We start from the raw sequence: 72,089 nt of genomic DNA, 5'->3' as shown, positions 1-72,089 counted from the left end.
TTTAATTTACTGAAATCCAAAGCTGTGGGTTAATAGGATATATATATATATATATACACACATACACCATATTATTTCCATCTTAACGCCGAACACGAGACTTCCTGAAACAGCCCTGGGCAGGGCATAACATTCAGTCTAGTGTTATGTTACCATGGCAATAGCCCCGGTGCCAAGATATAAACGCCGATTGCTTCATATTCAGCATGACCCGCATCACCTTCATACACCTCCTCTTATGTAGCAGATCAAACATGAAGCCACCCCACAGCAAACTGGGCCTTCACCTGTTTCAAAGGCAGGTTTGTTCCCAATTAGCGAGTCTGACAGGGAAGCCGCATTTATTTCTTCGTTTCGCGGGGATAGCCGGAAGCGTGATTTTACCGCGCATTCCACTTCCAAGTACGTCAGCTCTATGTATTCCTGGAGTTAGGCTTCTGCAGCCGCCCTCGGCCTTTGCACCGGCTGGCTGAGCATCATGAGAGTTTGAATCAACGCGTATTCCACCCTCTGGCGTTTGCCCCAATGGAACATGTACCGCTAGTATATCGGCACTTTTATTATACCCCTCACCTCATTTTTAGATTGTAAACTCGCTTGGTTCTCCCCTCCTATTGATATGCGACGCACTACTTATTTATGTGCCGTCTACCCGTTGTACAGCGCTGCGGAATATGCCGGCGCTATAGAAATCAGTAGCGAATAATACCCCTCACTGTGTTGCCGAGAGTGTGCTCTTCTTTCCTGTAGCAGAAAACCAACGCGGTGTGCGCCGATGAGCTCGGCCCAGGAAAGGGTTAAGGCGGCTGCACTCGCTGGAAGACAGCGGAGCGGGTTTAATATGTGGCTGCCGCCGGCCGGCCATTTGCCGTATAATGAGATGCGCTTTCCTCTCCCTGCTTCTCCCCGGGGGCATCTCCGTCCTGGTGATCTGAGGAGGGGAAGTAAGGGGGGGGGGATAAAAGGGCTTTGGGGGGAGGGACACCTAATCAATCAGACGCTCTTGAGGCTGCTTCTTGCTAAACGAGGGAAACACAGCTTCTGTCAGGCGAGATCAAACGATCGGCGATGAATGCCTGTCTTGTGTTACCCCCTCGGTCGGGCTCATCTCCTGCGCAGCCATTAGTTACCCCTCCAGCCCTGTCTGAGAAAGCGGGTGTACAGCATGTTTAACCCTTAGAACGCCACACCGAACATCTTCCACACATGGTCCAAAGGTGCGTCTATTCCCGGCCCATCTGGCAGTGAAATAGTTAACCCAGCTTAATCTCCATAGGATTTTAATAAAACATAACATTTCGAACATAACGTTTTTTTAATCTCTCTGACGTAAATGATGACAAAGCCACCCTGACACTGTCAAGGGAAGGGTTAAAGAAGCAGCTCTCAGGCAGCATTGCCAGCTGCCAACAAAATGCCAAGTGTTCACTCATCACGCGCAGCCAGCAGTGACCAATCAGGAGCCGGCTCATCACACCCCTGGATCCTGTAGGAAGCCTCCATTTTAACCCTTTCTGTGCATTGCCCGGTGTACGGGTCACATCGTGTAAATGACTATTTCTCATGTGAAATTGCGGCAGTCTGCAGAATCTCTTAATTAGGGACCAGCGGGGGAGATTTTGAAAGATGCCAAACAGCCCAGGTAGAAAATGTGCGCTTTCACACAAACGAGTAAAATGCGGAGAGGCGATGCAAGTGTGTGATAGGAGTGATGCCGAAAACCAAATGTGCAAATATTAACCCCTTAATTTACCGATTGTAAGCACCCTCACCTGTTGTTTCAGTCATATTGTTATGTTATATACTACTTGTAATGTCCTGTATTGTACAGCGCTACAGAATATGATGGCGCTATATAAATCAATAATTATCTGGGCGTTTTTGCTGTCCCAACAAATGATTATACACTGAATGCACGGTTAAACGGCAAGATTGTGCTCCTAATTACTAGTCCAAATTCCCCCCCAAGATTGGTCCAAATTTACGTGGGATTTTCCACGTTTTTTCTGATTTGTTTATTTGATGTGAAAATACTTTTCGCTATTTGATTTATCACATTGCGGCGACATTTTGTAGCAAAATCACATGATCAAAACAGCAATTTTACAAAAATCTTGTGAAACAAAATTGTTACAAAAAAATCTACGTGTCTAAATACTAAATGCTCTGAAATTGCTGGAATTTAATTGCAGTGATAACGTTAATGCAACATACCTAATATTTCGGTAATTGATCGCGGCCGTTCTCCGCTCCCCCTCCCCCACGCTGGCCCTGCAGCCTTTAATATACATTATCGGGAAACTTGGAGACTTCGTTCAAATTGTTGCCGGATGAATCCTTTATAAGTCGGTGCCGTTTACAGAATGCAGACGCTGGGCCGTGATTTATGGTAAAACCATTTTTAAAACAACCGTCTAGGAATAGAAATCTCTCCTCCACAAGGTCTGAAGGTTCAGGTTACCCGTCCTTTGAGTGTCACAGAGGTGACCAAGGTTGAGAAGCCCAAAGCGGGTTAGGACAATTCGCCAGATACTAACAAATTGTATTTTAACAAGATTCTGCAATTTTGTAAATACATATTTCGTTTTTTTTTTGTTTTTTTGTTTTTTTTAATGAAATAATTCCACCGCCCTTCCTTCTAGCCTGCTTCGAGGAGGAAGAACAGCATAGGCCCTTCTAAGGGGACCTTGGGTCAATGACCAGGCATGACATTGCAAGCAAGCTACGGTTCAAGTGAAGTTCAAAGGCCATGAGCAATTTTGTTTGGAATATTCCGGAGGGGAGGTTGCCACAGCGGCGAACAAAACAACTCTTTAGTAAGCGGCTGTCTTTGGGATGCTCGCATTCTGGCCCTTTATGGTCTGAACCATAAAGCAATCTAAACAACTCTGTGACTTTTAAGACATCAGGTTGAGTAAATAAACCAGCCGCCGGTTTTTAGATCTTTTTTTAAAAAAAAATCGGTGAAACTTTGCCTTATTTTTCTCGACGCTAATGAATTTATTTAAAAAAAAAAAAATGCGTTACTTTTCCAGCTCATGTGCTAAATTAGTTACTTTACTAAGTACCCAAAAAGGTCAAATACCGTTAACGATCCATTGTACCTTAAACAATAGCGTGTTGGGGGGAAAAAAAGCTTATTTTTTCCATGTAATTTTTTTTGGAATAGAAAAAAAATGTAAAAATAAAAATAACGTTTATATATATATTTTTTTTATATTTATCGTTTGAACTTGCTTGGCCTGCAAGCAGGAAGGTGGAGGCAGGTAAAGTAACTAATTTAGTTTCACCGAAAGATCTAAAAACCGAAAGATATATCTTACTTTGTGGCTCTACTTAAGATGTTTTTTTCTTCACAGAGGTCAATGAGTTGGCTGCGGGACTAACAGAAGCCAAGATGAATCTCGTGCTAGAATATCTGGGCATTATCAGGAATTATTATTATTATTATCTTTTATTTATATAGCGCCAACAATCTACGCAGTGCTTAATACAATACATAAATTCAAGGGATATGACAAGACGAGAATTGACAGACTAAGACAAACCGATACATTAGGTGGAGAGAGCCCGGTTTACAATCTTGAGGAATATCTATAGCATTGAATATCTTTTCATATTGGAGAGAAAGAAATACAGGACTAGTAATTTCATCTAAAAAAATGGCTGATAATTAAATTTAATTAGGATAGGATCAACTGTCCCTTTAAAAAGAGTGTGTGCTTCCAGGGCAAGCTAGTGTCAGCCCCTGTGCCACGAGTCCTTGTTGTGGTTCCCCGTATTGAGGCATTTTAAGCCTCACGCTGTGTAATCTGGCTGCGGGGGACGTGGGTTTTATGTTTTATTAATGAAGTTTTAGAGCAGAGCTGCGTTCTGTGGGAAGGGGGTTAAATTATATGACGGGAATGAGCAAAGGAACCCGAGCGAAACCATTTGACCCCCTACCCACGGAAACGTACAGTCAGGTTCTCCTTTATGAAATATTAAGGAGTCCGCTGTCATCACAGCCATTTTGCATCACAAGGACGGATGCATTGACATTTACTGGGTCTATGGTTTGCTCGTGACTTCGGAAGGTGACTTCGCTGATACTGCTGAAATTTAACTGGGCTGTGCCAGCATGTGTTACACGGAATAAGGCCAGATAATGAGACGGGCTTTCGGTTCAGTCTAGAGGGGGAGCGGGGCTCCGCGCTGCTGTGGAGTGTTCATGCGAGCCAAATGCTAATAGATACGCGGCAAAGCAGCAGAGCGCTCTCTTACTGTTTAAAATAAGCAGCGTATCCAGCAGAACGTGGCTGGCATTGCCGACTAGCACTCAGGAAAACCAGTGGCATTTCTGGGAACGGAATGGGACTAGAAGAGCGGCCGGTTACAGAATTAGAGTAGGACAGCGCTAGTGGAGAGCCTGGTTATAAAATTATACTATAAAGCACTGTGTCACAGTTAGAGTGCTACGGAGGGAGTGCTACGGAAAGAGTTCTACCGAGAGAGTGCTACGGAGGGAGTGCTACGGAGAGAATGCTAGGGAGAGTGCTACGGAGAGAGTGAGAGAATGCTACGGAGAGAGTGCTATAGAGAGAGTGCTAGGGAGAAAATGCTACGGAGAGAGTGGCACGGAGAGTGCGCAGCAGAGAGAGTGCTACGGAGAGAGTGCTACAGAACTAACGCAGCAGGGTCTGAGTCCAAATGGAAAGCACAAATATTTAAGCCTAGAGCATCACGATGAGAGCGGTGAGCGGCTGCCCAGAGGTTCTACGTAGTGGAGTGAACCACATCGGCCATGTTTTCCAGGAAACGTACCATTTTTAGAACGACCAGCACCTGAAAAGCTAAATTGATGTGTCCTGGAAGAAAAAAATGGCTAATGGTCAGAGATGTCTGTTTCTTTGGCCAATGGCATATAAGTACATTGGGTAAAATCCTTTACGTTGGGCAACCACAAGCTATAGTAGGGTGTGATGCGACTATACATTCAGAAATTTCAGGGTCTGGACCCCTTATATCCTGCGACTTTCATGTGGGCTTTTCTTACTTATATCACAGCTAAGAATCCCTGCTTGAATGTTAAAAGGTACTCCACAGACTATTAATAGGTTCATTTCTGTAGACAGTCTGGGTCTTTTAGAAAGTTCCCAAGGTCTGTCTGCGTATGACGAAGCAGTAAAAGTGAAAGCCCGGGCGCGAATAATATCAAGTGAACGAAGCCCGAGAGAATTAGTAGAGTGTCTAGCTACGGTGTAATATTAATTGATCACCCAGTCGGGGAATAATGTTGCTTGAAAGCAAGGTAACCATTATTATTAGTAAAGCTTACTGCTCCGGAGAAGTACTAGAACTGTAGACTTATTAGCAGAGTCCCCAGTTCTAGACAAGTATCAGCAGAGTGCCCGGTTCTAGAGAAGTAACAGTAGAGTGCCCGGTTCTAGAGAATGATTAACCGGCTATGGAGAAGTATTTGCAAAGGGTTCAGTTACAGAATAACAGGATTATGGCACCGGGTTGCTGAGTTCTAGCAGCGTACTTCTCCAAGGGAGAATAAGCCTAGCATTGTGTTACAGGATCGCATCGGTTCCGGGTTTCAGGTTAAGGCAGGCGGGGGTAGAGTTACAAGGTGAGGCCGGGGAAGCGAAGGGTTACGAGGTGACACCGGGAGACTGCTGGCTTTCAGGTGGGGTCTGCGCTGTTCTCTGTTTCTTAACACATACAAAAGGAAATAGCCCCGCTGGCCGCAACCTTTTGCCCTCTTCTGATATCGCCAATGAGGGGACCCAGACCCGAGCCGAGGAAATGTCATCTGATAGGAGCCAAAGCCTTAGGCATATCTAGAATGCAATAACTTGCGCCTCTTGCGTTATAACGGCTCCTTCGCTATTCATTAATGAGGTTTAAGAAAGCCTCCAGCGGCGTATTAAAGGCAGGACTAGTTTTTTAGGCTGCGTCTCCGTCGTAGAAAACGTAGAATACTGCGACTGAGCTTCGTGTCGATGAACAGGTGTAGGGTCGGTCTGTGTCTATTCGCCATTAAAAGTAACAGCCATTCACTAGGTACTATTTGTTTCAATCGACTTTTGAATATTATTATTATTATATAATAATATATATTATCACCCAAAGATTTCATACAATGTAAAAAAAAGCATGGTTAAAGGTATGTATTTATGTGCAATTTTATTTATTCAGCGCTAACAGATGAACGCTTTACGGCTTCCAATATAATAAAAGAGATGAATACATTTAGAAAAGGGGGGCCCTGTTCTACAGAGCTCACAATCTAACGTAGAAAAGGAAATAGTCTTTAAGCCTTGATTGTTTATCCTACAGAATGTTTAGATTGCAAGTTCCGGGGGCTACCATCGATGTACGCTTATTTTTGGGATACGGGCGGTCATACACAAATAACGATGACTGCTGAGAAACAGAGGCGCAGTTCACATTTCCGAAGCAAAACCTCAACGAGCGAACGCACGGCCGTAAATAGACGGCGCCCCTCCAAGCCGGGCTGGAGGGACCAGAAACCACAGGGGTAACGTTACCCCCGGCTGAACAATTTGCGTGCGCGACGCGGCAGAAAAGGGTAGAAAAACTTCCCCATTAAAGCGCGCCTCTTTTCTTTTTTTTTTCTGTTGCTCTTTAATTCTGTGCGTGTGTGGGTTTTCCTTTTAACTTCAAGTTTCCTGTCGGCTGAAATGAGAAGGGAGAGGGAGGACGGCGGGTGGGGGAGGGAGTGGGGTGGAAAAAAAAAATAAAAAAAAAAGCTTGAATTCAAGGCTGACGCTTAGCGAGCAGACAAGTGCCGGGAAAGCGCCGCTTCTCTGTCTCGCTGGAGTACAATAACCGCTCTCTCGTTCGCACCCTTTATTTGAAGCGCACGTCAGCCTTATTAGTATACACAAACGCCGTCTGCTCCTCACAGCTCTTACATACATTAGTCACACGCATTTATCCTCCTCCTTTCTCGCTCGCTTGAGAACACATGTATTCCACGGTCTTCTTCCACCAAAAAAAATATATATACCCTGGCCCGTTTCCCTGTTTTACTTTGCATTACCGGGCTTTCTTAAAAAAAAAAAATCCCCGTTTTAACGCACGCAAAATACATTTAAAAAAAAAATAAAAAACATAATGTCAACAATCCGAATGCGGCTAAATGCCGAGGATCAGCAGCTTGTTTTTGTGCTGCGTTTTTTAATTTTGTTTTGCCCAAACTGTTCAAAATTATGCCGCCGAGGGAAATAACACATTTTTTTTTTATTAAAAAAAATGGGATTATTGACACATTTTTATACAGATTGGATTGCGTATGTTTCCAGCTCCTAATTTAATATCTACACATCAATTGCTACCATGGCCCGATTCACCAATTGACCTTTTAAATGTTATAAATGTAAAATCTCTTTTTTCTTAATTTTTACGGTAACATTATGTGGTCAGCCCCTGCAGCTTCGGAGGGGCAAGAATTTGACGCGCGTCACATGATTGTCTCCGTGCCCTTAATCTTTAAATCGTCTAAAATTGGGAATTTATTTTCAGAAATTTTAATAAATTACGCCAGTTTTTTTTTTTGTCCGGTGGCTACAGAATAGAATTTGACTATATTTACTAAATCGCCTATGGCTGTTGAGCTGGTGAATGTAGAAGATTCTAATACTCGGGACAATCTAGGTTAGGAGTAATGGAACAGACCATCCAATTTTAAACCTCTCTCTCTGCTTGCACGCTAGGGTCAGTCAAGATTACAGCCGCCAAATCAGGCATGTCTTCTGCATATAGAGATATCTTTACAGGCTGGCTAATAGTCCTGTTTCTGAGGTAGTGCACCTGGGGTGGAATAACAGCCATCCAAATGAAAAGGATTTTCACCGAAACCTGATTTAATTAGTACGTATCAGCTTTCCATGGAAATTCCACATATATATATATATATATTTATATATATATATCTTTGCAATCCAATCCCATATGTAGTAATAAAAGCCCAAAAGCTGTGTTTAGGCGGTCAGGTTAACTGGGCTTCTGCCAGAATAGACTAAGGTGCAAAAGTCCGTGACACATTTGCGACGGCCTGTTCTTTATTTTTATAAAAATATATATATTTTGAATTTTTTTGTCAGGCAGGGTGACCCATTTTCTCTGAACTTTACCCCATGGAGGACTCCCCCCCCCCCAACAGGAATCTGTTCAAAGAAACAGGAAGTGGGCAAACAAAAACGAATTCCTCAAATGTTACCTTTCTTACATCGTTTCCGAGGGCTGTGACGTGCTATAAGATTTTCAACAAAAAATCAGCACTTTTCAGATATCTGACTAATTTACGGCAATAGTTTGTAATAATACGTACCCAAATGTTTCTACTTATATAGACATAATTTTTCATTATCTTCCTTTAAATATTTAAATATGAGAAATATAACCGATTCGGCCCTTCTGCAGCCAGCTTGAAGTGCGTTCCCTGGCTCTGCATTGATGATTTTTTTTTGTCCAACTGCGACCGTAACATTTAATTTCTTACTCAGTCCAAACCTGGCAATAATGATTTTCACGCATTGCTGGTCGGTCTAGGACACGGGAAATGTAGAGCCTTTTTCGGGGCTGGATTGAATTAAGTCTGGGGAGTTAATAGTTGCTACCTTAAGACCATTGAGCTCTTGGCTTAAAACATAGGTGACTACAGGACTTCTTCCAAGTACTAGCCCTGTCCGAGGAGCAGGGCATTGGGCAGAATAGGGTGGCATTGCCGTTACCCCCTCTGTGGACGCCCATGGTCGACGACCTACCCATCCGCGTTATTATACCCGGACTTTCTCTTGTGCAAAAATTTTCACAGAGCAAAAATTTTGTGCGCACAATATCCGCGCCGCATAAAGTTTAAAATTTTTTTTTTTTCTTTTTTGGGGAAAAACTTGTGCCCACAATTTTTGGACGTGTGCGCTCTCTTAAAAAGCGCACAGCTTAGAGGGAACACCGCTCTACCCCGGTGCTTTGAGGGCATTGTGTGCCATCTACGCATTGCCCGGGACAGCTCCTCCGATTCCATTTCCATCTCCTTTTAAATGTGCCTGAATCTTCCTTGCCTCTTCCATTTAAACTCGCCTCCGCCGTCCTCTTGGCACGGAGCTATTTTAATATAATCACACCTGCCCAGCTGCTTCCCTCTAGAGAAAAATAAGTGGCGGTCGGTGCTAACAGGGTCCAGCACAGGAGGAGTTAACCCTAGTTAATGCAACTCTTTAGAGACTTTGCTCCAGGCTTGAATTGCTTGCATAATTACCTGAAATACACATTACTGCCAGACCTGCCCCCACTGCATATAATTCTTTCTCCGAGCTGTCTCCAGCAGCTGAAATCCCCCTACCCCTCCTTCCTCTCTCTCACACGCTCTCTCTTTAAAATGGCGCAGACGGCTGGGGACGGGGGAAATTTACAGGCATTAATCCGTCAATAAAAGGAGTGCGGGGAGCCCAGTGGAAGCCAGAAAGGGAATAAGGTGGCGGGGAAAAAAGAAAAAAAAAAAAAGTTTGAATGTAAATTTGGCTCGTGATGCATTTGTAATGACTGTCATTGTCCCACTGGAAGAAACGAGGCGGCTCGGCGCGGAATATACGCTATCTATATTACATCTGCAATACATAGTTTGCTGGGCTCCGGGGCGACCGTGCTGCTGGGGCGCTGCAATGGATTAACCCCTTAAAGACAACGGGTTCTCCTTAAACCCATGAATGGCAATGCAATGTCAGTCCGTGCATGTATGGGCTTTGTCGTGAAGGGGTTAAGGAAAGCGGTCCAATAAAGCTCAGAACTGGACATTATTGTCCAATAAAATACACATCTGTAGCCCTCAGTAAAGCGTTTGCATCCGTGTGCTAAGAAAGGGGCAGACTGAAAATAGTTTCGGAAAATATCTTTAATAAAAAATAATTTTTATTTTATTTTATTAAATGATCTTTAATAATAATTAATTTTTTTATTTCACGTGCACTTTATCATGTAAGTAATGCATGGAAAAATGGACAAGCAAGTTTCATGGCCCCCGAATGAGACCCACTCGGTGCTCCATGACGACACATAGTACACTTCTTCACAAGCAGAAACACGGGGACAGTTTAGCAGAATACAAGCAAGCACACCAAAAGAAAACGACGAGCCAATGGAGCACATTTTGCAACAACGCGTTAATACCGCATCCCAAACAAATATATGTATAAATGTTGGCAGGTCCAGTTTATACAAATTATTGTCACGTAAGCAGAAAATTTGGACTTGCGGGCTTGCGGCGTTTTTAGAAACTACTCCCCGTTGAGACTCATATATATAAAGAGTGATTGTAGTAAAGGTGGAGAAATCATAAGAATCATTGCTAATTTTTCCACTTTTGCAATAGAATTGCCTTTTACGCAAAACCCCCGTTGGGAAGATGCATATGAGCAATAGGTAGCTGTGCTATCAGATGCTGTAGACTCAAATATATATATGTGTGTATGTATATATATATATATATATATATGTAATGGTTTGTCTGTCATTTATTTGGCTGTATGTACTGTAATAATTGCTGCGTAAATTGTTGGTACAATATAATCTATTAATTTTATGATTTTTATTTACATAAACTGACTGAAAAAGACAAGCCAAAATATAAGTGAAAGAGGACCCCGCTCGCAAGCTTACAATCTAGAGGGGATGGGGTATAGAAAGACGTAAGGTCCGGAGCATCTATATGCACCCAACTGCATACGCAGGAGATGAATTGCCCCCACTTACCCTACCCACGACCCGAATGTAAGATCGCTAAGATGAAAGATGGAGAGGGGGCTTAGAAGTAGCATGACTCGTCTCGAACCCACATTTGGTCTTGATTTCCTGTGTTTTTGTGACATGAGACGTTAAATTAAAAAAATTGCGGGATATATATATATATATATATATATATTCAGCTAAGTATATAAACTAGCAGTCCTCGCTGCTGTGAACACCCACTCCCATCAGTCACAACCTATCTGAGCACGATGGGAATGGTGTTCTGCCCTCCACCCGATGATCCCGTCCCGGGGGCTCATGTAACATGGAAGGGGTTAACGATCGCGTTGAATAGCTGTATCGGAGGCTGACATTCTCCACGCTCAGAGCTTGTACTGCACTCGCACCAAGATGTCCTAACCATAGCGATCTGCCTCTTATTTTCCACGCTCCCCCATCCTGTGCTTTGTGCTGTTATTGTTATTATTATTTATCGTTTTATATAGTGCCATCATATTCCGCAGCTCTGTACAATGGGAGGCATCACGACACAGGGCTACCGGGAAAAGGGTAGATCTAACAAACCAACAGGCAGAGGATATCACACCATGGGGGACATGACCAAAACAAGCTATTTATAGACCAAAAGCGAGCAGCAAGAATCCAGCTTTACTCTAAAATGCCATTTAACCCATTAAACCCTAGCAACATAGGAATCTTTCCAATGAAGCTTGTGCTCTTCTATAATTACTAGTCAATGAGCGAAAGTTTTTTGGTTTTTTTGGCCAGTTATAGGTAGCCTTAAAAGAAACAAAACCCACAATTTTACAAACACCCGCAGGAACTGGGGTATATCTATTTAAGGCGTAACCTTTTTACGAAAGCAGAAGAATTTATTGAGCGCGGTTTGTGCCCAACTAGCTGTTCTGAACTGTGCGGGGTTAAAAATCCCCAGAGGTCTCTGTAGGGTCGCTATACAGATCACCAATTTGTATCATTACCAAGTGTGATCTCATCCGATCCTGTGTTGCCAATAATGAAAATATGTTGCTAGCCCAGCCAGCAGGAAGACAGACGATAACTGTCCCCCCCCCCGCACCATCTATTCACGAGCGGCGTCTCTTTATTTACAACGCGCTTCACGCTGGCGTCTATTTGCATGGCGCCAGCATATGCCGTGGAGCTGTAAACGCACTAATGTGCACACGCGGATTCCCAATTAGTCGCAGGCCCCGCCGGCCGGATCTTGCCCTCCCCTGGGTCCCGCTGCCCGCTCATTTCGCACACGCAGCCGCGGCACTCGTGATGGGAGCGCAGTTCTTTCCCGCACGCATCTCGGAAGCGGTCCAGGCTTTTAACAATGTGCATTCCCCCGGCTGGGAACAGCTTTGCAACAACAAGCTAAGAAAACGCCTCTTTCAGGACAGATGGCAGACTATTTCCGTTCAATCAGAGCCTGTTACGCTGCATCTACTCTGCTCGCATGCTGAATATTCCTTACGATTGTTCATCTGTCTTACGGCCCCATTGCTGCCATGGAGGCCTGCCATGCATTATAGGGAAATGACACCAGCATTGCCAGAAAATAATACATTTTCCTGAAACGTATCAGCAAACGGATAATATATACAACATCCGTGCCTCCAAAAAGATATCAAAGTAGAAAAAAAAACAAGCGCTATGCACTCAACGTGACCAACGTCTCTCTCCGCAATCATACAATGTACGACTCTGCGTTATATCTTCGCTCGTTAACGTCGGCTTGTAATTCAGTACCCAAAAGAGGTATAAGCTAACGTAAAATACAAAAGTCCCCAAGAAACCCTTTTTTGACGGTATTCTTTTGTTTTAGCTGTTACACGGCCAAATTGAATGGCTGGGATCAAAATAATGAATCCAGAAGAGCAGTTTGCGGTGATTTGCGTCTACTAAATCAGTTTTGCCTCCAGCATGATAGATAATAATCGCAGATGAGCACGATGACATATGGATGAATGTAAAGTTAGAAGATGATACGCGCCATCAGGGCAGGCAAGCAGCAGCAATCACAAGGCTGTCCCAATCCAGTCGGCGTAGGTTAATGGCGTAGAACCGATTCGGGACCAATAGTGTGGTCATGGAGCAGATTATAATTAGCACAAGCCAAGCAAACCTGGTACTTCGCCCCCCATCTATTCTGAACACCCCTGCCTGATTATTTTCTCTTCCGCTGCCCCCGCTGTGCCAGTCCCTAGATCTCCGCTCTTATCTCCAAATACTCCCCTAACTGCCCATGACTCGATTCTCTCCGCAACCGTTATCTCTTCTTCCCGCTCGGGTATTAATGGTTTTACCCCAGCTGCACCTATACTCTGGAATTCTGCCGCTCTCCCCTACTTATTCTAACTTCAAACGCTCACTCTAAATCCACCGGTTCAGAGACACGTACAATCTACCCTCCCCAAAGAACCCAGACCTTCTCGTAGATTGTAAGCTCACAGGAGCAAGGCCCTCTTCTCCTCCTGTACCAGTACGTCTTAAGATGAACAATTAACCCATTCTACTATGAAACTCATATACAGCTTTCATATGATCTGGGCACTCGGAGAGTTAAAGCGACATCCTGGATCTCGAAGCCAGTAAGTTTGCTGATCCCCTAGTGTAAGGGTCTTTGTCGGCCGGTACAGCGGAGGCGGTTTACGTGTGCGCCGGTTTGTGTGAAGTCCAGACACTTTCCTCCTGTCATTCTCTCTGTCATTGTTGCGATGTGCTGCCACATTCCACCTCGGGACACAAAGGATTTTTCCCCGCAAGCCTTCAGAGATGTTGACAAAGCAAATAAGACGAGGTTTCTCCCCTGTTTGGGGCTGGCTTTTAAACTACGGTTCGATTTTTTTTTTTTGCATTTCACTAAAGTGTGTGTTTAGACACGCAACGTTCACAAGCAAGCAGCGGCTACACAAATCGCGGGCGTAAAGCGCCTTACCGATACCAGCTGGTGCTGCGCAACTAAAGCAGATAGTACCTTAATGGCGTATTAAAACACGACGAATTCACGCTGTATTACAGGAAAAGGGTAAGGACGCGAACTACACGTATTTAATCGCATGACATTAATTATAGAGAGCGAGCAGATTAGGAAGCGCCAAGAGAGTGACAATTAACAATAACATTCAAACTGACAATAACATTAACGCGCGCAAAGACATACTGCTACTGGAGGAGGAGAGAGCCCCTTGCTCGTGTGAGCTTACATTCTACCGGCCATATAATAATAACGAATGGAAGTTCCAAGTATAATGGCGCTAGTCTACGCCATATAATACTAACGATAGTATATAGGCGATTCCGCGTTACAGATTTGCAGTCTCCCGTCATTCTGCTTCCCACAGGTGCTTCGGTAGAAATTTGCATTGTGCAATAACAAGGGCTCATTAGTAAGGGTAATAAGTCGGTGCCAAATGAATACAGCTTCCCTGCCCTTTTTCAGCCCGATCTTGTTCATGGCCAAATTGCCCCCATCCCCCATTAACTATAAGGGCATAATAAATGTACTGTGACGTCCTGGCTGTTTCTAGCTTCCCTCGCCCTACAAGCCTCCGTATCTCAGACGGGCTTTGGATTCAGAGACACAAAACGCAGCCCCGCGAGCTTTGTTGCCAACGCACGCGGCTGTCCCTTTGCACCGCGATCACAGCCCTGGCTCTCGGGCCCCCGCCACACCTGAGCCGTATCTTTGCTACGGTGCCCCCGCGTCGCCAAGCGCCAGCCCCCGGCGTGTTATGTGTCACTTGGCTCGCGTCTCGGCTCCCTGCCCTGGTTACAGGCGCAGCCAGCGCTCCGTGTCCCGCCATTGATTGACCTGATAAGGGCTGAGAGGCGTATCTGGCCTGCAGCTGCCGCGGCCTGGGCTCGCCTGTGCAGCTATTAACCCCATCATGACTGCCGGGAGAAAATGACTGCCGGTTGGGTTAACCCTTCAGGAGACGGGGGACCTGAAATTAATTTGGGAAATGGGACACCACGACACCCAAACCACACCATAGAATCATTATGGAAAGAATGTAGCGATACAATGTGTTTTTACGCTTTCAAGCTAATAAATTTCCACCGCGCCTTTTTTGATGCCTCCATATTTTGCGCTACCTTTGAAGATTTGCACCTTCTCTCTTGAAAGTACGTAGAATACTCCCAGACTTGAAGGAATGAAGGAAATAAGATGAAGGAAATAAGTCGCAAAAAAAAAAAAAGGAGAGAACTATTTCTGGCCTGGACGTTACCAAAAGCTTGCGGAATTTGCTTTGGTCACGATTCCCACTAAACATTGCCTCGTCTTACCGCCCCGCCGCCAGTAAAATAGTTTTAGGACTCCCCTACGACATCATGGCGAGTAATTAACCCCTTAAGTACAGCATGTCACGCACGGCATCACCCAGCCCCTGAAAGAGTTAAGGTCGCAGGTGTCCGTTTTATTCTCCTGGCCACGCAGACCGGAGGTAATTTATTTCACACGCTTACAGCAGATGCTGGATCTCAGACCCGCGAGTCCCATGTAATGACAGAAATATGTAGCGCATTACTATTCCGTATTATTCCCCCCCAGACAAGTGGATACGGCGTTTGCAATATCGATAATTCATTTTAAATCAGAAGTCGGAATAATCAAGGTTACCCCAAACCATATTCCGAGTTCTGAGCGATTTTATGCTTAACGCCGCTGAGTAGAAAGCGGAACCCGTGCCTTGAAGTGTTGACTGATTTAAGGTTAAATAAAATGTCACGGTAGTTGTGACGAAAGGTCACACTTTTTTTTTTTCCCTTCACGTCCGTTGGGCAGGATGATGGTCGGTCTTCTGGTTACACGGATCCGGATGTTAACGAGAAATTAATGAAAGCAAAAAGCCTGAGATCAGAAATGCAAAGTTCACCCGAGTGGAGTTTAATCTCCTGTACCAAAAAAAAAAAAATATATATTTTGAAAGAAATATACTTTTTTTTAAAATTTACTTTTATTTATTTTTTTACCCCACTACTGCTCGACTCGTGATTTCAGGAGATGAGAACATTGATCTCCCAGATGCAAAACCGAGACGGATCCAGTAAGGAGATCTGCCCTGGATTTATTAAAATAAATCAAATATTTATGGTGCTTTTAAGCGCCGTCCCCGCAGCTGGGTGCAGTGGTGTGTGCGAGCAATCTCCGCTTCTTGGGAGGTGCGGGCTCGTGGATTGCTTTCGTCTGGGGTTTCAGGGCTGCATTCTTCTTTTGATCAGACGGCTTTGATACGGCATATTGAAAAGCCTCGCGAAGGGCTCGAGCCCCCTCGCTAAGACTGCTGGCCCCTTTCAATTCACGCGGGTTGTCCCATCGGCCAGTTAATGCTGGACACCTATATGCCGTACGTGATGCAGGGAAGTCTCTGACTAGGATGTCAAATAAATACGCCATTGACATAATTAAATTAGTTCACGTTAATTTACACGTGTCCAGCCCGAGCTTGCCAAAGACCGGCCGGGGGCATATAGAACTCATATATAGGTGCCCAGGTTTTAATTGACAATTTGGCAGCTTTAAAACAAAACCGGATGTTTTCCATCTCATACAGCATATTATTATTATTATTATTATATTGTCATCTTTTATTTATTAAGTGCCAACAAATTATGCAATTTAAATGGGGCAACAGTAACGTTAATATGTTTCATGGTATGGAAAATCCACAAAGAAGCTGCATGCGTTTCGATTATATTTTATTTTCGCACATCTTGTAATCCTGTCTGATTCTACCTAAGCCTTCGGACAATTAAAGCGGCACTCCAGCCAAAATATAAAAATGCAATTCATACCATAGCCGTCGCCTTTAAAATAACTCTATAGACATTTGCCTGGTTTGGCATTTAGCCAAACGCATCTCCCGCAAGCCAAGAAAGGTGCAAACGTATAGCGTTAATTTAAAGGTGACAGCTCCTGCCCGCCCGTGTATCTGCGTGCTCCAGCGCTGGCTCGTGCGAGATTTCCAGGGGGTGTTAAGAGAGGCAAAAACGATGGGTGGGTGCGTTTTAGGACGGTAAGTCCTTTTTTATGCATAAAGTATAGAATGCACGTTAAAGTACTTACTAAGTAATTCAATCTACACTCTTCATTGGTGGTGCTGTATGGGACAGTATACTGTTCTTTTAACAGGTCCAACAGCTCATGACCTCTGCGTTCTCTCCCCATATATACTGTATTGGTGCACCTTTGAGACAAAGTGGTTAAAGGGTTAAATAATCATAGCAGCCAAAGGGAGGAATATTCCTGCCGATTGCTTCAGTTGTGACAGTTGGCATGTATGGGTGTAGTGAGGTATGCTTTAGGGCCATTTTATCCACATTACTCAAGGGCAGTACTGATGCTCGGAGCCAGGGCCAGCTCTATATGCAGCAATAAATAGATAGCTTTGGCTATTGAAGCTCTCATTGAAAACCCTGGAGACAGAAGGCCGCGGCGGTGATATCATCATTATTACAATCAGGCAGGCAATCGACAGTAACCCGCTGTCCTCTGCTCTGCGAGCGGGAGACGGCACTAAGGACACTGCCGGCTACCTCTCTGTATGCATGCCAACAATGTCGAGCTTGCGGAGCGAATCAGTTTATGACAAGATGCGGTGGCAGCACTTTTATCCAAATTCTTGGGTTTCTATGTCCTTGCTACATGCTCGCTGTCAGTAACCCCCCCCCCCAGTCCTTAATTACCTAGATGGCTACATTTATATTTTAGGCTCAATTACATGATTTCTCTACCTCTCCCGGTTCTGCGTAATTTTTTGTAACATTGCATATCGGCAACTGTCAGCTGGGAATTAAATATGTAAAGATGTCGCAGCTGCAAAAACTGTGATTGTGGCAATGTATACACGCTTACGTGCAACAATCACACGCATCCCGTGTAAAAAATATCAGCCAAGCTGCTGGGTCTTAAATCCAACATGGGGTGATTCCCCACTAACTCGTTTCGTTTACCCCTACAAAATTATATATATTTTTTCCCCCGCATTTCTTTTGAAATCCTAATTCTATATATAAACCGTCATTCAGTATCAAAAATAATCTAAAAAAGTTGGAAAAATTAAGCATAAAAAAGAACTGTATATAGCCGTTAAAAACGGGGGAAAAAATAACCTGTCAAGCTTGTGACAACTGAAGACACAAGCATTAACCCCTTAAATGCCATGTGATTGTGCAGCAGGGGAGGGTCAGGGCCACACAACCAGAGCTGGTTCCCCACAAAGCAACTCAAGGCGTTGACCATGAAGCTGCCTGCAAAGGCTGGGGGGCGCTCTGCTTCACTATTACTAGTTTGCCCCGACTTCCAGGCAGATAGCAGCAGCAGCGCCCCGGTGATATTTTTTTGCCCTCTAGAGACATTTTTTCATGACGTACCTGGTACATCATTGGTCAGGAAGGGGTTAATATATAAAAACCTTGATGTTTCTATGCATATAGACTGTGATGCACTCATATCCGGCAAACATTTTGAGCTCCTAAAGAGAAGGCACATCGAAGGGAAGGGGGCCACAGAGATTTTGGTCCCAATAGGGTGATCCGCTCTTAGTAAAGTACCCCAGGGACTGCCTCCCGTCTCCCTGGGAAGAATAAAGCACTGCCGGTGCCCCTGTGATTCGGGATGCCTGGTGCCGAGATGGCCCTGGAATTACTGATGCCCAGGTCTTTGCCTTGGGGGTGGGATGGAGTAATAGTGCTGCAAATGGATATAACATTTAATTAAAAGCAGACGAGGCACCTCGGGAGACAAACAAGAATATTAAAAGCCCACTATCCATTAACCCTTTCACCATTACAACGGGTAAGCAGTTCCTATTCATTCTGCCAGGACTGGCTATGAAAAGAAGGGTTTTTCTTTTTATTAATTCCTATCGGCTTTGTGTTAGTTGTAAGGCTGACAAAGGCTGAGAATCGTGGTGCGGTGAGCCTAGTAATGCGAAATAAAGCCCCAGCGCTGCCCGTGCGATCCCCCGGAGCAAAAGGCTTCTCCGCTCAGCCGCGATCTGTCACCTCTCCCGGGAGGAGAAACCTTGAAAGCTCCTCTCCGCACAGCCAGAGGGATAAAGCAGGTCAACAGCCGCCCGTACAGACGTTTCTAAAAACAACCCCCCCCAAGTGCCGCTCTATAATGTCAATATCCATGCGAGGGACTCGAGGTCATTCAAGGAACAAATCCGCCACAAGTCACAACAATTACTTTCCACTTTATCCCAAAGAAAGCTGGCTCCCCGCATAGGCCATTGCAATCCCCAAGCGGGGCAAGTGCCCGTTCCCGGACTGCCCGTACCCAGGGGCCAGCGCAATACCCGGACGCCAGTGCCTGTTCCTGGAAGGCAGTCCCCGTTCCCGAGCTCCATTGTCCGTTCCCAGACAGCAGTGCCCATTCCTTGATTCCAGTGCCCGTTCTCACACACACCACTGCCCATTCCTGGATTCCAGTGCCCGTTCCCAGACACCAGTGCCCATTCCTCGATTCCAGTGCCCGTTCCCAGACACCAGTGCCCATTCCTCGATTCCAGTGCCCGTTCTCACACACACCACTGCCCATTCCTGGATTCCAGTGCCCGTTCCCAGACACCAGTGCCCATTCCTCGATTCCAGTGCCCGTTCCCAGACACCAGTGCCCATTCCTCGATTCCAGTGCCCGTTCTCACACACACCACTGCCCATTCCTGGATTCCAGTGCCCGTTCCCAGACACCAGTGCCCATTCCTCGATTCCAGTGCCCGTTGCCGGACGCCAATGCCCCTACCAGTGAACCAAATGTCCTTCGCAAAGAATGTTGCTGCCTACCTCCCGATCCCGAGTAAGATATTGAAATATATACCACACTAATACTCATTTTTTGGGATTTATTTTTGAATTTTGTTTAAATTGCCTGAATTTTGATGCAGCCTCTTAGCAAAAGGGTTTACCCAACCAAAAAAAAAAAAATTCCATCCACGGATTTCACCTGAAGAAGAATACAAAATCCCCCCCCCAAAAAATATTCATTGGAATATATCAGCAATAAAAAGATTAGCTATCCCACCTCCCAGGACGTGTTATCTAGCCGAGAGCTTCCAGTTCCTTGGTATGCGGGCTTGAACTTCTGTCTGAGGCATAGTATTTCATCAGAGGTTGGGGGGGGCTCTGCTTGAAGCCAGATCTCTCTTTCAACCCACGGAGAAATGAAACGACTCCACACTTGGCAAGATGCTGAAAGCCATGCTATATTTTAGAGCCGTGGACCCCGTGCCCTCCCTGCTTGGCAGAGGCTTGTACCGGGGCCATGGAGCTTGGCCTCTGTAACAATTACCAGAAGCCAAATCCCGATCTCTACTATCACTGCAGAATTTATTTATCCGCTATAAACAAGTGCGTTTTTAGCTTAAACCAGAAAACGGAGAAGATTTTATCTCACAAAAAAATAATCATTTATAAATAGAGCTATTTCTGAAATATTTTTTTTTTTTTGTAATGATCCGTTTAAGCGGCAGAACCCATTAGATTTAGTCACCGACTAAACCTATTTGTAGGCTTATGCTCGTTTCCCGAGCAGAAGAGTCAAAGAAATTGAAAGGAATAACGAAAAGACCAACAAGCAAAAGGAATAAAAATATCAGGTGTGGGGAGCGATCGCGTTCACGGGAATTAAATAAAAGACGCACGCACAGCCCTAATAGATATATATCTAGGTGTCGTACCGACGTTTCGACCCAGTGGACTTCATCGGGGTCAGAGTGTAAGCGCGCAGGCAGGGCTCGCTTTAGTGTATCGTACGCTTTGAGTATACGTATTGTAAGAAGCGCCGCGTACATTGTCGGCGCTATATAAATAAGGCAATAAATGTTGGTTTTCAGGATATACGTTGGCCATTGGTTACACAGCTTGCCCCTAAAGGGTTAAAGCAGGCTTTAGCACATCAAAGCTGTCGCGCCGCATCCATGGAGCGCTGCTCGCGCATATAACATCAGGCAGACGGGGATCGCTCGTATTCCCGCAGCCGGCTGAGATTGCTTTTTACAGCTCGCTTTCCCAAGAGTTCCATGCGGATTTCTCAAGGGGGAGCCGCGTATTTGCTCATGAGTAATAAGCAGCTTGGGGGGGGAGCTTGGAAGCGGATTCTGACCCCCCCCGGGCTGCCAGCTCGGTACAAGGGGTTAACAGGAGCAAAGTGCTCCGTGTACAGAGCGGGGAGAGGTGTTGGAAGCTTCAGCCGCCTGCAGCTCTTGTGAGGACTCGGAGGCCACAGACAGTGGAAACTGGCGACACGCCAGCTAGAGGGGGAGGAGGGAAAGAGAGGGAAAGGCGCCAGAGAGTGAGAGAGCGCTGGAGACAGGCAGCACACAACCAAAGAGACATACGGAAACCGAATGAGCGAGAGCAGCAACCAGGCCCGCAGCGCGATAGGTTGGAAAGTTAACCCCAAAATAAACAGACGGCGTGGCGTTTGAAAGCCGGAGGTGGCGTGCAGAGAAAATGCTATAGCGTGCGACTGCGTGTGATGAGAGTTGTTGTTGGAGATGCTGTGACTGCCTAAGGGAAGCTGAGGTGAAGAGTTGAGATTGATGGGAACACATCATGCAGCGGTTTCCAGGAACAAATAGCCCCAGCTGGGTATAAGAGTCATGGTTGAGAGCTTTGAGAGTTGTAGTCCACCAATAACCAAAAGGCCGGAGATTGCCCAATGTGGGGGGGGGGTGAAAGGTAGACAAGGAAACGAGCGATCGCGCAGATGATAGACACGGTTAAAGTTTATTGGGCAGGAGTCGCCCGCATGTACTGGGAGCTCGTCAGACGCCGCTTCCCGTACAGAGCAGACGGCGGCAGAGACAGCGGAAGCCGAGTCCGAAATAGAAAAGTATGAAGAGGCAGGAAGGGAGCGTGCGTGACGGCCACAGAGAGAGAGTCGCACCGGGGGGTATCCACACAGGCCAAGCGCCTGCGGATATCTCACTAAATGCCCCTTAAAAATGACGTCCGCGCGCCTCGTCACAGACACCGGTGTCCCGGTACGGGAGCCGGCGGATATAGGGCATCCTCGACTTACTAGAGCGCTTGCAAAATAACTCACTGCCCCGCGGGGTACGTGGCCAGGCATGATTAGCTGTTATTTACAAACGTGGCGGAAATCTCATGTCACCCATTTATTTGACAGACGATTATACCCCTGGCTTAATAGCGGCGGTAATTGTACCGACGGTCACGCTTTCCCTGTGACCTGGTAATCCAGCAGAGAAGGGGTTAAAAAAGAAGCCCCAGTTTAGGCAGCGACCGATAAGACTATCTGAGCTGATGATAAAGCGAGATTACGGAATTAGACTGCTCTCCGATGTTGTGGAAAGCGTGCGCGGCTGCGGGGGTTTTCACAGGATGTTTGCCTCCATTCTCTAATCTAAGGTTTATTTTCCATCGCAAACGCTTTGAAACGGGCGGGGGGGGGTCTACGATCGCTACCCCCCCCAACAACAAAAAAACGCCTTTCCCGGAATGACGATCTAAAGAAAAGTGAACCTCTGGATCCAACGTGTCTGATCTGGTGTTCACTTGCAAAAGATGGCTCTCGGAAACTGGCGCACGGTGCGGCGGGGAGGAAAAAAAACAAACCAGGGATCGGGTGTATTGATGAATAGGCAGACGGGCTGAGAAAGGAAAAAGACATCAGAGCCTTTTAAGTCTATCCATCGTGTGTCAATGTCATGAGAGGGAGCGCCATAAGTGAATGGTAATCAGCAACTTTGCCCCGTCCCGCAATAATAATTTAGGCTGAAAAAAGACACAAAAAGTCCATCAAGTTCAACCTCAATGTTGACCCAGAAGAAGGCAACCCCCCCCCCCCACTGGAGCGATTCCCGGGGGTAATGCCTTCTTGACTCGGGTTTCTACCGGATCAACAAGCTTACAACCAGTCCTGTCCTTATATTCCCCCGACAGCGAGCGTGCCAACCGTGTGCCAACCACCGGCAACCTCCACCCGCCGTGGAAGAGCTGGCAGTTTACCCACTTAGAAAGAAGAAGAAGAAAAAAAAAAAGTCCGTTGAGCGCAGATGAAGAGATAGGGTTAGGGAGGCGTGGAAACCAAGAGCGGAGACAGATACGGAGTCAGAAATAATCCCACAGTCACGCAGGAGCGAGAGAGACGGCGGTTAACCATGAGAGTGCCGGGCGGCGGATACGCCAGGAGACGGGGAGAGGCTGCGCTAGAGCGATCATACACGGAGAAGCAGGGTGGGGGATAAAGTGGGAAAGGACAATTGCAATAACGAGATAAGACACTGTATGTCCGTATGTGGCAGGCGGCAGGGACCCCCGTGGCATGGTGCGGCAGGGACCCCCGTGGCATGCTGCTCTCTTTGGAGTGCCAGCTTTAGATAACCTGCACCTTAGTAGATGCGACCGGATAGCGAGGGTCATCTGGGGCCAAAGTTGTCGCTTTGAACTTGTAGCTGAAGGGCAGTCACACAAAAAAACGAAGCAAGTGGGGCAAAGGGTAGGCAGGAAGGTTAGGTTAGGCATGACTCCCATCATGCCTAACCCAAGCGTAAACATAGGAACCAAGGGCACGCCCGTTATGCCACCCAGCAAGCTGATGATGCCTCCCTTGTTGTAAATGAAGCAGGGACCCTAATTTGATGATCTGCCCACTGGAGATAATAGGGGCCCATCCCCCACAGAGAACCACAGAGAATCCCCCACTTTTAACCCCACAGAAGTCATGAGGCTCCTGCAGCCCTCGCTGTAATACACGATAAGGCATGTGGATGTGCCTGATGGGAGTTGCAATCCACAGCAGCCACAGGGGGCCAGAGATCCCCGTATTCCCGGCAAACACATGACGGTTGTGCAGTGCGGTCTCCACGCGGCTTCCTCTGCCGGGTTTCCCCTCCTCTCTCACCTTCCCCTACTCCCGCACAGCAGCGCTGACACCAGGGGAGGAAGGAAGGGGAGGGGGGACGGGCTCGGCTCCTGCTGCCGCCTCCCACCGCTCATCTTTCTTCTTTCCTGGGGGCTTCGCAGATTGACCTCCCTAACCCACCCCCTTCCAGCACCTCCTCCCAGGCAGGGGAGGGCTGCGATCATCCCCGTGCAGCCTCTGTGCGAGCGCAGACCGTCCTGCTAATAACAATAATAAACTTTGCTGCGATCGCTGCCTGTCTGAGAGCGGAACACCGGGGCGGAATAAACACACCGGTCCGGGACGTCGTGGAGCTTGTGATTTCATAGGAAAGGATAAAGAGAGATCGCGAGGAAGGGTGGATTTATAAAGCGAACTCCGATAATGCTGCGATCTGGTGCCTTTATTCTAACTGGGATTTGCGAGGAGGATCGGAGCCGGAGAGGATCGCTGAGCGTATAAATCGCGGAGATCGGGGACACGGAGGGACAGAGCGATCCCCGGAACGGCAGGTAAGATGCCAGGGAGGGGATAACCCCCCCGATCACCGACCGGTACCTGTGTGCGGTAATAGCGCTGACCGGGGGTGCAGCGCTGTATTGCGAAGCTTCGTCGCAGTGTTCGGGCTGGAACCGGAGCGATTTCTCGTTTATTGTTCGTTTGTTTGGATTTATTCGTTTGTGGAACGGCTGGGATCGCGTTTCTCGAATGTTTGCCGGTTTATGACAAGCTTACACTTTCATTCTCCGGCACGGGGATCGCGCTAGTGCAGTCCCGGCATTATCACTCCGTACGTTATACTATACATTATATGTCTATATATATCGCTGTATTTACAAAGGGGCACAACCTGGCTGGGACAGATCCCTTGCCCCGGATTGTCGGTGCCGGGGGTGATTACTTGCTTATGTATAAAGCGCTTTACGTTGATGATCCGAGTCGGCGAGGCTTATAGTTTAATATAAAACGGATTTATGGTAAATAATGTCGCTGCTATTTACTATGGGCTTTAACCGACCCGTAAGCAGAAGCCGCTCTAATCCCCGTCTGTAAAGTGTGCCGGACTCCCCGGGAGCCGGCTATTAACCGTTTGCGCTCCCACGGATCACAAAAGGGGGTCTGTTGGCTTCTCGGGTTCGCGTGTCACCCCCTCCACGGAGCGATCCGCTTCCCACTCGCGTGTCGCGCTTCACGCTGCCACATCACCCTCGCTCTGTTTTTATAAAGCGCCTCCGGGTCGCTGCCCTTAAATGCCTTTAATAATAGGTTATATTTAACCCCTTCCATCCAGGCTGGGCAGCCGCCTTCTAAGATGTGGCGGAGGTGTAAAGGGGCACGATATGTGTGCTGGATACGGATGATAGGCGCTGTAGTCATCTCGGTTTCAGAGCGATCGGGGTTACTCCGAAATGGTAGCGTTATATCTCCGGGGTTTCCGCGCAGGACCCGGTTTGTTCCGCTTGGCTAGTGATGTGTAGGACACTCTTCTTAGCGCATGATGGGAATTGGAGTCGGTTGCGGGTTGGACGCTAACCCCGTGTCACTGTCACGCAGCGGGCTGTTCTCGGAAAGCGATGTATATCCCAGCACCCGTCACCCGAGTTTGAATGCACGATGTGTTGGCTGCTGCGTGTCATTTATCACCATAATGCGTGGGGAAGGAGGGGGGGGGGGCTGTGGGTAGATTCGGATACCGGGGGAAAGTCCCGTGTCTGGAGTCCGCCGTGACATAATTCGGAGCCGGTACACAGGCGGACGTAAACCGAGGCGTGATCCGAATTCACGAGTAAGCGGTTTAATATTAAAAAGTTACTTTGTGAATGAGTCCGGTTTGTAGAGTCCGGGTATAGCGCGTATATACGGGCTGCTATAGGTGCCGATCGCTACACCCTCGTACTATCTGCGGGGTGTCATAAGGTCACAGCGGGGTGGGAAGGCATCGCACGCTGCGGGTCATTCATCAGTAAACCTTTATTTACGAAAGCGATGTATGTAGGGAATTGACATTTATGCATATCTATATGTTTTATGCATACAAAACGTGTGTGCCGCTAAATAGTACATGCCTCGATGTATCGATCCGTATCCCGCGGGACTGCCAGCCTTGACTTTCAGGTGTCTCAGGTACGGGGGAGGGGGATGGGGGAGAAATCGCTGATTAACCATTTCAGTGTCTGGAACAAAAATCTATTAACATAACAATTGCCCCCCAGGACCCCATTATATAAATATAGCGTGCGCTGGAGCCAGAAGCGCTTTAATCCCCGTCTCTACGAGATCGCACGCGATCCCAGCCGCCTGGGTTATGACACGGAATGGTGTGTAGCCCAATGAAATATTGTGCGCGGGATGATAGGAGTTGTAGTCCCCGCTGTCATGCTGATCTGCCGCTCTGTAAGACTGGAGACTTGAAGCGATGTTAGCGGAGCCAGACCCTGACGCAGAGTAACGGATCGCTTTAACCTTTAGCCTGACAGCGCATTATCCCGCCGGTATGTTCTATCCGTGCCCGGCGCCGGCTTAATAGCGGATTACAGTTCGCAGATGTCGTAAAACGGCTATTATTGTCATTTGGAGAAGTTTAAAGCGCTTCGCTTGCGCGAGTAAAAGGGACCTGGTGCGAGGCTGCGTCAAATTTATCAAAGCGGACAGCTCTCTCTGCGTGTAACGGGATAGTGATTGCGCTGTATTAAGGCGCTCTGGGGGGATATCTGCCTATAGAAATGTGTGTGTATGTATATATATATATATATATATATATGTCTCTTAATACGGAATGGATAAGATAGGGGAGAGCTGTGCTGAGCTTGATGGGAGCCGCAAGTTCCCGCAACCCACCATGAATTGTTTCTGGTCCGGGGAAAATTGCTATTAAAGTCAGAGGCTGCTGCGGTAGGTAAGGGGTTAAGCCGTGAGCCCGGTGAAAGCGCGCTTTATTTTCCTACGCGGCGGCGGCTAATGATCTCTCCCGGGGAGGGGGAGGATGTGTCTGGGATTAGAAGGAGTTAAGTCTCGCTCTCCTGCGATCAAATAAGGACTCCTGGCAGCCGCTTGTTTGTTCAGCCGCCTCTTTCGCTGCTGATCTCTCCGGCTGAGCATAAAGCGCTCAGGGCACGGCCGGGTGACTGGCGGGGGTTCGCGCTGTTGCCCTCGCACCCCAGGTGTCACCCCCCCGCCCGCTTTTGTTAACACTTTACCTGCCAAAGGGCAGAACGCTTGCCTCCATTTCTATTGTAAATGCGGTAATTTACAGAGGACAGGGGGTTAATGGCAGTGTCACTCGGCTGTATCAGGCGCACTTTTGAACTTTGGAAGGCCAAAGCCTCAGTGTAAGTGCGTCACCTTCCCAGCGTGTCCACCTGACAGAGATACATCATATAGCGTGTGGAAAAACGGCTGCTAATGTACAAGTGTGTTTTTTATTAATTCGGGGCTACAAGCTTTTGTACTGTGTGTATGCTATATATTATATATATATATATATGTGATGACGGGACCCCGCTGCGCCCCTATGTCTATACGGTATACATTATCTTGCCCTTCATTACAGATAAAATCTTAATGGCAGCGAAAGCTGCGCATTAAATTGCCGTCTCGTTAACAGACATGCCCCTGAAAGCAATTTGCATGCATGCTTTGTGCAGCCTCGTGTTCCGTTTAATTTGTATTTATTTGATATATAATTGATCCCCCCCCCCTCCCCGGCCCGGTTTAATTTCCAGCGTCCGGGCTCGGTACACGCCAGCCTGTTCCGCCTGTCTCGGAGCTGATAGGAATATGTAAGCAATTAGGCAAGATGGGGCTATTTCACAAGTGCAATAAAGCACTGCCGCCTGGAACTGACGGCTTTAATGGGAAGCCCGGAGGGCGTGCAGATCCTTAACCCTTCGCACTCAGGATGGAAGCCTGGTGAAAAGGCGCGCGTGCCATCCGGCCGATCCAACCCCAGCTTGGAAGCAGAATGCGTTTTATTTATTTATCCCGAAACGCCCCCCCCCATACAAATATTTGGTTTAACCTTTCCATTGCCACAGCCATGTTGACTGAGTTGGTGTGTTTTTGGCTAATCCCCATCAAACCCCCCCCCCCCAACCTTTTAGAAGCAAAAGGGGTGGTTGGCTTTTCTCACTGGTGTTGTGATGGTTAATCTTAGAGAAATAGAATTTGTTTGCACATTATTTATTATTTTATTTGTTTTGTCTGCAGTACAAATCCAACTTTTTTATGGTTTACCAGTCAGTGTGTTTGGTAAAATAGGAATCTCCCGTCGGATGGAGCCGGTTAGGGGTTTGTGATGGTAATTAGAAAAGCCAGGCAGGGTGATGGAGCCGGTACCCGCGCATCATCTTTGCTCGCCCCCCGTTTGCGATGAACGCAGTCTGTGGCGATTCACAACTTTTGTCCGCTCGATCCCGGTGCCTTATAGCCATCTCCTTACAGGAGACACGTTGTGGCTTTTTTGTGTTGTTTCCCCCCGTTTCCAGCAGTGTGACTGGCTATATACATCGTCTTCAAAGTGGTCATTTGTGGAACGGGCTTATGGGTCAGTGTTTGGGCTAAATCTCGAAGTCTGCCTCTAGCCGAGCGTTCTCAGGGGCGCATTAGGAGAGATTCACGAAATTGGTGTTTGCGCTGCATTTCTGTGATTTATAAGCTGTTACACGAGAAAAATAATGTCAGAAACGGCAGTAAATTGAGCTTGACAGACTTATTTTGCATGACTGTTTTCTGCTTAAATTACTTGGTGTGGCCCATATTTACTAAGCAGTGCTTGCGTACGTTAGACAATTGGTTAAAGCGTCGTAGCGGAATTAATGGCTACGGTAACGTACGGCCTGGCACGGATAGACTATTATGTGGAACAGTTGGCTTCCCAGCCGCCTGGCCCCGTAGCTTGGGAAATTCAATTTTCCAAGGATAGAGTTAATTCTTTCTTCTCTATCAGCCCCGGGAAATCAAGGGACGGCCAGCTGCTTCCGCAGACAAATGTGAATTTATTCCAGATTACTGTGTCACGTCAGCTTGCAGTTAGGAGACGCCGAGGCCGGTCGAACAAAGCCCTTCATCTGTGGGCTGCAGCGTTCACTCGGACAGCGGTCCTTCATAAGGAGATCTGGTATATAACGGGTTAACAAAGAACGGAAGGGCAGGGGGTGCCACGGTGGAGGCTTTCCGTAGACAAGACATGATGGCCCTGATAGATAAAGCTGCTTTTAAAACACCGCTGGCTTCTCATCCCAGAAAGAAAAGCTCTCAATTGAAACATCAACAACAGTTGAGCTACCCCTCAGTGAAATCCGACAACCTGCTCGGGGAGAAGTTGGAGGTAAAGCAGAGGGTTGTCTCGTGAGCGACACCAGCCCTGCAGGGACAGCTGGAAGCGTTATGCGTGATTAATACGAATAATAAAAGGCTTGCGTTCGCAGCCCCTGCTCCAGGAAATAAAAGGCTATATTTAATATGTGTGGGACTAATGACGAACAGGCTCTCCGGCTGAGCTGGAGGCTGGCGCGTCTGATCTTTTGCAGGAACAAGCCGCCTTTCGAGAAAACTCGTGCTCGGGAGTTTGTTTCAGGCGGATTCTTTGGAAGCCGTCATACGTGAGCGCAGGTGGGCTTCACAGGCTTCTGGAAGACTCACCTGTGGCAGCGAACGCGCCACCTGTAGCGATCAGGTGGAGATATCGCGAACAGCATTCAGGGCAGGGAGTTTATGGGTTAAAGAAGGGATGATGCGTGTGAATGAAAACGCGAGGTCGCAAAAGCGCCCAGCTGCCAAACCTGTGACCTGCGAACGTGTCGACGTCCGTACCTGGGTCTGGGGGAAGCGTATTGTTTGTACGCAGGATCAGCTTCTGCGCGGACTTTAACGAGAGTCCAAAGACTTGGGTATCGGTGATCGGGAGTTTGAGACGGCAGTAGGTAAATCCGCATCTGGTGGCCGGTGACGGCTTTAGACCAACGGCAGATAAATGCCCTATTGCCCCCCCGCAGCTAGACCGCGTAATCAGGGAAGCGTGATCCGTGCTTCGGCGTATTCATCAAAGCTTTGGCTCGGTAAGCCGCGCGTCGCATTCCTAGCAATAATCGCACAAGACGGAGCGCTGATGAAAGAGTCTGATCTGCAGACTCGCAGGACTTCTGGGGATATTTCATCCTCGCGCAGATTACTTCCATGTGCAACTCTGCTTCGTTTCTGAACCTGGAGCTTTATCAAGGGAAATTTGTCAAGGGCCCCGGGGGGGGGGGGGGGGGAATTCAAACGCTGGTATTTGTTCAGCACCTGAACTGCAATAATAATATATATATTTTTTATAGAGAAAAAAAAAAGCAGTTCGTTCCGCCTGTGGAAACTCATTTTAAGCCCAGTTCCTCCGGGGTTATTAATCATTTCCATGCTGGGGGGGGGGTGAGCGGAGATGCCTGTCACTCAGAGGGTTAATCCCGGTGAAGCATTAATGATAAATGCATGTGCCGGCCGGGTATTTGATACCGGAGTTTTGAGTAATCTGGCACTCCGTGTGCTTTATTGCCACATCGGCTGGCGGATTGGGAGCTTTCGCTAAACGTATCGGAATGCAAATTTCAAAACTGGCTAGGTAGGATTCTTCAGGGGTGGAAAAAACTCCACAGCGCCTGCTTGCCCGAGCTGCTTGACTTCTATTTCCGGCCGCTATACGTATTTACTTTTAAAACTATTTAGCGTCTTTCGCGGATGTGGCCCGGGTCGTGGTTTCCGGGAATAACGTCCGTGGCCCCTGCGTTCTGTCTGTTCCTTGCGGGCCGTGTTAGACGTTCGGTCCGCTCGTTTAGCGAGGATGCGGAGGGATGGAGTAAATTCTTAGGGGATTAGGTTTTGCTCCCGGTGGGAAGCTGCGATGTAGTAACACATGGAAAAACCGGAGCTTGCCAGCGCAAGTCATCGCACGGCTTGGCTCACATCCTCCGTTCTTAAAAACAAAGTAAGGAATGCAGTCGCTGCGTGGAAGCAGCTGTCTTTTATGCGGCGCTGCTTCGTAACGCTACAATAACATAAACCTGCCTTGCGTGCGCGGAAGACCAGCGAGCGGCTTGGCAGAATAGCCCCCGTCCTTAGCGTGTAGATTGCAATCTAGCCGTGTTTATGCCTCCAGCTCTTAAAGGCACAGCCATGTTCTACCCGTCTGTTGTTTTCAGTGACTGTAAATAGGGGGCGCTGTTGCGTCCGCTTAAACGCTGCCTTAAGCACATCGTGCCCTCCCAGAACGAAGCAATGCATCTACAAGCTAGCTTTATCCATATTATGCATCCCGTAAATAATATTAAGGGACCGTGTTTACTAACCTAACCGGTGACTCCATATTACTAGCCGCAAATATTCCAGTCCCCGTACTGGGAATGCTAAAATTGCGCGTATTTTCTGTACCAACCACAGAGTGTGCGTCCTGGTTTTTGCCGCTTTCTGGCGTGGCACAAAGGTTTTGTGCACACTTGTCACCTGTACACCTGATGCGAGAGTAATAGACAAGGCTAAGTATCGGCCCTTTAATTTTAAGTCCACAAACATGGTTTTGTTTTGTTACACGAGCATAAGCGGATCTGCCAAAAATCACCGAAACATAGTCTTTTACAGGAAAATACATAAATCGGTACATAATATATTCTGATTTGTTAATGCATTCTAACGCCTCGTGGCCATAACTTTGCATTGATTGCATTCTACTGCGTACTGCGAGTGATTCTGACACTAGAGGGTTAAACCAAAGCCCGCCGCCGCTGCCTTTTAAGCAAGCCTACAGCTGTGAAGAAAGTCACCGTGGAAGGCTGTCTGCAATTTTTTTTCTTCTTCTATCTCCATCCGAGGCAGTAAAATAATAATAGAAGCCTGTTTAATTCTCCGATCGCGTCTCGGCGCAGCAGGGGGGGGAGGCAGGAGCACCGCGCGTCTCCATGTGTGCGCCCCCACTGGCCCCGGCTACAGAGAGAAGAGCTGCGCTGATTAAACAGCGGATGCTTTTTAGTATTAAAAAAAAATCCGGCTTCGCGTGGTTTTATGTGTGTACAAGGACGCTTATGTGAATGCCTATATATATATAATTATAAATATAGGATGTGCAGCCTTGATACAACCCAGTAATTCATTTGAATGTGTGCGTGTGCATACATGATATAATATATATATATATACACAGAAGATTAGTGCCCCAATTACTGTACTGTTACAGATGTCCCGAAATAACAAGCCGCCGGTCAGTGGTTTCTCCTTGAACTTTACTTACGAACTCCGCTGATCCCTCCCTGCAGGCACCTCTGACCTTAGAGAGCCGTCCGGTCGCGTTAACCTGCTCGCTAGATTAGGACTAAAAACCGCTACTCGGGATTAGCGACCCTGTGACATCACAGTGAGGTAACGTGGACCAGCCGCTCAATGTGGCATGTGACACGTGCCGAGATCCTCGAAGGTTCTGGGTTTGAATGGAAGTTCTAGCTCGCTTTGTTTAAGCCGGAACTCTTCCACGATTGCAAATGCGTATAAATGTATACAATAAGTGCTATTTTTTTTTATCACGCCGTTGCCGCCGTTCCTTTTCCTTCAAGGTCAAACTAATGAGACGAGCCCCTTAATATGCACATCGCTCGGCGCTGACACGCTCGCTACGTGTCCTAGACTTTGACTCTCCCGGCTGTATGGCTGAGCGGGTTTGCCAGACCACGTTTAGAGCCGAGCACAAACTGGAACAATTTGCTTTGTGCTAGATAGACGGAGGTGATTGATTGTCTGTCTGCTATTAGAGACGTCCTGAAAGACGGACTGCGTGACCGAGCCGGCCCTTCAGGGCTAGGTAGGGCAATCCTGGATTAGTTACGAAAGGCCGCAAGGGGTAACTGCAGTTTAAGTGTGCGTATGTGCGTGTGTGCGCGAGCGATTTTTAACAGGTGGCAATATACTTCCCATAGGGGCGGAAAATATACCGTATATTTCAGAATACAGGGAGCCTTTCCCTATAAGACATTCCCGGCTTTTAAGAGCAGATCTTTAGGAACAAAAAGATCCAGTTCTTGGGGCATTTCTATTTCCTCCAGCGAGGTGTATAATGCGGCACAATTGCCGCGGTATAATTACATTTATCAAGTGTTCTCCAACTGCTAAAGCCATTACGTGCTCCGTGAAGCCGATATGGCGATTTTGGTTTTGCACCCAATTTTTTTTTATTATTTAATTAGATGCGTGCAGAGGTCATGTGATCAGATTTAGCAAGTTTTTTCCGTCTTTTAAAAAAAACCAACAACTTAAATAGGCTTATTTGAAATTCTAATCCTCCGGTAAATAGGATTCAGTTTAAAAAGAGAAGCGGGCTACGCGGCCTATCGGAGTTATTTTGTAGCCGTGAGGAAGATGCACAGGAACAGCTGCCTAAAAAAAAAAAAAATGCTTCTAACAAAAGCCCCGCTTTTCACATGAGCGCCACGTCTCAAAAAATCTGTCTTAAATCACGGTGTCGGTTATTTTCAATGTACTGCGAGGCGCGGAGAGGAGAGAAAAAAAAGAGAGAGAATAATCAGATGAGATTGTGCCTGAAATCCCCTCGCTGCCCCCCTCCTCCTCCTCCTGACTCCCCCCGACTCCCCCTCCCTCCTCTCCCATATTAACCCAGCATTTAGCAGCGGGAAGCAAGCGGAGTCGCAGTCACGAGGAAACGCGTCTTCCCCCTAGAGCAATTAAAAAAAAAAAAACCCGGCCTCGGAATAAATCACGCACCCGCGATAATCCTGTTAATAAAACGCAGCTTGTTCCCTGACGCTTTCCTCCCGCGACACACTATAACCCCTTGGCTGCCAGCCTTACGCGGCCCCCAGCTGTCTCAGTGGAATTCTTTTTTTCCGGGGGTCCCCCTTTCCCGTCTCCAAAAATTATATCGGGGGGAAAAAAAACAACCCGGCACGTTCTCCGGCTCTTTGCTGGCGAGATGCTGGATTCTCTACCGTCCTGCGCGTGCGGCGTGTCTCAAAGTATGCGTAAAAATTCCCTTTTTGTCTGGAAAGGCACATTTTTTTTAAGAATTACGAAACGGAACTTAAAACATTTAAAGGAATTTGAATAGACCCCCCCAATACTGCAGTGTGAGCCGCGCCGGGGGTTGGGGTGAAACGGAGAATGTGTCTTCTTATTTGGGGGCGTGGGGGTTCCGCCGGTGCCCAAAGCTGCGGCTGGAGTGCCAGGAATGGGCGAGCTCCCCGCCTCCCGGCCGGAGCTTCTCGGGTGTTTGCCGATGCTTTTGTTTTATTAGGTGTCAGACGTCGCACGTTTACAGTACGGCGTTAATCTTTCCATTTACTGAGGGGTTCCCAATCTCCTCAATCCTATAGATTGCAAACCATCATAACGCAGCATACAGCCGTCGGCCTCTTCTCTCCCTCCCCCTGGCCCGTTGGTGAGCTGACATGCGCGTCTCTGTCATCGGTGTCTCATAAGCTTGCGCTCATGACGGCAATCTGTATATATAACTGTGACGGGTTAATCCCGCGAGCTTTCATGCGCCCTGCTGTTAAGTAGATCTTCCAAGAAAGCGAGAGGTTTCCTAGAAGTAAACCTGCTGCGTGTAGAATGTATGTAACGATCCTTTCGCGTCCTGGTTGGTAGATTGTAAGCTCATACGGCTTGATGTTTTCACTGTCCACCATTGTAAACAGTGCTACGGCGTATGCTGGTGCTATATATATATATATATCTATCAGGGCTTGATTTAGAAGGCAGGACGCTCTGTGGCCCAGTAATAGGATTGATAGCCGATAAGAACTAATGTTTACATTCGCTCGCTGTATTAGCCGCTACCACTTCTGCTGAGAGGTTGTTCCCGTCTGTTTCTAGACTTCGTGAGCCTACGTTGCATTTAGGTGTGCAAGATTTATTGGGTGATAAATGTACCTGGGGGCCCTTGCATGGGGCTGTCTGTGGGGCCAGTAAAAGGTCAGCGATGGAGGGGACCTGCGCAGGAAATAAAGGCTGCTGCAGAGCCGTCACCTTTCACCCCCTTGCTGCTGCAGAGCCATCACCTTACTAACGCTTAGCCCTGATGCTCCTGGTTTATTTCACCTTCCGCACCCACACAGCACATATCATTTATATATATGTTGTTAGCTGTCTGTTGGGCCGGGCCGGTCACAGTCTAACTAGTCACGGCTCGTCCAATTCCCCTTCGGCTGCCGACTTCTCGTTCTGTCGTTTGTGTGATTCTCTATTGATCGAGTGGCTCATTATAAAAATGTTCTGGCTCCTAGACTCTGTATTCACCAATATATCGAGCGCGTGTTACTATATAGATGTAATATAGTGTATATGTGTGTAATGTAGTGTGTATAGATGCGCCTGTATGTGTACATGTGGGGAATACACACACTAGAGGTGGTGCGGTCCCCCGTTCAGTGTGTTGTGTGGCCGGCACGCCGCGCTTTGTGTGTCAGTGTTTACGGCTTGATGTGGGATTAAGCGCCGCGCTCCCCCCCTCTCTATCTGCCGCGCTGAGCGCCCGCTCCGGTACGTGCCTGGCTGAGGCTGCGCTAGACTACTGACTGGGCCTTATAGCAGTAAGGGGCACTGACCCCCTTCCCGGGGACTGACACCAACCCCCCCCCCCCCCCCCCGGCAGGTCTCTCAGCCGGGGACTGACACCAAACCCCCCCCCTCCGGCAGGTCTCTCACCCGGGGACTGACACCAACCCCCCCCCCCCTCCGGCAGGTCTCTCACCCGGGGACTGACACCAAACCCCTCCTCCGGCAGGTCTCTCACCCGGGGACTGACACCACCCCCACCCAGGCAGGTCTCTCACCCGGGGACTGACACCACCCCCACCCAGGCAGGTCTCTCACCCGGGGACTGACACCACCCCCACCCAGGCAGGTCTCAACCGGGGACTCCTGCCAACCCTTACACACCTCCGCGGGAAATCTGTCCCCTTGGCGCCCCGACGTAATATGCTAATCCTCGCGCATTATGCTTTTAATTAGAATGTAATCAGTCAGGGCGCATTCACTTCGGCGAGGCATCGCTGGGGACCGGATTTGACACGAACCACAGCTTGACCTGTTTTCCGTGCCATACGCCCGGCAGGCCGCGGTTATACCGGAATGTACCCCCTCTATACATCCGCTTAACGTCCCGTACTGTGGTCATAAGCAATTTAGTTCAGCGAGCTATTGTGTAGCACGATATTGTATACGCGATTGCGTGTCTTCTGTATGCCGTCGGACCCGTTGTACTTCGCTGCGGTATCTACCCGCGTTATATGCATGCATGTATGTATAAAATGTAAAGCAACACTTTTTTAGAGAAATGTTTACCGCTCCCTTGCTACACATGCTCTATAATCTATACGATCATGCCTAACCTATGTCATTGTATAGATGATCACATGTATTCCTTCCTGCATTAGCGGTCTATGACGGTACTGTGTGTAGCCAGCGAACTCCCCCCCCCCCCCCCCCCCTCAATTACCGGAGCTTTCTCTCCTAATTAGCGAGGTCAGCCAACTGCGATCTTCCAGATCACAACTCCCATCACCCTCGGCGGGGCCAGCAGCCCAGCCGACACCGGAGGATCGCAGTTGGTACGGCGGGGAAGATGCGTGCCGGGCAGTGCGAGGGGTTAATCGCGGCACTAATAGCTCCGCGTGCGCACGGCTGCCCTTGATCAGATATGGCCGCATTTATATTGCTGCATTACACGAGTCCCCGGGATCGGTGCCGGTGCCTGTGTGGTCGAGATAAGTGCTCGCGCTCACTGGGCTCCGTGCCAATGTAATGGGGGGGGGGGGGGATCGGAGCCGTGCAGTCCTGGCAGCGCCCCGCAAAGAGTTAATCAGCAGATGCCTGATAATAGTGGCAGTTAAGTGCAATATCCACCGACGTCTGTAATGCCGTGCAGGGAGGCGAGTGATTGCTGCACGGAGCCTACCTTACAATACAAATCACCCCCTCTCCTCCCTAGATTGTGCCAAGCAAATACCTCGGGCGCTCAGAGTGTTAATGAGATTAACTATTAAATTGTCTCTCCCCTGACCTATGAATGACCTCTGTCTATATGCTGTGCCCATTCAACCCCCCCCATCTCTCTCCCATTCTCCCCCCCATCATCTCTCCCATTTTCTCCCCCCCCATCTCTCTCTCCCTCTCCCCATCTCTCCTATTACTGGGAATCTCCCTGAGCGTTTAGCACAAGCCGATCTCACCCCCCACCTCCAGCCCAAAGCCTGCATTTATTATTAATTACCCCGGGGACACTGGCAGGGGGGGTGAGGCTGGGTAGCTGGCTCTGTTTACATGTCTCGCACAGACCCAGCTTTATATATATATATATATATATCTCTTTTTTTATTTTAACAGGGGACACATTTGAAGACAAAGGTTCATCTTAAGAAGGCGAAATGCTTTCTGCAACCCCACTGTATGGGAACGTACACAGCTGGATGAGCAATGAGAGGGTCCGCATGTGTGGCATCAGCGAAGACAGGTAATGGCCCTAATTAATATAAATTACAGCAACCGCTCAGCCTTCTTCATTAATCAGCATCCACGCTCCCCACACGCGGACTGTTACTCTCTGAACACTCCCAAATAGAACATTTCATTCTCTGCCGCGGCGCTCCAAAAAAAAAAAAAGTTTACGCTACGCAGCAATTTATTAAAGAAATAACGGCACGGTTTTCCCTTTACTTTTCAGTCTGTAGCTCTTTATATAGAATGTTTATGGAGTGTTGCTTTCTTTATTCTAAATATTTTACACTGGTATATCAGGGCATCCGAGGTTTATGGGTGTGAATAATATATCTCCTGTATTATAACGGTTATTATATAGTGAGGCCCAGGGGTAATGTTATTATATACGAGAAAAAGTAAAAAAAAAAAAAAAATTACCCGCAGGGTCACCCCCTCGACTGTTACGTGTGAGCAGGTACTCCGAGGGTTAATCTCTCAGTGATTTGATGCAACTTCCCGGTGGGTCTATCAGAGAAGATGTTAATCCCCCAGTAAAGTACATGATGAGGTGGCCGTGATGTAAATATTTACATCACAGTGTGTGTCCGAGGATGGCCCTAATGGCCCCTTCCACATTAAGTGCGGCCCCTGCAGGCTCTATGGGGTTTGCAAAGATCTAAAGAGTCCTCCTGAATGACCGAAATGTCTACTCTTACCAGGAAAATTCTAATTAACGATGGTGACCTTCAGAAAGCCCGACTCGAGCTGAGAGACGATCACCTTGGCCACAGCCTGGTAAGATATCTCCTCTTTTTTTCTTCCTCGCGTCACAACTCCTTAGCCAAGTGTTCTTTTATTCCCTTTGTCTCTGTATCAGAAAGATGTCCGTTTTGAAAGCCTTTTTGGCTTTCCTGCCATCAGGGCTCAAAGGGGTGGCCGACTCCACATATATATTATATTATATTATATATATATATATATATATATATATATATATATATATATATATATATATATATATATATATATATATTAGGGCTTCTCCCAAACGTGCCCTTCCACGGTTTTTCTTTCTTTTTTTGTGGATATGCCGTGACCTAAATTAAGAACGTCCGTATTATCTCTGCCATTGATGTAAAGACGCGGGCATTTCTGTAATATAGACGATAACGCAATCCATGTCTGGTTTTTCACCAGTGAATTACTGGTTTTAAATACAGCAGAGCGTGTATTGAAAGGGCTAGCGCTTGATTAATAGCTGATCCATAACTATTAATCAGCCCAAGGCCAAGGACTGGTTAAGGTCTCTACATCGGGGTGGGGGGGAGATGGGCACCAGATCTGCCATGAAATTCACCAGTGTTGCTCACGTTTACTTTCTTGTTCTATTTAAATCAGGATTTGGATTGCATGTGTAATGATGGATTAGTGATTTTTAAAGGCTCTTTTTTTTTTTACCTTTTTGTAGATTATAGAATCGCACAGTTTAGAGATCTTTCTATTACGTGCAAATGCCAGACAGTGGATCACGCGTTTATCAGCCATATACTTAATTGATTCTGCTTAGCTAAAGTGCAGTCTAGAGGTCCGTGTCCTCACGCCACACAATCTGTGTACAATAAAAGTAGGGAAAAACCATCAGGGCTTTTATTACCGGGTTGTACACATCCAGCTGCTAAGGAACCATTACACTCCTGATAATCTGCCAGCCCAGGCAGGAGGATCAAGGGAGTACTAATCACCCATACCTAGAGCGCTACGTATTAATCACCCCTCATCTGATCAAAGGTGAATTATATTGAACCATTAAGAGCAAATGAGGTCCTGTTCATCAGCCAAAGGGGAGACTGTAGCATGAAAGACACTTAGTTTTGTTATGTTTCCTTATTGTCAAACAGTTTAGTAGTTTTTGATCGTTTAACCCGTGTTCTTTATGATATGGGTCCAACATCCCTGCGTTCTCCACCAATTGGCTGAACTAATGACCCAACAATCAATTACATGCAGTATCATTGTTGGAATAGGTTTGTCCGTTTCTGCATGTCACTTATTTATTTTGTTATCCATAGGTGGACGCAGCTGCAGTGCATCGGATAGACGGCTTGGCCGCACTTACCATGGATCGAACAGGACTTATGCAGGAAGGACTGAGAGTTCCAGCTGGCATGGTCTATTCTAGTTTATGCGGCCTAGGTACAGACAAGGTTCGGGAACCTTCAAACACTATACCAGGACTGGGCTACGCTCCCGACAGGAATTCTGATATGCAGTTCAAACCAAATGCTGCGGACACAATGGAGAACTCCCAGATGTCTGGGAAACAGCCCAGTGGCTTTAACTCTTTGTACAAAACTTCACCAGGACTACAAAAGACCTCTGTCCCAACAAGCGAGGCACTCGTTATGGACAGAACAGCCAGTGACAAGCAAAATCCCCTAAGCGTTAGCGGTGCTAATTATTTGAGAATTCCATGGGTTCACCATTACATGGACGGCGTGTCACCAGCCATGTATCCATACATTGATTCACCAAATAAGTATTCGTTGAACATGTATAAGGCATTTCTACCTCAGCAGTCTGCATACAGTTTACCGCAACACCTGGCCTACTCTCCAGTGTGTCCAAACGGTGAACGATTTGTATACCTCCCACCTTCTCACTATGTTGCTCCTCACATTCCATCAAGCCTGGCACCACCCATGAGGATTCCTGCTCCAGCCCCAGCGATCCCTACTTCAGTCCATTGTATGGATAAGACTCTGCCCTGGAAAATGGGGGTAAATCCTGTTACCTCTGTCGATTCTCACGCATACACGCATCTCCAGAATAGCAAACAGCCTAGGGGGCCGTGCACAAAGTCAGTGGGAAGCAGTATCTCACCGGAAGGGTGTCTCCTGCTGTCACAGTCTCAGAGGCCATCCCCTAGACTTCATCATCCTGTCCAGCAAGTCGGAGACAGCTATTCGGATTTTCAAGCATCCTTTGTCAAAATGTCAACCCCACCAACATCCGTCTCTCACTCAAAACCTCATACGCATGTGAGCAGTGACATCACGTCGTTAAAGCTGCTGAACTCTAAAGTTCATAAAACTCATGATGTTGAAGGTGCTCAGATGCAAGCTTCCTCCACAAAAAAGAACAGAGACCGGAAGGAAAGCAAGTCTCCTAACTTGGCGGAAAAGCAAATGCCTTTGAAAGATGGTGGGGAAAAGCCTCTTGACTTGTCGTCCAAACTTGGTGAGGGTGAGATGCCCAAGCAAGAGCGTTTAGATGGTGTGTCAGCAATGCTGCTTTCGACTAGACCTGGGAATAATCTTCGTCTAACTAGCAGGGACATTCCAAATGAAGCCATTTCGACATCTACAAGTGGCAGTGCCATTTTCAGACCTGAAATCATAAGCACTGCTTCTTCATCTTGGGTAGTTCCTGGTATGAGCAGTAGTGAAGAAAACGGTGGAATGGTTACTTCGCTTAAAAATAAAGCTTTGGAAAAGGTAATGCCGCAGCAAAGGAGCTCATCCTGTCCTCGGATGGGGAGTTCCGAAGCTGTAGTTCCGAGCAATTCGGGAAATGTCTCCAGCGCAGGACGTCCAGCATCTGCGTCTCCTGCCCCAAATGCCAATGGGGAAATTAGGAGTCCCGCAGACAGCAACAAAACTATGATGCAGCAACCAGCTCAGCATGTGAGTACGCCTACTAAAAGTAGCAAGGTAGCCAAAGCCTCGCTCCCGGAATCCACCATAAAAGTGAGTGAGAGCAGCCTGCCTCTTGCTCCTATGTTCTTACCCCAGAGTGAGCCCTTTTGCTCTCCTCCCCTGGCATATCCAAACAGTTTTATCCCATACCAGGTTTCAGAGAGCCTGGCACTACAACACTTGCACATGCATAACAAAGCACCTGTCTATCCCCACCCGATGATGTTGCCCAACGGCAGTCTTTTTCCGGGGCCACTGGCACCCAAACCAGGGATCCCCTATAGCATACCAACCAACAGAGATTACATGACATATCAAGACACCATGGGTATGGTCCATCCCATCCTATTACCACCATCAACTTTAGAAATGAGCAAGGAAGATAAAGGTGAACGAAGATCTAGATCCCATGAAAAGCCTCGCTATGAAGATACTTTTGGCAGGAGCCGGTTATTGGATATATCTGATTCAAGCCCCAAAATGAATTTTGAGGTTCCTGTAGACAAAGCTTTGAAGTCCAGTCAGAGCACGGTATTGGCCAGCAAGCATGGTTCAAGGACTGATAAACTGTGCTCTGGTGTGGAAAAGGACACCAAATCTGACACTAATTTGATAATCAATGGTTTTGTTCCTGAGAAACCCATTCTGAATGATCTAACTGCGCAAAAACCGGAACAAGGATTACAACACAGGGATGTTACCCCTAGAGAGGAGCCTGTGCGAAAAAACGAAACTTTTCAAATTTCGAGACCCTCTCAGAATTCCCCTGTTTTTACTTACCGACAGCAGGAGATCCTGCCGGGAAACCAAAATGCAGAGTGTGCTGCGTCTGAACCTGGCCCGCTGTTCATGGTGCACGGTCAGAGAAACGAGTCCCCGTCTGGTTTCCTTACCAGGTCACAAGAAACTGCCCAGTCTTGTCAAATGACAAATGGCCAGCAGGAAACGGAGGAGGCTCTCGCCAGAGACGATAACGATGAATACGAGACAATTAACGGCAAACTTGTGAAAACTAGATCCTCCAAAATAACTAGGAGAATTGCCAATTCCGCCGGCTACGTGGGTGATCGTTTTAAATGTGTGACTACAGAACTGTACGCAGACTCTAGTCAACTCAGCCGGGAGCAAAGGGCTTTGCAGGTGAGTTATCTGCGGCATTTTATATTTTAATCTACATGAAAATTAAATGTCGATTAAGATGTAGGCGGGATTATGAAATCATGCATTAGTTTTTAGGTATCTATGACAGGAACGGTTCAGCATGGGTTCTTGGGAAACCTTCACAGTTGGTGGTCCCAAACTCTTGGGGTCTGGTGGAGAGACAGCAGCATCTTCTATTTTAATCCATAAGAGGAGGCCAGGATAGCTAAATGTCAGAAAATGGATAGACCGTGTGGGTTAAAGTGATTCTGCTGTCAAATTATCTGTAATAAGTGATTCTTAGTAGTAATTGAATCGGCAGAAGCATTCCGTTGGCTGCTATAGTGATAAGGGCACCAGAATCCTTTTTATAGATGCCATTTTAATTTTCCCATTGTGTATATATAAAACCAAATGCAATATGTAAAGTGGGATGGCCGACCACTAAAACAAATTCATCCCTAGAAATCAGGGCTAGATCTGAAAAGATCGGTAGGTATGCCTCGTTCAGTGCATGCATTTGTCTTCTTTAGTAAGTCCTCCCCGTCTGGCTAGACCTTTGGGCTCCAATTTAAAATCATTGACCATAAAGCAAGACTGTCCAATACCTGCCCTCCAGGGGTTTCAGCGTGGCAGATTTCTGGGTAATACGGAACATATTGCTCTGGGACATAAAGTTAATTACACGTTAATCAGAGCAATCCTAAAACTCTGGCCGGTTAACGGCTCTGCGAGGAATGAGTCTGAGAGCCCCACAAATATGCGCTAAAATCATGTGATTGTTAAAAATCACCGTATACTGTACCTTAACTGCTGTGAACACGCATGTTCGGGTATGGTTTTTCTTTTTTGTAAATAACATAAGACCCCTGGAGTATCGGATGTACACGTAGCACCAACATATGCCACGGCATTGTGTAGTGAAGCAGGAGTGATGTTCACTAGATCTCAAATGCATCGGGATACTGGAAACGATTATTTTTAACAATAGCTTTTATTTGTGCGCGTTTTAACTTGTTGCCTAAATACGGTCGGATGAAGAGTATGTATGTATTATGTTCTTATATGGTAATTTGTGTTTATTCTATAAAAATAAAAAAAATAAATGACTTGAGCCGCATAGTGTCACATTGATGATGATAAAAACCAAAACCAAAATGTATATGCTACCTTTTTAAAAATGGATGATTACCTAGATGATCAATTAAGTGCCCGTTTTAATTACTTAGATGGAAGGCTCACAAGAGGACAGTATTATAAGTCTACCTGCGGCTTACTGTGAGGTCAGTTCTTAACATTTTTACTACTTAGATCCTTGTGCACTTTTCGGTTCTCTTTTTGTTTACGGAATATCCGCGGGCCATGATTTATTTTGTCTTTGTTTTGTTTTTAAGGCGTATGCTTCCTTTACGTGATGTCTGCTTCGCATGTAACAGAGCCATATTTTTTTGCATTTAACGTACAGGTCCCTAACAGTAACTTCTTATAAAAGTGGAATGCTCGGAATGACGTTAAATGGCCATTAAAAAAATCATTCATTTCATCTTAACCGGGCTTTCTTTGCAAACTATTCATGTTTTAAGCTAATTTAGATAGTTTTTAGCATGTATTAAGACGCATTGTGCTGTATCATTCCATATGTGATTTGCGATAGCATGGGTATGTATGTTGTGGCCATTGAATTACAACTCCCATGACCCTCAGCTGTCTAGGTAAGGGTCATTAATGTTGTATTAGCTGGAGAGCACCCTAAGTTGGCCATATCGGCACCAGCTCAATGACCCTTCCCAAGCCAAGGCTGTTGGTGATCGTAGTTGTCTCAACCTGGCGCCCTATACAAGAAGTGTAACTTCTCATGTGAAAGCATATGTCGTATACAAAGTTATAGGAAAACTCAAATTTGTTTTTGTGTGTTCTTTTTCCCTCCCCGAATTCCATTTTGTTCTCAGCGTGCAATGATGCGCTTCTCTGAGCTGGAGATGAAAGAACGAGAGGACCACACACCCACCAAAGACATGGAGACGTGCAACTTCAATAAGACCGAGTGGGACGAGCTGAAGGCGTTCCCGGAAAGAAAGCCCTTAGCCGCCTCCTTCGGGGGCTCAGTTAACGGCCAATCGGAAGGTGAGGACGGCGGTGATGAGTGCTTTAATGCATTAAGCCTTTAGGAGACCACCAGAGTTACGACTTAATCTTCCGCTTAGCTCTGGATTCTGTTTCTGATTCGTTTTGCCGTGGCGGTTTCCAGGCACTCGTACAAAAAAAACCAGCGGTGGGATTCGGTGATCTGGAGATTTCGGCTTCCTGCCAAGATCTAAATGTCACTTTGTCTTGTGGTTTTCCTTGAAAACTCCAATAATATTCGCCCGAGTCCCCTCACAGTCTAGTCTAGTTGATTCTGGCTTGCAGTTTATTAAAGACTTCTAAAGATAACATTACTTAATTATCAAAATATATATTGTCCGGCAAACAAAATATCTAAACATGTCGGTGATCTTAGTTTCTAAGTGTTGGCTTTGCCCACTTTCAATAAACCCCCAAAGTCAATTAAGTATTCTGCTTACAGGTGATTTAATTTTTTTTGGGGGGGGGGGTTGTGAGTTGTAAAGCTTGTCAAGAAAAAAACCCCAAAATGTACATTTTACACGTAAGTGTTTTTTTTTAATCCTGTTTGGGAATTGGGCGGCCATTGTGAAAGCCAGAGCAAAACCATCCTGGTTGCCCGGGAGACTTGTAAATGTTGCCATGGCGATGCTTCTTCGGAGCCGTTTCTCGGTACAAGCCAGAGATTATGGGATGCATGTGCAGCGTGAGTCATATGATTGTTCCGAGATCAAATGAACGAATGATCTAAGCAACTAGCGTGCGGGCTTCGCATCTGCGGGAGTCACATGAGCACAGAGAGATGGCGGCTCCTGCGCGTGACTTTCCCGGCGACGCGGGGGGAAGCGACTTATCTTAATGTGTGTATCCGCTGTGACGGAGACCGCGTGCTGGTCGGAGGAGCGCGGGTCCCGCCAGCCGCTTAACTCGCTCGCTGCCTTCTTTGAAGCATTGGAGTGTCGCTGCGTTTCATTGGGCTTAATGGTTTAACCTTTTATGTACCAGACAGGGGTGCAATTCATTGCTCTTTCCCAGAATTCTGTAGCAATGAGTTGTTCGTAAATGAGGACACGAATACCACCCAGGCTTGCCAAACTTGCCTTTTTAACTCGTTTGGAGGCCAGCTTTCTGTGACCGCTTCACATTGAGGCTTTTTGACTCGTTAATCTGATGATTGGAATAGAAAGCTGCCTTATTGTGTTATATATTTTTTTACGAAATGCCGTCGTACTCATGCGGTGCTTTATAACGGCATTGCGTACAGTACCCCTCCTATCCTAATTGTGAGCCGTGAGCGGGAGAATTATATGTTTTATTCTTTTTCTCACTTCTGGTATATGGCAGTATCAAAAAACTTGGGACAGGCATCACTCTGAATGCATAATCTGCTTGGACGTATAGAAAAAAAATGATTTGCCTTTCACAGCAACAACCCAAAAATGACCCCCCCCCCCCCCATGTTACCTGTTTTAAAAGTGCTGTTGATTACTGGTGCTGTCCCTTTAAAATGCCCAAGTTATCTGCTATGAGTATATGTTGGCATACTGCCTACGTACTATAACATGTGATTGTTGTCTTCTCCAGGTGATCTGAGGACCACTGCTGCGGCCTTGGATGGGTCACCGTGTCTAGTGAAAGAAGCCGTGACTGATGACATTGGGACAGAGGGATATTTCCCCGGGCTGAAGAGGAAACACGCCTGTGAAACCCAAGGAGATGAAGTCAACCACAGCTCACTCTATGAAGACCACTCTCAAGAAGACCCAAAGACGAAAAGAAAAAGGACAGGTAAGCAAAGAATTCCAGTGACTAAATCCAGCATAACCAAGATGTCTGCGTTGGCGAAGATAAAAAATCCCCTTAAATTGTTGCGTTACCTGAAGCGATGATTTATTACCAGCCTTATCCCATTAAACCTCCCTATTTATGTTAAAGAGTGATAACATAGAATATTCTGTGAAATGTACTCCAAAGTCACGTAACCCGGCATGCATCGAAGAAGACTGAGAAAAGTTTTCTTTATCAGTTACCTGTACTCTTTCATGACCATTTATTTTGTTTCTGGATACAGTAATATATTGCGAGTTGTAATCTTGTATTCTTCTTAATCATTTTTTATTTTTTGTTTGATTTGCTAGTTTGTTGCCAGTTAGAATTCTCCCTGTTTACACTTCACCGGGGGAAGTTGCCATAATGGCGTCTGCCCTATGGAATATGTCTATGCTGATCATGTTATCACTATTATTATATGCTGTAGAAGCTTTTCTGTAGCGTATATACTCTTATAGTATACTTTTATATGTATTCACAGGGCTGACCTGTGTCTGTCAGCAGCCATCTGTTATTAATATTCGGTCCGCAATGCTCTTGGCTCTATGGCTAATCTCTTGGGGTATTTGATTGCACGGCCCAGAGGCTGGCCAGGTACACGCAGAACAGTTTGGTTCTGGAAATACTGTACAATATGACCTTTTAAAGAGAAGCGGACGAACACGGCTGCGTTTATCCTAGTGTCTGGGTATAAGCATGTGCTTTTGCATTTATTAGGATCAATGGTGAATTGTAGTTATTTTCCCATTAGATGACTGGGCTGAGAGGGAACAGACAGACTTTTCCACCAAAGGCCTTCAGGAGCCTCATTGTAATGAAGTCACCAACCTGAAGGTGTGCATTGAATTAACAGGACTCCATCCGAAAAAGCAGCGCCACCTGCAGCACCTCAGAGAGCTCGGCCAGCAAAGCCGGAGGGACCCCCTGGAGACCCCCGAGACTGACAAAAAGCCAATGTGCTGGGAGGAAGAGCAGCCAATCAAGGCAAAAAGCGAGAGCAAATACGCGGCTTTCACGGAATGCATCAAAAATAGCAGTCCTGAAGAAGGTACGATAATGTCTGCAGGGATCTCAGACTGATCTGATATCTATTTATTTATGCTTTTGGAAGTGATATAATTGCTGATTAATAATTGATGTGATGGGAATATCCACACTAGGAAGGATTATTCAGTGAGAATCCATATTCATTTCTGTTTTCCAGCTGTGCCGCATTTAACTTGCATCTTTTCCGTTCTCCTGTTTTCCCCCAATTCCCTCTCCTCCTATTCAGACGTCTCCTCGTCTCCGCACGCGAGAGGCTTTCCGTCCGGGTGCCCGAGCGGCAAACGGCAGAGCCAGCCAAGCTCCACCCCAGGCCCCAGGTTAGCAGCCAAGCAGCAGAAGATCAGAGAGGGCCGCAAGGCTTACGTCCAATGCACAGGCGACGAGGGGGCTCTCCAGGCCACGTCACTGCCGGAGGATTACAGCGAGTGCGAGAAGCCCTCTGGAAAACGTCAGTGCAAAACAAAGCACATGACTCCGCAGGAGAGGAGGAGGAAAAGGCTGTCGCTTGCCGGGGAGGATTACATGGATGTGGAAAGCCCGGATGACAAGGTATATCGATTAGTAAGGTCGTTTTTAGACCCTTTAATACCATCGCCGCTAACAGCTGGAGTGCCTGCTACATGTAGGCAGAGTAACAAAGGCTTAAGGGTTTGCAAAACCTAGATACAGATGCCTCCCGTTCCACAAAGATGTCTGTCTGTGAGGGTAATATTGCCTACCTGGCCACTCACAACAGCGCTGCGCTTTAGTGATATTCCAGCCTTTATTCCCGAGCGTTCGGAGACATTACGGTGTCTTGGAAACGCTGCATTCCCCGCACTTTTGTAAATGTGCATTCAAACAGATCCACGGTGCCGGGCGGCTGTTTGTTTATGTAACTGTTTGAATTCTGTGGCCGGTGAGGTCCGTAACGTATTACCCCCACACGTCAGACATCGTTTCACAAGCGAAAGGATTAATAGCTGGCTCTTCGCTAACTACATCACAGTGCAACTGGAAGGTCACCCTCGTATGGATTTCTAATATTTCCTGCCTCTCCGCAGACGTCTTCAAGCTATTCATTTTCTTCTATTGCATGATGTTTGCAGCGATGTACATCCATTTTACGTGCGTGGGGCTTTATTTCCTTCCCCTTTCTCATAATGTTTATTTACGGAGCGCACCTATATGCCGACGTTTCTTAACAAGCCTTGCGTTCCCCGTTCAACTGTGTAAGAATCCTTGATCGGAGGCAATACAAAATCTAATTTCCCCTTTTTTTATGGATAATGTGGACCCGCGTGTCGCACTGATTTCCAACCAAATATAGGATCTCTGCTCTCCAGTAAGTGCTAACCAGCTGCGCACCCAGTGGTGAAATGGTTAAAAACGTCTATGGAAAGTGCGTTTTTTCCCCCTAGGGTTGCCTTGGGCACCTGTTATTATAACCATTTCTTAACAGTTTCACCGCTGGCCTGCGTGTTTTAGAATGAATGCTGCTGCTGGCATGCTTGTTAGCGCACTGGGTTCCAAGGGTTAAACGTGGCCTGTTAGAGGTAGTATTGTATGCCTCCTCTGCTTGATAGAGAATGAAAGCGGCGAGATGGAACAGTGCGCACGATACCTTTTGTGCGGATCAGCATGTGGTTGGGATCAGACGCTTTCGAACCGCATGTGGTTCTTCATCATTTCCAAATGAAGAGCCCCGCGAGGTTTGAAAGCGCCTCGCAGAAAAGCGCATGCTTTGTGTGTTACGCTTCACTTTAAATCATCCCAATGATTGACAGGCCAGCGTGACGCACTCGAGGAGACCCGGCGAGCAGACCCCCGACGACTCCCCAATCAAAATGCAGGAGCAGACGTCTGTTTTGGCGCTGGCCTCCCCGATGCCCAACGCCCTGCAGGAGACCACGCCAAGCCGTCCTATGCCACCAGAAGCGCGCCGGCTGATTGTCAACAAGAATGCCGGGGAGACGCTCTTGCAGAGAGCAGCTCGTCTTGGCTACGAGGTGAGCTTCCCTTCTAATGCTAATTAAATCAGCGTCAAAATATCTAGGTGGTTATTATTTGCGTAAATCATATTAATCTGTGTAGCGCCCAAAGTACATTATTTTTTCATCTTTAACCCAAGACTGAACTTGAAGCTACGCAGTGGTTTTCACATCTGTAATTATCCTTTATGGGGGGGTTCTGGCATGGGTTGATGCTTCACCCCTCTGATTAGTAGCTGGGTATACGCTGCGTAAAATAAAGGGGACACGGGTATGGGGGGGGTATCTTGAGATGCCGCAGCCTTGAGGAAGCCGCCGGTAAGGGATGGTTTGTGTGATAAATTGCCTCTGCCCCCCCTCCTTCTGGCATAGTCTCACAGTTCCTCCATAGGATATCCTGTGTAACATAATATAGGAGACCATGTCATTGTGAAAGCTCCGCAGAGTTTCTGATGGCTGGCGGGTCAGAAAGATGATCTCTGTGCCATGCCGTTCCCTGCACCTGATCCTGACATGCGACACAAGGGTTTTCTTTTTTTTTTTTCCTCCCCTGGCTGGGACAAGCGTCTCATTAGCCTGTGGCGTCTCGCTTTTGGCGTAACGTGCGCAGGGCTGCCAAACGAAAGATTTCATGCTGTATCCTAGCTACTGATTCTGCACAGATTAGCGCGCGCTCCCCACTTACTTTAAACGCTCTTGAGCTCCGTGGCCCCCACCCCTCTTGCTGACTAATAACAAGTCGCAGCGGCAGGCAGTGAATCAACACGCGCGGCGTCTCTGAACGTTCTCCTTAACCTTTAAAGATCGGCAGAGCAGGTTTCCTGGATGCGAGCTTTTCTCAGAAATGGCAGCGCGTCTTCCGTGCAGGCTGGATATCGCTTTGCCTTGCATGCAAATCACCCGGCTCGGCTGCAGCTGCCTCTGACTCTATGTGCATATTTGCTGCCAGCCACTTTCCATAACTCGGCCGCGAACGATTCATGTCTATCTACAAACGCGCATGCGAAAGCCCTTCGCTCGCCTTCAGAAGGCAATGAGAATTTCAGTTGAAAGAGGAGTTTAAAGAAAAAAAAAAAGAAGAAAGGCGAAGAAAATGGAGGGAGCCATGGGCTTCGAATCATTATCTCTGCGCAAAAAAAAACCCAACTTGAAATGGCATTTTAGATGATGTGATCAGGAAATGTTGCAGTTCTCTTGTTAACCCTTTCACTTCACGGCATGCCATTCTGCAGTGTGTTTGGCTTTCTTAAAACAAGGTGACTGCACAAAGTGTGAAAACCATGTTAAAAAAAATAAATGTTAAAATAGCATTCTTCCGAATACGGTCAGCCGTGAACCAATCTTTCCATAGCAAATGTGCTAACATGGCTGGATTTCGCACATTTATTCTTCCGACTGGTAGCCCTGTCATAAGAGTCAAACTGCCGTGTATTGGGTATGGCCACATTCGCCCCCGACGAAGACCGGTTTACCTAAATTAGCCTAACTTGTATAGCGTGATTATATATCGGACACTCTTGTGGCGCCCAGAGGGTTAATCATTCATACAGCTGCCTCTCAGAGGGTTGTAGGAGCGCGGCTCGAGACTTTTCTACTTTCCTGTGTTCAAACGCCGCTGTCGCAATCTGTAACCCGTGGTAATGTTGCCACAGACCTCAGCTGGCACATTAAATCCGCCACGGTTGGTACGGGGCTTTCGAAGTCTGATGCTGTTTGATTTATTTATTCTATCCCTCCGTCATACGCGAAACATTCCAGCCACCGGTGTGTGTATATATATATATATATATATATATATATATATATATATATATATATATATATATATGGATTCCCCGCAATGTATTTGACAAGCTTTGTCTGCAGGCGTTTTATCAGACTGCACATTATCGTGTGCTCGAGTTCTGAAAGTAAGCATTTCCTGTAAATGAACCTCGTGAAGACGTTTCGCTTTATGACGTATGTCGTTTAATTACCCTGAAAGCGTTGCGTTGTTCGCATTTCTGGTTAAGCTCTTAGTCATATGGCGTCTCTCGATCTCTTGTCGTTCAGGAAGTGGTCCTTTACTGCTTGGAAAACAAGTCTTGCGACATCAACCACCGAGATAACGCGGGATACTGCGCGCTCCACGAGGCCTGTGCCAGAGGCTGGCTGAGCATTGTCCTGCATCTCTTGGAACATGGAGCAGACGTCAACTGCAGCGCGCAAGATGGAACCAGGTAAGCAATGACTCCATAGGTTGGTCTTAGGCTCCTATAGGCTGCCCAGATAATAAAAAAGCTACTTTTGGTGTGACCAACCCACAGCCACACACATGTATATCCTTGATTTCATATAAAGGTGTATATTTTAAAACCCGAGATCTTAACCTATTGCTTCTCTTTCCTCAGACCCATCCATGACGCTGTGGAGAATGACCACTTAGAAATCGTCCGCTTGCTGCTCTCCTATGGTGCTGACCCCACGCTGGCCACGTACTCTGGCCGAACAATTGCAAAAATGACCCACAGCGAGGCTATGGAGACCTTCCTGACTGGTGAGTTCTTATTCCCTGAAAGGAGGCTACAGGATTAAGAAAAATGTTTGCTTCGATACACAAACCACGTTGATAATTGGCAGTTTCCTTTACAGTATTTTAACTTTGGGTCTAGAATGAGACTGGCCTTAAATGCTATTTTCATTTTTAACAATTTTTTTTGTTGAAATAATGGTTTTCATTGACATGGCCATGGTGTACTCAGTGTTAATTCTGAAGTCTTGACTTTATTTTAAAAGGGACTTTACAATATTACCGGTAGTTGGATAAGCTGTGGTGGGGCTGTAGATCTGTTACTTTTGGGTAATCTGTAGGAGTCCTTATGCTATTCCTGGTGTCTTTTTAGACGGCCACAACCACCACGCCCAACAAAAAGAAGAGGAAAATTTGTTCTTTCAGCTTGCGCTGAATTCTAACTTCATATTGGCCCAGTGCCTCTGTGGCCCAGTGCCTGTACTTAATTGCACCATTAACCTAAACATAAGGCCACTTCTCTGATCAAAAACACTGTTTGCCTTGGTGATACCTAGAAGAAAGAAATCTGGACATTAATGCCCCTTTAAAAGATAAACCACTGACTTGATTCCGCTAACGGAATAATAAGTGACTCGTTAATTGTCACATCATTCACTGTGCCTTTGATAGATTGCATCCTCTGGTACAAGCCAAATATATTGGTCTCTGGGGGGAGCAAAGCAAAGAAATGTCGTACCTGTTCCCTAAATATCGAAATATTTGCCATTAGCCCAAACTGATGTTTGCAGGAAATCGCATTTCTGTTTGCTGTTCATAAAAAAACTAGGGGTTCAATTTACATCTGAAATTTAGCATCTAAAATTCCTTGGGTAATATGGGATCGTTCCACGCTCAGCATTAAACATTCAGGATTTTAAAGAAGCGTCCACGCGCTATCATATCTCATCAGCTTGCTATGAATATTCTCCGCGGTTTTTTTTCCCCCAGCAGACAGGCGGGTAAATGCTTTTTATGGTTGCTTTTTCCCAAGTCTGAAAAGACTTGAAACAACCAGCCTTATCAAGGGCATTTTCCGATTTATAAGACAGCAGGAGACAGTTGCTGGCAGCCTCGCTGTGTAAATGCGACTTTTTTTTCCCCTTTCTTTTTTTTTTTCCCTACCGCGCTAAAGACAGCTAAATTAGCCAGCGAGAGCGTGTGATCTTAGCTGCAGCATAATGAGAAATCCCAGCGACTAGATTGAAACCTGGTTTAACCCGCAGGTTTAATAGCTCCTGAGCTGCCATGTGATGTCTGGGCTGCCCCTGCTGTCAAGAGCCTACTTGTTTAGACTGTGAAGCGCTCGAAATTCGCTGATTAGCGAATGCCTTATTTAACATCGAAAGCTCCACCAAGTTCCAAAACAAATGCCAGCGTAACCAAACAGGACTCCGACAGCAGATATCAGAACAATTATTATTTCTACCGTGTAAAGTCTTTGTGGATAGGAGGGCTCAGGTTGTCACCTTTTTACCAAAGGAATACAATTTGGCCTTTGAAGATTCTGTTTGAATTAGTACAGCTGGCCATGAGCGGTGATCTGGCTACTGCACCTCTTCCCGAGTTTTGTCTAAAGGCTGTCTTGTACGGCAGGCAATTACTTTCAAGGGATCCATGAATAAAGTGGATATAGAGGCAAAAGGTGATCATTGTTGACCTTGTTTGCATGCGCCTACCCAGAATCCCCTGTGGTTGTGGCAACACCATGAGATTTCTGAGGGAAAACGAGCCTTCTGGCTTGTCTGGTGTCTGTAGATGAGTGTTTAATAATGCTTCCACTACCTACTTTGGAAACGTAAAAGCAACATACTTGGAATTAATACTCTAGTGCCATGAAAGGGCATTGACCACCCTTTGGGTCCATCGGAGACTTGATTACAATATGCAGTTATGACTGTACATCACAGTTGTCCATATACTATCATGGTATCCAATCTACATAAGAACTGGTGTTTCCCTTGATATCATCGCCATGGAAACTTGCCTCAAATGGTAGCCTTTACTACCTCCACTGGATGCTAGTTTATCTCTGGAAAGCTTGGCCATGAACACATCACTTCCATGACAAGCACTGTCTTAGCAGCTTATTAGAAGGAAAGAGCCGCTAGCCGTCCGACAATCCCCTTTGTACAGATCAATAAGAAACATTTCGTTGTGCATTGTTTTCAGCCATGAAAGCACCGCGTTGAGAAGGATTTTGTGCAAATACAAAAGTGAAATACCCAATTACATCCGCTCTTCTCCGGCGGTGCATGTTCTAGCTGTACGCAGCATTTAAGAGCGTGGGGGAGGGTGGCGAGCGCCGTTCTGTGATTCTAATGACGACTGCCACATCCGGCCGTCTGCGGCTCTGATCTGATTTTTGTTTTCCTTCGTTTTTCTGTAGAGTATTTAACTGACCTGCAAGGACGGAGCTGGGATGATCCTGGATCGTCTTGGGAATTCTATGGCAGTTCTGTCTGTGGTAAGCATATTTTAACCCAAGTACGCAAGCACGAGAAGCCTTCCTTTTGTGCTAATTATGTTTATTGCATCGGTCTGCCGATTAAACAACGATATTGTCACATATAGTGGGAGTATATATATATATATATATATATATATATATATATATATATATGTATGTGTGTGTGTTTATGATTTTAAAGTGGTCATAGTTGTGCAACCAACACACTGTTACTGATGACTACTTCACCTTGAGCTTGAATTGTTTTTCAGTGAATGATACATATATGTTAATGCAAGTTTTTTTTGCCTGTAGATTCCAAGGATGAAAGTGGATTCGATATACTGGCTAACCCTCCTGGTCCCGAAGATGAAGAAGACGGCTACGTGGATGTCTTTGAGTTTGAGTTCTCAGACAGCCCTCTCTTGCCGTGCTACAACATTCAGGTGTCGCTCTCAAAAGGGTAAGTGGATTTCTAAAAGCTGCAACATCAACACAGCTTTGTATATGTGTGTGTGTGTGTGTGTGTATATATATATATATATATATATATATATATATATATATATATATATATATATATATATATATATATATATATAATTTCTAGTTAAAATATGAATGTGTACATTTGATTGAAATATCACGCCCCCTTAAATTTAATAGTTTCCCGGTTATTTTAGCATGGCTCACATACACGCATATCTCCACTTGCTAGAGCATAAGGTGGTGTTGGGTGACCTTTGCTTTATGGTCATTGTTTTCCTACTTCCCTGTATTCCTGGTATCGGGCACCACTTGACGTAATTGAGAGCGGAAGTGACTGGAGCGTAGAGACATTGAAAATCAATGCATGCTTGCTAATATAAAATGTATATTTTGAATACAATTCTGAAAGGGACCTGCTTTGTTGCAAGCATAAAGGGCTAGCTTATTCGTAACCTTCATTTATGCAGACGACGTGTTTTGAAAAATCAACCCTAATTGGAGCCTGAATGTAGTGTCTGCATAGGAAGGCCTTGGCAAAGCTATCGCTATGGCAACATGCCAGAAGATTTTCCCATTGCGTGCGCAAGGCTTGTCCGTGCTACAGGCCGGAAGCGCAGGCAGGCAATGGGGAAATAGATGTTTCCATTGAAAGGGTCCTGCGACTTGGGTGACTGGCCACTCTGCCTTTGGCCCTTATGTCGAGTTACAGATTCCCTCTTGAGAGTCGCAGCACTTGTTTTGTGTCGGGTTTCCAAATAGAAAAAAAGTAAAGACTTAGCTAATTTAATTAGCATTCTTAAACAAATCTAACCATGCCACGAGTGTTCTTTTGTTAGGAAATTCATTCCTAATTAAGTTTCTAAAGAGTCTGAATGTGGCAGAAATAACCTTAAACCTTTGCCCACCTGACACTCCCAAACCCCCCCATCATCTTGTCTTTGTTATTGGCTTCTTACCAATGCTTTTGAGCACAGTGATGAGATTACATTTATTTTATGTGGACCCACCATGGAACATGGTATATTTGTCAGAGTTGAGACAAGCACTGTATATACTGTACACTTTTATACAAGCCATTTAAGACAATAATTGCATTGGTTTACTTTACTTTTGGTTCTAATGGCATGTTGTGTTGGCTAATCCAGGTTTAAAAGGCTGATCAGCCATTAGGAAACCATTTTGCAATTATTTTACCAATTATTCCTTATAATCAGACGGCCTATCATTGGCACACTAATTGGAGAATGTCTTTGTTTTAAGTATACTTTAGGCATATATTTCTTTAATCTTTTTAATCCCAATTGTAATTTATTATTTTTATTTCGCACACAGGCCCAGAAACTGGTTATTACTTTCGGACGTGACAAAGAAGTTGAAGATGTCGTCGCAAGAGTTTAGTTGCAAGCATCCTCACCTTGAAATCGTCAGTATTAGTGAAGCTGAATTCTATAAACAAGTATCATTAAGTCAGCTCTTTTCTTCTCCTGATGATCTTGAAGGATTCAATCCAGACAGCAAGGAAATGTTTGAACTGATTGAATTTACGAGTGAACTTCAAACAATGCTTGGCTCCTCCGTAGAATGGCTGGAACCAGACGATGAAAATTGTTGCACCAGCTGTTAAAGAGACAGAGACCCTCTTATGTATATTTTGATCCTTAACTTGTGAATATGTTAAAAAGAAAGAACACTATTATATGTTGCGGTGTAAAAACAAACGATATATCCTTTAAATGCGCCTTTTTTTTTTTCTTTCTAACTAGATTTATATTATAAACTTGATAATATAAAACTTTCGGTGCACATTTGCTTTGGGAGGAAGATTTTGATTTTACCAGTAACACTTTATTATGTATATTTTTTTTTATAGAAATATATATATATATATATACATTGACTTTTTTACAAAGCACTGAATGCACGAGAGATACTTTATAATTTTTATTGTATTCAAAGTCATGTGAAACAAAGAAAGGCACTTCATAAAATTTTTTATGTTTACAAAATTACCCATTTTGGGTAAGTAATATTGGATATAATCCAGATTTTTGTAATATAAAATGATGGATGTGTGTGAAATATATATATATATTTATATATATTATAAATATATATGTAAAAAAAAACAAACAGTGAGCATAGAAGTGTTTTGAATTTTTGTATTTAAGTTTTGGAATTTAATTTTCACACTTCAAATTGCATGTATAGTTTGAGTGGGTGTGTGTATATATGAGTGTAAAATATATATACACACACACTTGCTATACATATCTATATCTAGATACATACCTTAAAACATTCTATGCGATAATTTAAAAATAGACTTCCAACTATTTTTTTTTTTTCTTGTAAAATATTGTCTGTAAAATAATGTTGAGATTGGGTAAACTGTATAGAAACTAAAGTTAATTTCCTGAAATGTGTGTGCAATGTTTTGAGATCTGTGTTTAAACTTTGTAAGTAAACGACCTGCCTTTGTATTTATATTTTCCAAGACTTTTTTTCTTAAAAAGGCAATAAAACTATTCGGTAAATGGAATGCGTCTATTTCTGGACCCCCCCCCCCCCCACCATTTCTATTAAAATGACCGTATATTGTCCAAGACAGCCTCGCTGAGAAGAATGCATCTCGAAGTATTTTGTGTACTGTGATATGCCTTCTTAAACCATTAAAGAGAAAACTTTCTTTAGTGAAAATCTGCAGCTCCCGTCATCCATTCTCCGAAGAGTCTCAATCAGCAGCCAATCGCTTGCAGAAAAGCACTCCTATTGAAATCAGTGGGAGTGCTTTCTGCTTATGGGATGGTCTCGATAGGACACCGTTGATCGCTGGAGCAGATATTCTAGAAGTATGTCACACGTTAGGAGCTGTGCTAAGCCATACATTGGAGGGGCAAATGCATATGGTTTGGAAGGGGATACAATTATGAAATAAAGGTACCCTTCAGGTATATGCAATAAAGTGCATTTGATGGCTGGAGTGTCCGTTCACGCAACGTCTTAATACAATTCGATTTTACTAAATAAACATCCAGAAAACTGGTCAGTTTTAGGAAGCAGATGGTTCCAACAATGTCGTAGTTGCTGCTTGTCATTTAAAGTATATGTAACAAATGTATGCAGACAAACTCATTGTAGTCAGAGCGTCTATACAACCTTTTAATGTAGGTCCATAATATGGATATGTTTGTGTGCATTATAGAATATTGCCTGGGGAATATTATATAATATGCATTCTTGTTCTTCCTATATTGCATTCCTGTATGGGGAAAGAGTAATGTACTTTAGAAGAAGCTGTATCTCCAGAGCTGCACTCAACACTCTAGTCTGGTTTTTGCACCACTTTTGGCTGGCTTCCTTTAGCTGCTTTCCAGAGGAGGCCAGTAGGGGCATGGAAGAGGGGGAAAGGGTGTTTGGGGATGGATTCAGTGGTGAAGAAAGAAGTTAGGAGTGGAGGAGGCTAGGGGCAGGGAAGTCTAGACAGCAGGCAGAGTGGTTGCTGCAAATGCAGGGGTATAGGCAGGGTGGGGGGCCTTGACTTCCCAGCAAGCCAATGTAGCCTTGCCAGGCAGGGGAGGGCTCCAGGTTTACTGTTCTTGGCATTAGCTGTAGGTCCAGCTGATGTTCTGGTCAGCACTTTTTTCATACAGGAATGCAATGCAGGAAAAACAAAAATGCATGTTCTGTGCCTTAAACCTAGCTTGTTTTACAAATATCACCAACCGCGTGAATCAGTAGGAAAAATCCTTTGAGAACAGTGAAGTAGGGCCGGACTGGGATGACTAGGCTACCAAATGAAACGTGTAATCGTTGGCTGGATAAACACAGCCACATGTTACATTTTTATACTGACATAACGCATGGACACTTATCCGGCCAAAGTTGTAGACTACACAACTTGATGTGCCACTGAAAGTTTATAGCCCTACTTGCCATTAGCCCACTGTACATCTGCCTTGGAGGGAAGTTTCCCTGCCTTGATGTCGATGCACCCACCACCTAGCATGCATTACTGCCCCTAAGATGAGGAATCCCTGAATGGCCATGTTTGATGCCACATTGGTCCAAATAGACTCTGAACAAATGGAATCTGCTTCATAATGCACTTTGCTCTGGTGACCTTATTGATGACAATACGGGACCACAAATCCATATTCACGCCACCCAGTTCCATCACAAACATGATAACATCTAGGTAAAGCCAGTGTGTATTTCAGTTGTAAGGGGTCAAGCTGTCCCCCTTGTCCCAGAGAGTAGGAAGACAAAGTGAGGCATTGAATTTCCCACAGAGCCATGTGCACAGCTGCACACGAAAACATTTTTTATGTTCTTTTCCCCTCAATGGCAAGGTATTTGAGGCTCTATATTTAATTTTTTTGTTTCACTTTCTTTATTCTGCCTTCCTACTTTTTCGGGGCTGCTCCATTTCTGCCAAACCACAATGCTGCAAGGGGGTTGGGACAGAAGACAGGTCCCAGTGCCAGAAGAGCGTGGTCTCTGTCTTCCTGCAGTTGATCTTTGTGGTTGAAGGTTTACTTAAGTTCTCACACATCTGCATGAGTGCTCTCACCGACTTAATCAGACTATTATACACTTGTCATATATTAAATCACAGCATGCACAGTCCACGTGAGGTGAAACACTATTTCCATAAGGATGTAATTTTCAATATGGCGACTAAAGGCAGTTTGGGAATTAGAAAGGTAAAAGTTTGGGAATTAGAAAGGTAAAAGTGGGGGATGATGTGATGCCAGAGTGATCTGAATAATGTAAAAAGTACACGAATGATAATGTTTGCCTGTAAAATGATGCTAAACCCTAGATACCTAAAATACTGTTTACAGTAATTTGTTGGTATTTATTCTGAGATATACAAATAAAAAGAATTCTGATGGATGCTTCTGCCCTAAAATTGTACATCTAATTAGATAAATTATAACCCAACAATTATCTTGCATTCCATCTAACCTCATGAACAAAGCTAAATACCGGTAATTGTGTTGAAATGTTTGACATATACATTTTACTTAGGGATGCCATGGGCATCTGTTGTAAGGGAAAGTGCAAGAAACTATGTTAATTTTTGGGTACCCCCTGAATTTTGCCTTGAGGCTCCAGAAATAAAAGCCAATAAGTAGTCCATTGGGTCTGTTTAACCTCTGGGCAGAGGAGCTGCACCTGAAACTGTGTACTCTCCACCCTTTAGGGGCTAGCAATATAGTTACATGGGGATAGCACCGCTTTCTTTACCTATAAGGAGCGTAAGGGATGAGGATCGTACCCAGGGTGGGCCACCATGAACTCTCCCTCTTCTGGAGGAGTGACTGCCTTTGGACGTGGAGCTAGCTTTGTGTGGGGCATGAGACAGTAGGAGGGGAAGAAGTGGCCAAATATCCCTTCCCTGCCCCTAGAAAGATGAAAGTAACCCCTCAGAATTTCCCGATATGGTGAGGAGTCTTTGGATCTGTCATGGAGGCTCCATGTAGGTCACCTGATTGCCGGGCCTCTGGCTTAGCTTTTTGATATATTAATTTATTAGGAGCGGGGGTTTATTCTGCCTGCTTATAGCTAGCTGCATCCATTGGCTACCTCCATGTCAGACACCTTTCTAACCCTCTTATTAGAACCTATTGTCATCATGGACTACTATTGCACCCGAAATAGGTATTTCACCTTAGCCAATGTTGGCCAAACCAAATAATTAATTCTGAAATGTACTCTCCTCTTTATAAGAAGGTATAACACTACAATACAAGAAAACTCCTGGGAAAACCTAATTGTTACTCGAATACATTTTTTACACTGTCAGTACTTTGGGGCGCTCCCAGGTATAATTGAACCACTAACGAGATTGAGGTTAGACTTCTACTTTCACTTCAACCTGTGTTGCTAGGAAACAGGATGTTATGGCAGCTTTTGAAAAGGAGAGGCCTGCCCCTGAAACAGCAGTAGAAGGGCCCCCAAATTACACAAGCAGCGGCAGAGTCCGTAAGTGTAGGAACGGGGATGTTTTATTCAGCTGAAAGATTCATTTGTGTCTCTGCGGTTACAGAATATTAAGTCTACTCTTAATGTGCATAAACCCAGAAAATTCCAGGCATGCTTACCATGTTTAATAACCATTGTCTAGTAACAAGTAAGTAATATGCATATTATTACTGTATAGAAGAATATATATATGTATATAAACATATATATATATATATATATATATATATATATATATATATATATATATATATATATATATATATAAATAAAAGAGTACATGACTGTGAGTCAAGCTGGCTGCAGCAGCCCTTCTTCTTCCTCTTCCTCTTCTCCTTTAAGATGGGGGCTTCCCTTATGCTACAGATGAGCATACCTGGGAACTTCCAGGGTCCAGCTTCTAGGAGCTCTCCCTCTTTGGCTAGCCCAATGGCGTTGGTGGATGGGGGCTGACATCACCTGGAGAAGTGGAGCTGAATACACAAAACTGCATGCTGTCAGAGTATAAAGACGAAATGTGGGGAGTCTTTTCATTCCTAGTCTGGCCCATAGTCCAGGAATAAAGATTTACAATATGGTATAGGCCAGGTATGATCATAATTCATACAGAGCAATTGCTCTCTGAAGTGTAACTGCTTCAGGGCTGGACTTGGGAGGATTAAGTGGCCCCAACATTTTAAGGCCTGTGCCCGTCAACACTGCAGCACCTGATATGCTGCTGAAATGGAAGCTTGGGTGAATACAAAGCGATGTTGGTCAGCATCGGACATTTTCCCTGATGTACCAGATTGCCAGTTCGGGTCTGACTGCTTGGTTACCTTCTTTGCCAAGACAGCATTAAAGAATAAATGAAAGAAATCTGAACAAGTTTTGTACCTTACACGCATCCATAAGTTCACTGAACAGGGTATATACTTTTTAGTTTGAATAGCGGGGGTCACAACATTAAAAAAGGGGATGAGTTAGCAAGATGAGCTATGAAGGTTTATATATATATATATATACTGTATATATATATATATATATATATATATATATATATACCTACCTACCTACCTACCGTATATGATAACCATACATCCTGAACTTATATGCACACCACATAAGGTGGGTAAAATGCTAGAAAACATGGTGACATGGGCCGAATGGTTACAGATAAAGATAAAGTGGTATTTTATTCAGTAAAATAAATTATTTCTTTCTAATTTTCTTTAACATTACACTCTCCTTGTATTTTGCTAAAATGTTCTTTATACACTCACTTCATTGTTTCTTTATTTATTACCATGCTTCATTACAACTTTTATGAAGTTTTAAGAGAGTTTATATTTGATAGTTAAAGCAAGTTTGCCAGATACCATTTACATGTTTTAGCTGCACCGTTTATCTTTAGTACACCTAAATCTCTTTTTGTGCCATGGGATTAATTCCCCATTTTTTATGATGTTGAGAGACTCACTCACTGGAGCAGGCTATTCTTTGATTTAAACAGAAGTCGGGGAAAAAAACCTTCAGATATTTTAGAAATCCCTATGCATCTAGAATATTAAAACATTTAATACATTTAGGGGAAAAAGAGAGGTGAATATTTAAACCAATGTTGTATGTTTTCTATACTGTAGCTTTCATATCATAGGTGTAAGACTTCCTAAAATATCTTGAAAGGTTGCTAGAATTTAAATTGATTATATATTTGATTCACATAGCGGGTATAAATATACCTTTTTTATACTTCAATCATTTGGGATATATTAAAATGTTTAATGAAGATACCGAGAGCTCCATTAAATGTCTCTGCTTCTCAAGTCTTAGCAAAGTTGGAACATTATCAGTAAGTTTGAAGGTGCCTAATAACTACTGTGATAAACCCTATAGCACGAGGGCCATACATGTCACAATTAGGGGTCTTAAGCACAGTCCTCTAGGGCAATCAGAGTCAGGAACACCAGCTTGTGGCAAAACAGTGCTTTATTTTTAACTGCTCAAACCCCAAAACCAAATCATCAAAAGAAAACCTAGCTCCCAATTGGAGCCCTCTCTAACTAAACTATGCTAGCCCAGACTGACCAGCCTAATCACCCACTAATTTGACCTCCCAGCCAGACCCAGCTAAGCCACCTCCCCCAGACAGCACACAAAAGGTCCAGGTAATTAATGCTTCACTTGGCTCAGGGATGGTCATCTTCAGGGCCTCTCCTTGCCCTGGGAGCGCAGGGAAACATCCTCTTCCCCCAACAGTCTCTCTGATTATAGGGCTCCCTCCTAGCCTCCTGGAAAAGCCGGCATGGATTTTCTACAGAATGGGGGAACGGAGCATTGGACCACCCTGCTCTCCAAATGCTCTAACCCAGGGACCCATATATATATATGATCTTTATAGCACCTGCACTAATCATCTCCCTGTGGTTAACAGACTGATACTACCTGTGTGACAGGTATCATTTTATGCCTTCTCATGACTTTAAAAATAAGGTTGAATATTAAACAAAACATGAACTGATGAATATTTCTATACTGATGTTCATTGATCATTATATTGTCATTGTTATATTGAAACCTTGGAACTCTCAGGATTTTGCCTGGAGAGTCTGGGTGAATCGCCACTTCTCCGGGTCTACGGGTCATCACAGAGAAACTCTGGGTCAGGGGGCGGTGTTGCGACACGCCCCTCTCCCCGTCCAATCCCCTCCAACCACGGCCAGTTTTTCTGCATATGCAACAACAGCAGGACCGCCCACCAACATCAGTGGGAGCTCCTACCCACATCCCAAAAATGGAGGGCTCTGGTTAGATGCAGAATGGATGTTTATGTTAGTATTAGTATGAACATAAAAACTCCCGATGAGGCTTTTTGTGTATTTTCTACAAATGAAAGGTAGTTCGGTAGACCCCCTAACATTATAGAGCCATTAAAGTGACACCAACTTTTTGATCCAACTATTTATGTGGGAACATGCTCTAGGTCTCACCCAGGATTAGTTCCTCCAGCACTCACCTTGAACAGGATCTCTTCCTCACACTGTGACCCTCAGTGGAGGAAATCCTGTGTTCGTTTCTATTGCTTAAAAAGAACCCCCCTTGCTCCAAAAATAAGGAGATCATTGTCTAACAGACATATGGGAAAAGCAAGGAACAACCCTTGCTCATGGAGTTGTTTAAGCCAAGGCCACCACGATCACTTACTCCTCTTTCCCCTAAGTCTTTAAATTATTTTGGCTCCTGAATAAACCTTTTTTTCCTAAATTCTAAACAGATTTGTCAATCTCAGAATCTAAACCTCTGAGTTTTAGGTATCACACATGCTGTAGACTGAAACCTTATTGGATTCATCATCAGAACCAGCCCCTGAAAGTCACGTATGTCCTTTGTGGACTTTGCTTAGCAGACATGTTGTATGCTATAAATAACCTGTATTAACAATATGAGATATTGTATAAGAACGTGCTTTCTTCTTATATAGAATCCAAGTAAATGACTCATATAAAATCGAATTAAATTGATATAGCTCATTTTTTCAAACTGATAATTATACACGTCTCCTTCGTCAAGTGCAGGAAACTCTATCCAGCTTTATTGCAGAGGCCTGATGGGGTCCTATGATATTTTACTTATGCGGAATTAAATGCTTGGATAACCAGGAAGCAATAAAGAAATCATAATATTAATGAAACTGTAAACCTTTGAAATGCCAGATGGATATGGTCATCAAGCTGGCAGTCACTCCGCACTCATGCCTTATCAGCAGTGGTAGTTTTATTTTTTATGAAACAAGTAGTAGGACGCCTCAGTAGAGTAAGCTGGCTGAATCAAGGCAAAAGCCAAAGCAGATTCTACCATGACTTTTAAAGCTAATATCCCCTTTCTCTATCCCTTATGTTCTCTACACCCCATTTGCTCTAAAGTGTAAGCTTGGGAGGAGGGCCTTCTTTAAGTTATGAATCATACCATTTGAATATCTGTACTGTGATAAGCGCTGTGTGAATAGTTGGCGCTATATAAATAAAAGATAATAGTGTAAGATACACCTTAAAGCATGCCCAGACTGGCCATCTGTGACAATAGACAAATGGCTGGTAGGGCCACTACTTGACTTCGCTCCATACCCACTCAATCCTCCACAGTCACATACTACATGAGCAATTCAACATAACATGCAGCCTATCATATCCAGCTTATGACATGGGCCTTAAAGGGCCAGGGCCACCTCGTCATCCCCAATACAGCCACGCCTTAAATGTACACTTCAGGTCCTTTAAGGAAGGGACACTTCAATGCCCCTATGTAGCCCCACACATTAAGAATGCTTAATGTTGCACAAGTACATTAGACTTTTCTACATGTTTTTTAATGGTCTCATCATCTTGGAAGTTCTATATTTCAACCAACATTTCTTTTTTGATAACACAACAACTGTGCATTAATCAGTAGATTGTGGAAAATAAATTTTCACACAATTTAGCAATTTCAATAAATAACCATTGTCTACCTATTCCTAACTGGTGAACAATAAAGATTGCGTTGAGATACATCGAAAGCCTTTCTCTGTCAGGGTGCCAATAGAGAGAGTGAAACAAATTAAGATAAATGAAATGGGGGAGAAGAGATTTTGCCCCCACCTGGCCTCAAGTGTGTTATTCCTTGAGGCATCTAAGCAGGGAGTGTTTCCTGAGATAGGACGTGTCTGTCACATAGACACTAGAAAGGCTGCATTAGAATGTCACGAGTGGGAAGCCCATTCTGTATCTCCATCTGCAGTTCAGTGAGAGCAGTATACCACCACAACCTAGAAATTATGCTTAGAGTTAGAAATAGCACTTTGTTTTATCCCCTACATAATTATGAATTTTTGTTCTAAATGTGCAGCAATCAGCAGACAAATCCCTTAAATCTCTATTGTGATCTCTCCACAATTAGAAGTATTCCACAGAACTACTCTTTATTAAATGTAGTTCCCCAGACCCCATCAGGTTTATTAGATTTTGCCAGCACACACATTTAAAGGATAAAAGTACGTAATAGTCAATGTATTTTCAATTTCTATTTGATTGTTCAGTCTATATGAAACAATAGTTCCATTGAAGAGAAAACTGGTCCTCTGGCCCATCACCATGTTTAATCACCACCGATACAGGTCTTTAAGAAGAGAACAAGAATACTCAGTCTTGTTACCTAAACCCCTCAGTGAAAGGGTTAAAATTTCCTTATTTCTCATTTTCTGTGCATGGCTTCTCCTAGAATGCTTTGAATCGCATAAATCTGTCATTGGCATCTTAAAGATTTATAATATTATGCCTCGGTCTCTTTAGCTCCAGGATGAACATGTCTTTGTTGGCTTTATTGGATATCCACTTATCATTTTGTGTAACACGAGCTGCAATATTTTTATTCCATCTATATATTTTTTGACACCGTAGACAGCAAAACCAGCCACAATGCACCTTGGGAACCTTACTTCAAACCTTATCCCTCTAAGAGTTCCAAATACTTTTGTTTACCTGATTTAGTGCAGGACATTTTCCAAGACTTCGTATAAGTTGTAGAGACAGATGAAAAGCCCTCTGAAGATCATGAGAGTGAAATGTGTTTTCTTCATGCAAAAAAATCAAAATAAAAAAGTTAAATCACCTATTTTCTTATGTAGGTTTTATTATATAACCTACCAACAGCATGGGGTGTTTAGTAATAAACACAAAAAATATAAAGTGAATCAGTTGTGACCAGGATTTAAGTTAAAAGCCCAAGAGGCATTCTTGAAGCCAATCAGGTTGTATATAAAATTCTCAAAAAAAGCTGACACGTTTGCCCTTGAGTATTATTAAACTCTGCACCAGATATATCTTTAAGTGATGTTTCCAATCATGTATTTGGATATTGGATATTTGGATATTGGATATCGTCAGTTATGTTGAGGATAGGGATTCAGTGGCTGAACACAAAGTACAGGTAAAGTGTTTTTCACAGTCTAGTGTACATGATTACCACAATCATTGCAAAAGGATACAAAACCGCAACAGTCGTCAGGATAGCAGGCATCCGCTCGGGTAGGAATGGGTTAAATTGGAGGAAATGGTCCATAGTGTCAGATTACGACATGGTCGTTTCAGATGTTCTAAAAAGGGAAGATGGTGGCAATTTCGTGCAGTTCACCTACTAAAGTGAGATTCCTTGCCGCTGGGGACAATGCCGAGTTTGATGGAAAAGCTCATGTAAACTGATGTGGCAATCTATACGTATGGGGCCTTGGCTAGTCTAGTTTTGACTACAGCCCCAAGTGTCTATTCAATAGCAGCGAGGATTAAACTTGGCTTAGCATTCAGGATCTGCATTCATTTCCAGATTTCTTGTTCCATGTTTTGCCACGTGGTGGACCCCCTACAAGCTCAAGCCTGTCGGCAGCTACATCAGTGTCAAGGCTGCTTTGGCGTTTTACTGCATTCTATACAGTTTTATTGTAAGCAAAAAAAACATTAGCTCATACCAAATCCATTAAAAAAAATTCATTTTTAATGACAATCAAAGAATGAGCAGGGAAAGTGTCAGTTGATTAATGGAAAGAAACTGTGACTAATTACTTCCAAATAATGTTGCAAATTAACTCAGTGTGAAAACAAATAAAATGGGTTCTCGTGCAGATTAGTTTTAGGCACATGGTCCTAGGCATTTAATCCAATTTTATATTTATGAAGCTTCAAAAATACCAAATCATTGCAATGGTTGGTATTTAGACGTGTTTGCAGTCGTTTTATGAATGCTTATGGTGGGATTGCAGGTAATGAAAAATCCAGACATTGGGAAAGACCAGCAAAGGGTTTAGAGGAGATTGCCCCCACCAGGCTTCTCTCAAATGAGACACCCCATTTATTTATTAATTTGTTGCCAATTCAACATATAGACACCATAATGCACATTATAAGTAGGACTTTAGCAAGCATATACACTACATCTGGATCATTTATGTGTTTCTTTTATTATTGTTCCATGCTGTCTCCGCCCTTTTCAGTTAAAGTCAAGTTGTTCTCCTTGATCTACAACCTCCATTAATCTCAGAAAGCTCTCAAAGAATGTCTGCGTGGTGCAACGTAATGTCTCAACATTCCATCTCTGTTTGGTATTTCTGTAATCGTGGAGAAATTCTGCACCTTAAGACCTCCTTCCAGACACAATGTTTTTTTTGCAGTATGTTGAAGAAGTCCACATCTTAGCGAACTATCAGGACCTCTTGTCGTGATTTTATTATGGCCTTGAAAAGAAAAAAATCCGTTATGTCAGTAAACACCAGCTGAAAAATCTCAGACTACAAGTGGGTAAACCAACTGAAACTCATTTTCTCTGTTGACGTTAGATATAGCGAGTAAGCCTAGCGCCGGTAGAAGTAGAAAAGCTACTGATCATAATGAATTCTCCTGTATAGAGACAGAAGCGTTGTTCGCTCTCACAATAATGTGGCGGTATTTTCATGATGATGTGGAGGCTGTTTGCTGAGCAGATGTTTGGTCTGGACTCGGGGCATGGTAACTAAAGAGCATCTGCTGACAAAATCACAGATATGCTATGAAATGATCATCTAAAATTCCACTGCTTCTGTGTTGCATGTTTACACTGCCTCACACTTGACAACCAGCTAAACTTCACTAAACCCAAACAAACAGACACGGATGCATCATAATTTGGATTAATTAGATAATTTAGCAAATAAAATGTTTATTTACATAGTAGTCAAAAACTTGAAGCTGCTTTTCTGAACCTTCCATAATATGAATATTAAGGGAAAACCAACCTCTGTGGTCCATTCTACTTAGCGGTGGCATATGACACGGGAGACCCAAGGGGGTAAATGGTGTTGAACTTTTAGGACATTTCTGGCAACTTGCTTTTTTTGGAGTTCAGTCTGCACTGAAACAAAAAGGGGTCTCTCCTAACAGAAGTCAGAAGCTACTTTTACATAGTTACATAGTTATATAGGCTGAAAAAAGACATGCGTCCATCAAGTTCAGCCTTTCCTATATCTGTTAATTTGCTTTCCTCATTGAATGTACTTCAGCGCAAGGATGTTATGTGATGGTCCAATAAATGTGTGCTTTATCATAATGGTTCCATGTCAATCATGAAACAGTTAATGTGAAGTTGATATTTTTATTGGCAGAACTGAATTCAATTAGACTTGAAGATTTTAAAGCCAGGAAAAGAGACCCAAGGGATCTTTTAAACTTTTGTTCTAATACAATTCAGCTACCCATTAAATCCCTCTTTTACGTTTCCCATTTAAATGAGTTATACTAATAACTCACTGATAATTCTTAATTGATTGTCAGGTTGATTAATTCTATCTATAGTTCTGTATCTCCCACAGAAGGCAGAGTATGAATATACATTTTATTGGGGTGCTGTCACAAATTAGTAGTTTTGGCCAACTGTTAGCCCAACCCTGTTCCCCCTATGCAGTAGACTTCCTACACTAGATGGCAAAAGTATGTGGACATCTGCGTATTGAACATCTTATTTCAAAATGATAGGTATTGATATGGTCTTCTGGGAAGGCTTTCCACTAGATGTTGCAACATTTCTGCAAAGGTTTGCTTTCCATTCAGCCACAAAAGCATTAATTAGGTCAAGCACAGGTGGTGGATGATAAAGCCTGGCTCTCAGGCAATGTTCCATTTCACCCCAAAAGTGAAGTTCGATAGGGTTGGAGTCAAGTTGGGAGGCATTATCATGATGCAACTTGAAAAGGCCTTACTCTAATTGTTTCCACAAAGTTGGAAGGAGATGTTCCTTCACTGGATCTAAGGGGCTTAGTCTGAAACTTGAAAAATATGGTAAAAAGTACATTATCTACACTGGGGCTGCTCTAGCAGGGCAGACATTTCACAAACTGACTTGTTGACAATGCCATACTAAAAAATCACCAAGCTCCGTAGTAGTACCCATTCTACTGCTAGTGTTTGTCTATGGCAGGGTGTGCAACCTCAGTCCTTGAGGGCCACATTTAGCCATAAATTCTGAAAATAAAATGGTTTATGAATTTAAATTAAGAAACTGAAATGTCCAAAACTTTGGCCATCAAAGACTGGAGTTGAGCACCACTAGTAAATGGAGATTGCATGGAAGTGTGCTTGATTTTTATTAAACTGCTAGGAATGGGTACTACTGAAGTATCCAAATTCACTAATAAGAAGCGGTATACAAATACATTTCATCATGTATTTTGAGGAATTCTTTGATATTGATATCTAGGGGCAACAGTGATCTATCTAGACCTTTAAGCACACATTACCAAATTACACACATCCAATGTATACCTTTGGGAAACAAATACAAAAGAAGCAAATTCAAACCAATGTGGCTAACTCTTAATGTAAGACAAGAAATAAAAAACAATAAAATGGCATTCAAACATTATAAAAGCGAGGGATCAGCAGCATTATTTATAGAGTACAAAGATGCCAACAAAGCCTGCAAAAAGGCGATTAAAATGGCTAAATTGGAAAATGAAAAACTGATTGCTAAGGAGAGTAAAACTAATCCCAAAATGTTTTCAAGTATGTAAATGTAAAAAAAAGCTAAAGGCTGAAAATGTTGGTTCTTTGTTATCCAAAATGGGAAATTTGGTTAGTGAGGACAGAGAGAAAGCAAATATTTAAAAAGAAAAAAATTCTGTTTATATCAAGGAATAACCGATGGCTGAGCCCCTGCTGGCTGATTTTATGGAACAGTTGCAACAAACATGTGATTGGCTGACGCAGGAAAAATGATTAAGCAATTAAACACAGTTAAGGTAGACAAGGTCCCAGGGCCCGACGGCATGCACCCAAGGGTACTTAAGGAGCTAAGCCTAATTTTGGATCATTAGAGGTTCTTTCAGTTCAGTTATAGTGCCAAAAGACTGGTGCAGATGTGGTGCCCATATTTAAAATGGGATCAAAAGCTCAGTCCGTCAACTACAGGCCAGTGAGCTTGACAACTGTTATTATTTGAAAGGTTGCTAAAGGCATACATTCAAGAATACATATTGAACCAGAATATAATTAGTAACAGTCACCATGGTTTTGTCAAATACAGGTCTTTTTAAAGCAACTTAATGGCATTCTATGGAGAAGTAAGTAAAACTATAGATCTGAGAGTGGCAGTAGACCATTTGCAAAGGCATTTGATATAGTTCCACACAAAAGGTTACTGTACAAATTGTCAGAAATAGGCTTAGGGCCAAATGTATGTACTTGGATTAGAAATTGGCTAAAAGGTAGAATGCAAAGAAATGGTTGCATTTGGAGCCATGTCTCAGTGTTTCCTGATGACACAAAATTAAGGAGACTAGGGGACTGGGCAGGCAAGTGGCAAATTAAGTGCAATATACATAAATGTAAAGTTATGCATAATGGGTAAACTATTAGCAATACATCATTTACTTTAATGGCATCTCCCTGGGAAAAGAGAAGGATTTAGAAATTATTGTAGACAACAGATTTAGCAACAGTGTGCAATGACAGTCAGCAGCTGCAAAGGCCAATAACATATTGGCATGTATAAAATGGGGTATTTATTCATTTTGCCTTTTTACAAGTCAATGGGGAGACCGCACCTCGAATATGTGGTGCATTTCTGGGCACCGGTCCTTAGTAAGGACATTATAGAATTTGTAAAGGTAGAAAGATGGGGTGCAAAATTCATACAGGGATTGAAAGATTTTAGTTACGAAGAGAGGCTAAAAAAATTGCATTTATATATGTTAGAAAAAGAGGGGATATGTTGTATAAATATGTGCAGGGCCAATATAAAGAGCTCCCCAGTGACCTGTTCATTAACAGAAATGTTCAAAGAACCAGAGGTCATCCTCTGAGACTGGAAGAGCGGAGATTTCATAGACAACAAAGGGATTCTTCACAGTAAGGGCAATAAAGATATGGAATCCAGTGCTTTCCAAAAGGGCTATAAATCGTACCATAAACATAAATCTTTTAGAGCTTCTTGATCCAAGGAAAAATGTGATCAAGTTCCAAAATTGGAAGCATAGCATTGTCCAAAATGTCTTGGTATGCTGTAGTATTGAGATTTTCCTTCACTGGAAGTAAGGGATCTAGCCCAATCCCTGATTTCAGTAATTTAGAGGTGTGTTCCAAAACTTCTATTTGTGATGTGAATTATTTTTCCATTCTGCCTATTTTAGCTCCATGCTTGACACTTAAAATTCTTCTGGATTGATAACTTGAGGCATGTATATTTAAGTTGTTTGTGTGTACATTATATAATTGTCACTCAATGCCCCGTGCTTCTTAACTAACCCATTAATCACTTTGTTTAGTGTTCAAGAAATCTCAATACCCATGCCGATGATTGATTTAAAAATAAAATAGCTTTTTCAGAAAATGCCGAAATTGTTTAAGGTTTGGTTAATGGTTCTCTAAATCTCGCCTCCCAGAGCCAGAGAATAACCAGATTTTCACGCTAAAATGTGATTTACTGATTATTGACACCCAAAGTTAAAAATTTAATTGTGAGAAATATTATGTCATATGATTAACCAATTTTTTTCATATGAACAAAAATCAATATATTAATACATAATGAAAAGAACTGGTGTATATAAAGAACATTGTAAGAGTATCTGATACATTGGCATTGCTTGAACTTCCCATGGCTGCCCCTGGAGCTCTCCCTTACCTACATCTAATTGGGCGTAAGAGGGGTCGAAACTGTGTCTGGAAGACCAGGCTAGCTGTGCAAGTGATTGGGGATAGCT

General features: G+C 44.6%; 1 protein-coding gene across 1 annotated transcript; it reads left to right on the top strand.

Annotated features, from left to right (window-relative positions):
- The first annotated feature begins 37,041 nt into the window (after positions 1-37,041).
- On the top strand, positions 37,042-55,988 carry LOC149278367 (BCL-6 corepressor-like). Its single transcript, XM_089502073.1, has 14 exons — positions 37,042-37,127; positions 37,813-37,888; positions 39,163-41,928; positions 43,158-43,211; positions 43,878-44,052; positions 45,616-45,819; positions 46,613-46,909; positions 47,135-47,457; positions 48,675-48,896; positions 50,931-51,097; positions 51,269-51,414; positions 53,816-53,893; positions 54,191-54,338; positions 55,697-55,988. The coding sequence occupies exons 1-14, from the start codon at positions 37,042-37,044 to the stop codon at positions 55,986-55,988; spliced, it is 5,034 nt and encodes a 1,677-aa protein (XP_089358199.1).
- The last annotated feature ends 16,101 nt before the right edge of the window (positions 55,989-72,089 follow it).

The sequence above is a fragment of the Sceloporus occidentalis genome, unplaced genomic scaffold, assembly GCF_023333645.1.
Source record: "Sceloporus occidentalis isolate IW3139 unplaced genomic scaffold, rSceOcc1.0.p SCAF_192, whole genome shotgun sequence".
In the NCBI taxonomy this organism is placed as follows: Eukaryota; Metazoa; Chordata; class Lepidosauria; order Squamata; family Phrynosomatidae; genus Sceloporus; species Sceloporus occidentalis.
Note: the sequence above shows the minus strand (reverse complement) of the source record. Positions and strands in the feature narration are given on the sequence as shown.

Bases quoted from the DNA above. Each gene is read 5' to 3' on its own strand.
- LOC149278367 (XM_089502073.1), top strand. From the start codon at position 37,042: ATGCTTTCTGCAACCCCACTGTATGGGAACGTACACAGCTGGATGAGC. The intron at 37,128-37,812 runs GTAATGGCCCTA...TACTCTTACCAG, and splicing joins TGTGGCATCAGCGAAGACAG to GAAAATTCTAATTAACGATG. The intron at 51,098-51,268 runs GTAAGCAATGAC...CTCTTTCCTCAG, and splicing joins AGCGCGCAAGATGGAACCAG to ACCCATCCATGACGCTGTGG.